Source organism: Phyllobates terribilis, unplaced genomic scaffold (genome assembly GCF_046119375.1).
Source record: "Phyllobates terribilis strain yellow unplaced genomic scaffold, ASM4611937v1 Scaffold_5__5_contigs__length_657084704, whole genome shotgun sequence".
Classification (NCBI taxonomy): Eukaryota; Metazoa; Chordata; class Amphibia; order Anura; family Dendrobatidae; genus Phyllobates; species Phyllobates terribilis.
Genome location: NW_027362765.1, coordinates 162291545 through 162357599, shown reverse-complemented (window position 1 = coordinate 162357599; position 66055 = coordinate 162291545). Strand labels below are relative to the sequence as shown.

At 43.7% G+C, this 66055-nt stretch overlaps 2 protein-coding genes across 2 annotated transcripts; both read left to right on the top strand.

Moving 5' to 3' along the window:
* Positions 1 to 17208: 17208 nt before the first annotated feature.
* EIF1 (eukaryotic translation initiation factor 1) lies at positions 17209 to 19370 on the top strand. The gene is made up of 4 exons (XM_073683312.1): positions 17209 to 17367; positions 18383 to 18546; positions 18630 to 18731; positions 19189 to 19370. The coding sequence occupies exons 1-4, from the start codon at positions 17337 to 17339 to the stop codon at positions 19231 to 19233; spliced, it is 342 nt and encodes a 113-aa protein (XP_073539413.1). The 5' UTR covers positions 17209 to 17336; the 3' UTR covers positions 19234 to 19370.
* A 16346-nt stretch (positions 19371 to 35716) lies between these two features.
* Positions 35717 to 52097, top strand: GAST (gastrin). The gene is made up of 3 exons (XM_073681083.1): positions 35717 to 35849; positions 39898 to 40110; positions 51858 to 52097. Exons 1-3 carry the CDS (start codon positions 35735 to 35737, stop codon positions 51962 to 51964), a joined length of 435 nt encoding a protein of 144 aa, XP_073537184.1. The 5' UTR covers positions 35717 to 35734; the 3' UTR covers positions 51965 to 52097.
* Positions 52098 to 66055: the final 13958 nt, after the last annotated feature.

Here is a 66055-nt window from a genome sequence, read left to right as displayed (position 1 = left end):
TTATTTATATATCAGCTGGGGCAATGCTGGCACTGTTGATAGTTGTGCCCATCAGGCAGGCATGGTGGCAGCCTGTACCCTGTGACCCCTGCAGGTCTGTACTCTGCACAGGTCGCTAAAGAGGTCGGTATTTGCTGTCAGGTATCACAATGAAACCGATCATGTCAGGGATTGCTAGTTATGCAATTCCCTAGTACAAAGGGAATGTAATAGGGGGGGGCGCAGAGACGAAGGCTGAGGAGAAGGGGGTAATCCACTTGATATGTGCTGGGTCGGTACCGACCAGATCACAGCGCCGGTGGTTTAGTGGGATTTGCAGTAGCTTGCTATCCGCCCACTGCTGCGATGCTCGGGCCCAGCTCAGCGCCCGGAGCGGAGGCCGCGGCCTGCGCCTCTTCGTACAGCCTCTCTCTCTCCTTCCCTCCCTCCTCCACTTGTTGTTGCGCAGTCGGAATAAGACTCACCTGCCGGAGAGAAAGAAGCTGCAGAGGCGGCCGCCTCTCAGGCAGTGGTGGTGATGAGCAGCAGCGTCTTTCAGCCTCGAATAGATGGTCTCGTCATTCCCCTTCCCTCCCAACCCCCATGGGGAACACGAAAAGAGAAGAGCACAGGCTGCAGCTGGGGCAAATAAAGGAGAGGGAGAAGGGTTTATGAATGAGAATGTCGGGGAGAGTCAGCCTGGGACTGAGCTTGTAACACCCCCCTCTTGCTGTTGCTTTTACGTCCAACAGCTGGTATATAAAAACATAGTAGCTATATAAAAACTTGTGTATTCGAATACAACGTTATGTCAAAATTTCAAACCAATCGCTGAAAAACTTTCAGAGATTTAAAATTTTGAACAAACGAACATTTACATTTTTATTTATATAGATTATATTGTTTGTTGCTTAAAATTTAGGTTACTTTTTTCTTTAAAAATGCGTTTACAGTTTTGTCTGAAAAATATATTTTTTTAGTTAATGTTATTAAAAAAAATTGTTGAGAGAGTTCTTTGAGCCTGTTTGTTTTACCAAAACTATTTCTGTTGTGGTGTATATATATATATGTGCCATGCCTACTTTAATATAAGGCCACGGCCCCACTATCAGTATTTGGTCAGTAAAATCCTCTTTTGGGCATTCATTCTCCTTCGTGGGTATGGGTGCAGCAGGTTTGACATCAGGGGAAAAGCCTCATCCAATACCATCACAAAAGGGACTGGATGCATGGTCCCAGGAAGAGGTTGAGGGGCTGGGAACATAACGCCATCTTGAAACATTTGCAGTCCGATCTATGATGTTCTCAACGCCCGGGAGTCCCCTGTTCTGCCATGGGCACCAACATCGATGGTCACAAACCAGGATCACAGAGAAATACTTCTTATAATTGTAGAAGACAGATCCTGATTGCGGTGGCTGAATCACTCTCACATGTTTTCCATCAATGGCACCTATGCAGTTCGAGAAGTTGGCAACAGTCTGAAAGCCTGGTGCAACCTGAAGCCAAGTCTCTTCGGTTGGGGAAGGCATCACAATGGGCTGCAAATTCGGCATGTGCTTCTAACAATTATAGAAATGGTGGATTTTCCAACTCTAAACTGAAGATGCAGTGATGCAAAGCTCTGTCCTGTGACTAAAAATCTGAAAGAAAAAAATAATAATAATTCAAATAACATATAACTTGTGATTGTTAGCAGCGGACAGGTGGTCTCATCATTGTAAAATGTACAATGGAGCACTGCTGACATCAGCTGACCCTGAACACTGCAGACAGTCACTGGGTGCATTGTATTAGTGTCTACGGTAATGGTGAAGCAACTTTTTTTTTAAGCAAAAAAGGGAATTATCTTACCCCAAGGTGATAAGCAGCCTTTCCTCAGCCGAGATTGCCTGCCTCATGACAGTATCTTCCAAAGTCAAATGTAGACGAAGAATTTGTAACAAATTGTCAAACGCATTTATGGAAAGCCGGCAAAATGACACAAATTTCTCTGGATATCTGAAAAAAAAAAAATCTAATTAAATAAATGAAAAAGTTCACATTGTGTCCAAACAAAGGTCAAGAAACAAACCTGCGCAAGTCTGGGTGCAGATTACTAAAGTGTCACTTTTCAATCTGCTCATCAAGTATAGGGTGAACCCAGAAGTGGATTCTGCGACGTGCTTGTTGCTGCTTAAAAAAAAAATGTTCAAACTAATATATTTAAAAAAAGACATGTATACTTAACCCCTTTACGATCTATGACGTATAGGTATGTCATAGCTCGCCTACCCCTCTTTGGTGCGGTCTCCGGCGCTGAGCACAGCCATTTTCAGGCAAGTTAGCTGATCTGATCAGCCGTCATGTGACCCATCGCCATCCAGCTGCGGCTGTTAACATGTGAAATACCAAGGTCAATCTTTGACAGCGACATTTAACATGGACACACCGGAAGCACGTCAAAACACCCGCCCGTAGGCGCGACCGTCACATGATGATGAGCTGCCGATGGGTTGGCATGACAACCCAGTGTTTGCTGGAGACAAAAAGTGCTTGTCATGGCAAATGAGCATTTCTGCAACACACAGCAGGGCTGAAGCCCAGCTAGTGTAACACAGGCAATCATAAGATCACAGGTTCTAGTATCCCATTGAAGCATGTAAACAGTGTACTAAAAATGATTTAAAATGGTGACCCTACGGGACTTGGAATATATATTTTTTTCAAAATTTTTATTTTTCACCACTTAACCCCTTAAGGACCCTCAGCAAAAATAAGTACACCTTCTATGTAAAGTAAGATTTTAATCCATAGCACAACAAGACTGAATTTCATAGAATATTTTTTTTTTTAACCCAAAACATGAAAGCAAGGTTAATACTATACTATAACGATAATTACAAAATCTTCAGTTTTACTAAAATTAGTTGATGCAAAAATGATTAAATCCCCCATCAAAAACAATTACATCTAATATTTTATATGATTTTTTTAAGGACAGCACTAAGTCTTCTAGGCCTACAATGAACAAGTTGGTGTTGCAATATATGTTCTTCCATTCAAGAACAATGACCTATTTTAGAGGCTGGATGGAGAGTGAGGCGCAACTTATCTTTTCAGAATTTCCCATTGGTGTTCAGATCAGGATACACTTGGCCACTGAATCACATTCACCCTGCTCTGCAGAAATGCAATAGTGGTCATGGATGTGTGTTTTGGATCATTATCATGTTGGTAAAGTGCACGTAGTGATCTGGGAGTGATCATTTCCTGCTAATTAAAACTCATTGTTTTGAAACAACACCACATATTCTAATAAGTGACACATCACTGAAATCAGTGTCTTAGCCCCTACGTCATGATGCCCTCAGATTAAATAGCGAAAACCTGCTGACAGATTCCCTTTAAAAGCATAAGACAATAGAAAATATCCTAAAGAAAGATGGACATATTAACTGCCTCCAAGTTTATGTAAGCGATTCTAAGAACTAAAATAAAATCTTGTTAATGTAAGTACGTCAGCCCACGCTCCAAGGTAAGTGGTGACACGACACACAGGTATCCTGACCTTCATTCACATGTCCGTGTTGAATCCATTTTTCTTTCACAAATACAGCATGTACACATTATAGTCTAGGGTGCTATTCACGTATCCGTGTTTTTTTCCGGTATCACAGATGAAAAGTGACAATACAAGTCTGTGTCTATGAAAAGTAAGCACAGCACGCCGATAACATCGGTGTGCAATGTGTATTCAATATTGAAAAGGATAGGAGAAGCCGTGTAATTTAGCCATACGTCAAAAAAACGAAATGAAAGAGCCAGGGCTGTGGAGTCTGAGTTGGTGACCATTTTGTTGGAGTCGGTATAAAATGGACAGACTCAGACTCCTAAAATATATAATAAATTGGGTACAGTAGTACAATGCAGGATGTGCTGTAAATGTTTTCAGAAGAATTTTGTAAAGTTCTCAAATGTCCTATAAATGTCTGTTCTGTTCCTGATCTAAGCATCGATAATGGAAAAACAAATGGGTTGATTCTGCGCTGCTGTAGGAAGAAGAATGACGGATTCCAATCTAATTGTAAATGTTTTAATCATCAACGCGTTTCAAAACATATAGCTTCTTCATCAGGACAGCCACGTGGCAGAATCAACCCATTTGTTTCTCCATTATCGATGCTTTTATCTCCTCATGAGTCAGCAGCAGCCTTAACCCCTTTAAAGCCCATGACGTATTAATACGTGTCTGTGCCCTGGGCTTTAAGAGCCTGACCCGTATTAATACGTCATGGCGATCGCGCGCACACAGGCTGTGCGGGCGCGATCGCCGCCGGATGTCAGCTGATTGTCACAGCTGACACCCGGTACTATGAGCAGGGAGCAGTCCCGCACCGCTCCCGGCAAATTAACCCCCGCAATGCTGCGATCAAAGTCGATCGCAGCATTGCGGTGGCTAAGGGGAGGTGATCGGAATACTTCCGGCCTGCAGCACTGTCTGCCGCGGCTTACCGGATGTGGCCATGACGACCCGACCTGCAATTCCGCTGCAGAAACGCTTAAAAAACGCTTGGTAGAAGGTCTGCCATGTTCCCCAATGATAATCCGCATGTGCTGTGCACATGCTGCCGAAATTTCTGCTGCGGATTATCATTGCAGAAAAATACACAGCACTACCAATCATTTTGCGGAAGCGCGGCGTTTTCGCCGCCATTGACTTGCATTGGAACCCATGGAATCCGCATCACTGCATCTGTACATGCGGATCCCATGTGTTTCAATGTGCGGATGGTACCCGGGTTTGGAGAAGAGGAGACTCTCCTCCAGACCCGGCTACCATAGTACCTGTAAAAAAAAGAATAAAATAAAAAATATACATTATACTTACCTTCTGATGGCCCCCGGTGTCCTTGTCTCGGCTTGCCGGCAGCTCGCGGTGGACTCAAGGACCAAGCCAAGACGCATCGGATAAAGACACCGGGGGCCATCAAAAGGTAAGTATAATATATATTTTTTATTTTTTACCATTCTTTCGCTCACACTATATAAATCCATGCCGGTTGCATGGATTTATATAGTGTGACCAAGTTGACAGGAAAGTGCTGCTAAAATCGCTTGGAAAGCGCTTGTCAACCCGCATTTGGAAATGCATGTGAAGAGCTTCACTTCTGCTTGTCCCTGGCAGGAAAACGCATGTACAATCCACATATACAATCCGCATGCGTTTTTTCTGCCAGGGAGATGCAGAAACGTTCAGGAAAAAATCCGGAGCATTTCTGCCTCGTGGGCACATAGCCTAATCCTCCTGCTTTCCTTCCAGGCTGAGGTTCCCTACCCCTGCCTTAAAGGGGGTAAGAAATAATAGCAGAAAAACAAGAGGAAGACTATCAAAGCAGGAGCTATCCTGTGATGGTGTTTCTAGAAATCTGTACGAATGTGCAAAGAAGTTAATACAGTGATTCCACATGAACACACAAGAACAGGGTCAAAAATATTTCCATCATTAACTCTTGTAGCTTCAGATACTTCCAGAACATTAATAACCTGCCCTGAACACAGTGACGTACCCCTAATAGCAGCAGATCACGCAGCCGCTACGAGGCCTGTGTGTTGGGATTACCCCTGCCCGGTCTTACACTTTCAGCTGTATCTGCATCCTTGAAGTAGCTACAATTTAAAGCAATGATGGAACAGAGAGCTGTCAATTCCCTCCTCCATCATTCTGTGTCTCAGCATGATGATGTCCCTGCATCATGCCCGCTGTGCAAAGCTTCAGACCACATGCTGCAGAGACAGGAGCATCAGGGGAATGGGGAGAGGGGAGTGCTTGTGTTTTGTTTGTTTTTTTATATATCAATGAGTACATGGTGGGGGCCATTATAGTGTTTGGAAGGCTAGTGGGTGACATTGGAGGGAGTACTGTGTTGGGGCCATCATACTATGTTCGGGTCACTGAGGGAATAACATACTTTGGAGGTGGTGGGTACTGTGGTATCATCATACTGTGCTTGTGGAGGAATTTACTGTGGGGGTATCATACTGTTATTGGGGGACACTTGTTGGCTTTATATTTTATGAAAGGAGTACCTTAGTGTGTGGGAACATTAAAGGGTTTACTTTGTAAGGGCTGCAAAGTTGTGGAATATGCTCTGTTCTGTGACCCCCACCGAATATTAATTTGTGGGGGGGTTTTAGTTTGTTTTTTTAGTTTGGGGCCCCAATTAGAATTTCTGCTATGGGGCCCAATGATTTCTATGTACGCCCGATTGGAAATGTTTCAGGGCTAGGAAGCCTCTGTGTAGACGCTCCTTCATGTTTTTGCCTTTCACTGAGCCTCCCCAGATCTGGCTGAGGCCTAACTGGATATGCTTCTATACTGCCTGCACAACCCAAAAATAGGACTTAATGCCACAGTGATAAATACCCAATCATGGCTGTATAGGGTGGGCAACAACTCCATTATGGGTTGTTTGGTCAGTCTTTTAAAGCCTTTGGGCTAGTTTTAATTGTTTTTAATCGTTAGGCTTGTTAGAATTTTCATTAAACTATTTGCTATTTTAGGAGATCCCTGATTTTTGCATACTTCTTTTTTCTTTGTTGTCACAGTTAATTATTTGCTACAAAAAAAAAGAAAGCATTGTCCTATTATCATTATTTATTATAGCACCATTTATTCCATGGCATTTTACATATGAAAAGGGGATATTCATAATAAAAACAATTACAATAATCTTAGACAATAGAAGTCAGCGACTGGTAGAGGAGGAGCGAGGACCCTGCCCTCGAGGGCTCACAATCTACAAGGGATGGGTGAGGATATGGTAGGTGAGGTCCTATGGTGGGAAAACTGCTGCAAAGTTTAGGCTCAGTTTCTGCAGCTGACAAGTGATCCTCACATGGAACATATTACCAGTAACCAAGTATAGCGTGAGGATAAGGGGGCCTCAATGTTGACAGCCTGGAGACCCCGAGCACTTCATGTGCCAAATGCTTAGCTAATATTGTATCAGATAGTGGCAGAAAAGACAGTAAGATTCAAGGAAGAGCGCTGAGAATATCGACACCCCAGGTGATGGGGTATAACGGCATAATATACATAGGCATTATATACTTTACACCTTCCAATATGTCAGAGGGCCCAGAGTCTCCAGACACGGACCCATTTCACTTTGCCATGGTTACTCATTCATTTGAATAGAATTGTGTGTGATTGGGATGTCCTCATTAATGGATTAGTGAGTAGTTTTATAACCCTCATAAGGTTGGCATGGCCAATAATGTTACTTACTGCCCTGGTGCTTAAAGGGGTTGTCCCAATATCGACACGTATCAGCTATGCATGGTGCCGGTAATAACTAGAACGAAGGTAATTGGCCTGCACTCACATTTATGAGGAGTTGCTGGTAGAGTGGGATATTGTCCCAAGTGTCGGTAATAAGTGGTACTGGTTGTTGGGGTCCCACCAATGTAGCTTCCATCAATCACAAGAACAGTGATCTCGTATCTCATGTTTGAGAGGAGCGGTGGTGAAGGAGGTGGGGTACTACTACATTCAAAGTCTATAGGACTGGTGGAGATCAGCGAGTGCTCAGTCAATATGATCAATTCTAAAAGAATGAGAACTTGTCCGCTGACTGGAGAAGCCAGGCCTGCTTCAGATCAGAAAATACATGCGTATATATAGAATTATTATATAATATTCAGCCCAGTTATGTCTAATGAATAGTCCTTTACTTCCAGCCTTTTCCTATAACTATATGAGGATGCCCTTTGAAATCTTCCTTACCTCTTGACGTTTGACCAATTTCTCTCTTTTGCCCCCTGTTGTTGACGCTGCAGCACTACACTGAAAACCGCACGTGTGGAAATATCCACGTGTAACATAAACCATTAATTATTTTAATGAATTTACGATGAATGATTCATACTTGCAGGAATGATCAGATTGCTTCTGGAAACTGTGTTTCCTCCTCTAGGTCCTTATTAAGTTACTGTGTTTTTACGTATGTATTCTGTCTGTGCTTTTCATGTATATAACATGTACCCATTATAGTCTAATGGGCTGTTCACATGTCTGTACATGTCACATGTCTATTTTTGATCCAAGAAAAGGATCAAAATTACCCATAAAAGTCTCTAGGTCTATAAAAATCACTGACAGCACACATTGTCATCCGTGTGCTGCCCATGATTAGCACTGAGATGAATAGTTGCTTTGCAACTTATTTTTTTCATAGGAGAAAATCACTAATGAAACACTGCTAGTAAAAACTGACACTAAGACCAAACTCTGATGAATGACGGATACAAAAAGAGATCAGTACCGAACCGGCACCTTAGAGGACTGTTAGGGCTCGCTCACATGATTGCATAACTGGAACGACAGTTATCTGATGTTTTATCGGACAGCACTCGGACCAATGATTTACTATGGGCCAGTGCAGATCTGTTTTTTTTTTCTAGAGACCGAATCTGTGTCATGCTGCTAGTGGCTCCACATATTGGATGACCCGCACCCATTTAAGTCTATGGATGCGTGTAAAACTTCAAACTGCACACGGATGTCATCTGGATGCAGGCCAATTTACATGGACACAGACAATGGAGAAAATTGAGAAATTAAGTTATCTGTTTTCTCTGTACTTGTGATACAATTCTCTCATCGGATAAGAGTTTTATCAGAGTCTTATTACCATAATCGATCAGATTGCAGTTATGGCGCTGGTCTCTGCACGCTGGGTATTCTAACATCGCACACTGACAGTGCACTCTGCTGCTGGCCCATTACTGTTGATCTGAGCCTGCAAGAGAGGGCGCGCTGTCATTGCGCTCATCGCACAGCACGCAGGGACTAGTCCAGTCCTTGAAACAAATGTCACCGATAACGCTTTGTTTCAGGGAGGAGGCAGAGGCTGGAGCAGTATATTAGAAAATTGTTTAGATTATGGCATTAAATAGATAGAGATTTAGGATGAAAATTACCTTGTATATCAGGTCACCCCTTTAAGCTACAATTCTGTGGTAACTCTATGTGACTGCAGACTTGTGAATCCTCACAGCATGCAGGAGTATGCTCCAGGAGAAGTGGACATGTGTCTGCAAGTATGTGATTTGCTGGATTTTGTTTATTCTGCGTCCGAAATTTTTGAACAAAAAGTGATCAAAAAACACCCCAAAATGGTACCAATGAAAACTTCAACTCATCTCACAAAAAAAATCAAGACCTCATACAGTTCGGTCGGCTAAAAATGTAAAAAGTTATAGCTCTCAAAACATGGTGGCAAAAAAAAAAATATTTATAAACAAGCATTTTTAGAGTGTAATATTAGCAATTGTGAGGCGGTGAGGGGGATCATATATGAGGCTCGTTACGTGCCCCCCTGGATGTGCATAGAAACGTAGTGAACCCGCTGGAGAGCATTGTGATTACAGCCACAGCTGTGGTTACAATGCTAAATAAAAGAGAGTGTGGGCTTGGTCAAGCTATTTAAACAAGTCAGATTTCGGAAAACCTGACATGGGCTTTTATTTTAGAGAGATCTGTAGGAAGGTAGAGGGACGGATCCCTCCATTTCGAGTCTTGGGAGTGCCCCATGTCCGATTCCCATTTAAACTCTCAGTTAAGGTTTGGATGTGTCAGTATTTGGTTTTGGAATCAACAGAACAGGAGGCCTGTGTATGCCAGGTCTGTGTGAGACTGAACACAGACCAGAGCCAGAGAAAGCAAAGCCCTTGCCGCACCCACGAGTTACACGGTAGTGCAGTCGCCCACGGCAAAGGATTGATACGGACTGTTACAGACGATCCGGCTGCGAACCGGAGGATAACTTTCGTACATTGCAAAAATAAAGACATTTGAGTTGAGCTATTTTGGGTCACTGCCTCATTACCCCACTGTCGTGAAAGCCGCTGCCTTACACAATACATAAAAAAATATTTAGATTTGAGAGTCCTCAGTGGTTGATACCTTTTAATGGCTAACTGAAAGATGGTAACAAATTGCAAGCTTTCGAGACTACTCAGGCCTCTTCATCAGGCATAGTATAACAAAATCTGAAGAGTCACATATTTATACACAATAGGACACAGAAATAATGCAATAAATGAGACAGGTGACGTAAAGCAGAGCTATTATTTCTGTGTCCTATTGTGTATAAATATGTGACTCTTCAGATTTTGTGTTATTCTATGCCTGATGAAGAGACCTGAGTAGTCTCAAAAGCTTGCAATTTGTTACCATCTTTTGAGTTAGCCATTAAAAGATATCAACCACTGAGGACTCGCAAATCTAAATATTTTTCTATCTACTGGCTAACACGGTACAAGAATATATATTTTCCCTATAACAATACATAAAAAAATTCTATGCGTCTTGTATCTCTGTAATTGTACTGACCCAACGAATAAAGCCTTCTTATCATTAATACCGCACGGTGAACGGCATAGAAAAATAATGCTTGAACTGCTGTTGACAATAAGGGTCAGTTCGCATTTATCCCTGCGCGCTACACTGGGCACTTACCGTACATCAGGGTTTCTGTGTAAATACCCAAAATACGTGATTCAGACCAAACCCCCGATGGAACCACTCACACCTTGGGCTCTGTCTGGTCTCTGTTCCGTAGGTGTCCGTCATTTCAGCGCACAAAAAGTGTGGTTGACCATAGTTGTGTACATGCCTAAAATGACGGAACAGACACCAAACCGAGTCCAAAGTGACTCCATCTGCCTCATTATTGTGAGTGCTTATGTCTGAGGTTTCGGTTGAAATTTAGACAGAAATCCGATGTAAGTGCTCTGCTTAGAGCACAGGATAAATGGGATCCCAGCCTTACACTGAAGGTGATCAAAAATTATCAACCCCAAAATGTTACTATGAAAGACTTTAACATATTCATCAAATAACAAGCCCCCACTCAGGTACGTCATCTGTTAATGGAAATGTTGAGTATTTGTAGCAGATTTTTCTACAGTGTATTGGCATGAAAAACAGTGCGTAAAATCACACGACCGTATAACTCAGACAATTGCTATATAAGGAGGTGAACATGTTGCCCCCGTTCACCCTTGAAGACATATGGGTTGCTATAATGTGTATTGTAACATGTGTTATTAGTGACGGTTTTGTAGTTTGCCTGACAGTAGGCAGAGTTAGTGTTAATGATTGGGACTAGCCCAGAGTGGGAGGGGATAAAGTGAAGGCATAGAGACAGGTTCCTGTCAGGAAGTTAGATAGTGTGCAGCCTGCAGCAGAAGCAGACCTATGGTAAGAAAGTAGAGTCGGATGTCATGGGTGTCCCTGGAGTGCGTGGAGACCAAGGGAACGGATAGCAAGATCCAGGAAAGAGGCAAGAGAAAGTGACAGAAGGTGTGAGTGGTTCCCCAGAGATGGGACCTGGGACAGGAAACCTAGCAATGCAATACCGAGCTTGCAATGCAGGAGGTAACGGGACAGATCAGAGCATGGAATGTGTGACGAAGAGAGTGCCCCTGGTGTTGGTCAGCAGAGAAGCTGAGTAAGGCCACGGCCCCACCATCAGTATTTGGACAGTATTCGGTCAGTATTTTTTCTCAGGAGTGGGAGCCAAAACCAGGAGTGGGTGATAACTGCAGAATTGGTGACTTGTTTCTATTATACCTTTTCTCTGATTGTTCCTCACCTGGTTTTGGCTCCCACTCCTGAGAAAAAATACTGACCGAATACTGTCCAAATACTGATAGTGGGGCCGTGGCCTAACTGCCATAGTTGTCAAGTACTGTAGCTCCCCTAAGGCAAAAAGGATGCAGGACTGTGGGTTGAAGTACAGGACTCTCACTTACTGACTATAGTACTGTTGTTGGGGACGAAGGAAGTTCCTGAGTGCCGTGCTGGGAGGTGGTGAAGACAGAGGACTAAATAAGGAAGGATAGAGAAAATGTGTATGAAGATGTTTCATGTAAGAGAAACGTTCATGAAGTTATGCACCCGCTATCTGTTGTATATACTTCCTTCATTGAACTTTTCAACATCTGGTCCTGGCCAGCCGAAGTCACCGACATCATGCAGCTTGCAAGGGCGTAGCGCCCCAGTAGACAAAGTCCAGGACCCCAATTTTCATGCAGCAGGCCGGGGCACAGAAAATGAGTATCTCATCCATGGCTCCCGCCCCGCGCCATGTTACAGCTATCCAATGTTTTATTGGCCCAATGTTATACTTTGGGGCAGTGCAGACCTGCGATTTTTCTCTCATGTCGATTTTTCTCTCATCAGAAAACAATTGCAGCGTGCACCCATACAAGTCTAAAACATCGGACTGCACTCGGATGTCATCTGAGTGCAGTCTGATTTTTGTGGACTCAGACAATGGAGAAATGAAGTTCTTCATCTTCTCTGCACCTGTGCTGCGATTCTCTCACGCAAAAGAATCGGATCACACTAAGTTGATGCTCTGATCAAACTATAACAGAGTGTGAGCCGAGTGTCATTAGCATAATCTGCCAGATTCTCTCATATTATAGAATCTATGGCCATCTGACTGCAGCCATAAGAGGAGAAACTGTCAGTAGAAATTATCTGAGAGCGAGTGCGGACATAACCATTGGGGCAACCTGTGCAGCCGCAGGGGCCCTCTTCTGTGTCCGCTCCTGAGCAAGGGGAATGTATTCTTAACCCCTTCATCGCCTTGGGTTCTTGCGTATTCATTTTTTGCTCCCCTTCTTCCCAGAGCCATAACTTTTTTATTTTTTCGGCAATATGGCCGTTTAAGGGATTGTTTTTTGCCAAGTGTGGTGTAATTGCCAATGTTTTACCATGTTCACTAAATGCTAAAACTGACCTGCAATTATGATTCTCCAGGTCATTACAAATTCGCAGATACCAAACATGTATAGGTTCTTTTTTATTTAAGTAGTGAAATAAAATCCAAAGTTTATCCGAACAAAAAGGCGCCATTTTACGAGGCCCTTAGCGTCTCTATTTTTCGGGATCTGGGGCTGGGTGAAGGCTTATTTTTTGCGCTCCGAGCTGATGTTTTTATTGATAGCATTTTGGGGTAGATACGATGTTTTGATTGCCCATGATTGCAATGCTGCGGCAATATAAAAAACGTAATTCTGGCATTTTGTTTTTTTATCTCGTTAGATCAGCTGTCATGTGCCGCAAAAGGTGCGGGCTCATCACCGTTGCCCGCACCAAAAAGGGGGAGGCGACCTATGACGTACTTATATGTTCAAGGTCATAAAGTAGTTAAGGATGTTTTGGGGGCTGATACATCAAGACCCTCTGTCAGTATATTGTGGATTTTATTCTTGACATACATAGAGGTTATTTCTTTATAGTTACCAAGAATACAGGGAAAATACATATTTTTGTACCGTACTGTGTTAGCTAGTAGATAGAAAAACATTTAGATTTGAGAGTCTTCAGTGGTTGATACTTTTTAATGGCTAACTGAAAAGATGGTAACAAGTTGTAAGCTTTCGAGACTACTCAGGCCTCTTCATCAGGCATAGTATAACACAACATCTGAACAGTCACATATTTATACACAATAAGACACAAAAATAATGCAATAGATGAGACAGGTGACGTAAAGCAGAGCTATTACTATGAGAGCGAGATAAACAGTTCTGGCTGTAAATATTTTAGCAGTTCATAGATAAGGAGTGTGAAAGTTTTATTGTCCTCTGACTGAGGTCTGGTCCAGGGTTGTGATGACCCCAGCAGTTCTGAGGAGCACATTCCTTAGTCGATGTAGAATGACATAAATCCATGCGACACATTCATTCCTGCTCTGAAGGTGTCAAAGGTAACCATGAGTTTATATTCCCAAACTTTTCTGGCTCTCTGAGATTTGAAATTACCTTTTAATAACAATAATTTCATGTCCATGATGCTGTGATCAGGGAAACAAAAATGCTTGGCCACAGGTAAATCTATTTTTTTTTCTTTTATTGTGTGGCGATGATGATTCATCCTTGTCCTAAGTTTTTGCCCTGTCTCCCGTACATACAGACCCCCAGCTGGACATTTGGTACATATAATTAAGTACACTACATTAGATGTGATACAGCTGAAAGTACTTGTAGTCCTGATGTGAATTGGGGATCTTTATCTTGTCTGTGGTCATTATAAACGGACAGGTTTTACATTTTTTCTGGTGCCCCTGTGCTTTCCCTTCTATTATTGTTCTTCCACCAGTTGGAGTTACATTATCGCTATCTGGATATTTTAAAAAAATTCTAAATAAAAGAAATTTGTTTTTATTATTGGAGTCTGTGGAGCTGGATCATCGTCTTTCCTATTACTTGCAGGGAAAGGTACCTGTAGCTGGTGGAGATGACAGGGAGCTTCTGACAATGATTCTATTTACAGCCAGAACTGTTTATCTCTCTCCCATTGTAATAGTTCTGCTTTGCGTCCCTTGTCTCATCTATTACATTATTTCTGTGTCCTATTGTGTATAAATGTGTGACTCTTCAGATTTTGCATTATACTATGCCTGATGAAGAGACCTGAGTAGTCTCGAAAGCTTGCAACTTATCATCTTTTCAGTTAGCCATTAAAAGGTATCAACCACTGAGGACTCTCAAATCTAAATATTTAGTTACCAATAATGAAATTCTTCAACACGATCTGGCTGGGGAATAATCCCGGCTGAATAGATCTACCAGTGACGTGACGAGTTACACAATCCAGTCATGTGACCTGTACGGTCAGAGATGTTTCCTGTGTTCTCCACCCCTCTCATCAGAAAAAAACTAATTTAGGTCTGGAAGACGGTGACATCATTGTCTTGTGATCTCTCCTCCCACTCTATACAGGCTGCGGGAGGACATTTTTAATAAGGGACAAGTTCTGTGGACAATCAGTCGTCACTAGAAGCAGAATGATAAAGAGTAACCGTCATTTTTATTTCATTAATCAATAGTACACATCAAAATAAGCAACTTTGTAGTATATCTCATCAGACAAATTTGCTTCTTTCTCTTACTGGACTGATGTTTCACTCAACTCAATTCAGGGGTAAAAATCTTTATTATCTGTACACCGTGTTCCAAATTATTATGTAAATTGGATTCATGTATCATAAAGATGTAATTTCTTGTTTTTCTAATGAACTCATGGATGGTATTGTGCCTCCGGGTTGTTGGATCACTGAAATCAATCTCAAACACCTGTGATAATTAGTTTGCCAAGTGAGCCCAATTAAAGGAAACCTACTTATAAAGGAGATTCCACATTATTAAGGAGCCACTGGTTTCAAGCATAAGGGAAAGAAAAAGGATCTGCAGAAAAGCATCAAACAGTGCAATGCGTTGGACAAGGTATGACAACATTAGATATTTCACAAAACCTTAAGTGTGACCATTGTACTATGAAGAGATTTGTGGCCGATACAGAGCACAGACGGGTTCATGCAGATAAAGGCATAATGAGGAAGGTTTATGCCAGACAAATTCATCAGAGTAAGAGAGAAGCTGCTAAAATGCCATTACAAAGTGGCAAACAGGTATTTGAAGCTGCTGATGCCTCTGGAGTCAATGAACCTCAAAGTGTAGGATCCTCCAAAGGCTTGTAGTTGTGCATAAACCTACTATTTGGCCACCCCTAAACAGAGCTCACAATCAGAAATGGTTGCAGTGGCCACAGATATACATGAAGACTCATGTTAAAACAGTCTTGTTTACTGATTAGTGCCGTGCAACACTGGAAGGTCCAGATGGTTGGAGTAGTGCATAGTTGGTGGATGGCCACCATGTCCCAACAAGACTGCCACATCATCAAAGAGGTGGCGGAGTCATGTTTTGGGCTGGAATCAAGGGGAGATAGCTGGTAGGCCTCTTTAGAGTCCCTGAAGGTGTGAGGCCATTCACATCAAAACAGCAGATCTGGGAGGATTTTCTGCAGGGCTGTGGAGTCAGAGTCGTGGCGCCGGTGTCCATTTTGGTGGAGTTGGTATAAAATGGACCAACTCAGACTCCTAAAATATATAATAAATTGGGTACAGTAGTTCAATGCAGTTTGTGGAGAACATTTTTTCATAAGAATTTGGGAAAGTTCTGAAATGTCCTATAAATGTCTGTCCTATTCCTGATCTAAGGGTCTAGACTTTTTAGCTGAGATGAATCTGTGCTACAGTAAATTTATCACTTAACCATGAGCCATGTATGAGGGAGTCGGCGTCGTGGAAATTGAGGAGTCGGAGGTTTGGCTTACCGACTCCACAGCCCTGATTTTCTGACATCCTGCAAAGAAATTCAAGCAGAAACTATCCAAAAACCCACAAGTTCATTGGATGCAAGAATTGTGAAGATGATATCAAAGAAGCAAATATGTTAACATGTAACTTGTCCTGTCAGATGTTATTGATTGAAAAAGCTTTTTCTTTCAGTAAATGCTGCAAATTCAACAAATGATCATTTCCAGTTCTTTACAAGCTATAAAATGTTTGGAAACTGTTGAGCATAGTGATTGGGAATCGTGCAGTGTGAGGGGTTTTTTAGTTTTGAAAGACTCCTGTTCTCTTGGGAGGCTTCTCCAATATTATGTGATTCATGCTCTGACGGTGGATGATGTGAACATTATACCGACGCGTTTGCTTCAACCATTTATGAAAATGAGAGAAAAATAGCATGTGCGTAATAATGTGGAACGTGGTGTAGTCAGTGCAGTTTCCCATTACTGAGCTAGGAGATGGCAGTTGGTGCTTATGAGATTCTATGTAGAGGAGATGGAGGCCGACACGGACATTCTGCTGCCAGATCTCCTGAGACAAGTTAGTTCTATTGTTCCGTGTTAGTTCCATGTATAGGGCGAGACGACAGTGAGCGGGGGCGCCATGCTTTTATAGGGTGCCCACCTCCGCAGTCAGGCAGGGGTATCTATAGGGCGCATTAGGGATAGTGTCCTCCTTTCCCTCCTACTCTCTGCCCTATACCGAGTAGTGGATGCTGTTACCCTTAGGGCCACTTGTCAATTTTTTAGTCTGGGATGAATTTGTAGTGCTATTATAATGATCTTTTATTTTGAGGGGTCGTTCATGTTAGACACCGTTATATCCTCCGTTCTACTGTCACTTTGTTCGTTGCTATTGGCACCTGCTCATTCTTCTCTACCCGTCGGCCCGCACAGCACTAGGCAATGGCAAGAGTCACGTGGGAATTAACCTCTGCCCTTTAGTAAAATGGCCGCTGCGCCGTCAGCCACGCCCAGCAACGCTGACCTCACACAGAAGGTATTTGAAAACAATGCCGAACAGGGGCGGGGCTCGTGCTGACGTCAGCGGAGCAGTATAAAAGGCGCTGCAGCCGGTTTCCTGAGTACGTGTTACACAAGCTCCTCTGACAGCCGCACTCAGCGCTTCGTTCTCACCGAGGAAATCTCATCTTATCGTATGTCCGCTATCCAGAACCTCCAATCCTTCGGTGAGTGGCCGCCTCTAATACGGATGTGTTTATGCTGTGGATTGTTTTGTAATTAACAATGAATATCGTCTCCAATACGATCGGGCGATATTGGCGTCCCGATGCGATTGTTCCCTACGACCTACAATGACTGGCAGGTGTCTTAACTCGCCCGATGTCAGCGGAGCGGCGGAAGGTCGTGTGGTCTTGTAGGCGGTGTTCTTACTGCCCCCTGGTGTTCGGGCCGCTGCTGGGTTCCGGCCTCTTCTCTATCGTTATATGAATAGAACGACTCCGCCAGTGTCTTCACGGTATTATCGGGCTGTAAGGCGGCGACAAGATGGCGGCCATGGCTGCCGTCTCTCCGGCTGTGTCGCAGCTCCTTTCTCTGAGCAGTGACGTCACGGGGTGTGGCCTCACTGGTTACCTAAATGAGCCCCGCCCTTTCCTTTGTTTCACTGTTTGCTGAATTCAAATTTAAAGGGGACTTGGCCGAGTCCTGAACTATTTTATCATGGCCTCTAATTGCTCCATACATACCAGGCACAGCGTACAGTCCTCCTGTGTAATACACAGCAAGGCTGGAACTGGTGGAGGGCAAAGCATCCAGGATGTATTAACCCAATCGTGGTAGACATGTGCGAGTCAGATGACCTGTGATGTCATCATAGACATGTCTAGCAAAGGGGTCTTCTGACAATTTGTGACCTGTAGGATTAGATAATCCCAGATCCAGGGGAGACCCCAACACTACAATTCACTGTATGTACAGATCGCACTGACCCATTAGAGCAGATTAGTAGTGTTGGGTTTACAGATCTTAAAGGGGATGTTCACTATCCTGAACTCCATCCATATCGGATACTGTCTATTATAAAGAGAGAACCCGGCCTGCCTTCATTCCTTGGATCATTGATCTGAGCGATGAGGGCAGTTTGGTGTTAGGGGTTTGTCCACAACCCCTGTAACTAGCTGAAGTGATCAGTGGAAGCAACAATTGGGTTTAAATTTTTTTTTTTTTTTCTTTTTTGTGTAGACCCCTTTGCTGATGCAAGTAAGGGTAATGACTGGCTCCCTGCGGGCACAGAGGATTCCATCCATATAAGGATTCAGCAGAGAAACGGCAGGAAGACGCTCACTACCGTCCAGGGGATAGCTGATGATTACGACAAGAAGAAACTAGTGAAGGCCTTCAAGAAGGTGAGCGTGTGCTGGAGAGGGGTCCAGCATGGGAGACGTGGACCTGGCCAGTGTGGTGATGGCTGTTCTGTTCTCTTCTGCAGAAATTTGCTTGCAATGGTACCGTTGTCGAACATCCAGAATACGGAGAGGTGATCCAGCTTCAGGGAGACCAGCGGAAGAATGCCTGTCAGTTCCTTGTCGAGGTGAGCAAACGTGGGGAGGGGTGTATGCAAGGACTTAATAATTGGGCCCCCCCAATTCTCTGGCAGTAGATCTGAATGCTGCATCTTCAGAGCAGAAATGCTTCTCTATGGGAGGTCAGTACAACTCACTCTCTTCACTTGTCACTCCAGGACTCTCCTTTAGTCAATGGGGAGGGGGGTGATGTGAACCAGCGCTTGAAAATCAGAAGGTCATGGCTACTCTCAAAACCCATCTCCTGGAAATGGACAACAGGATGCTAATTCCAAGGGGTGGATAATTTATTTAGTTTGATTTGGGCTATTTTAAAAGGGGGTCTTCACTAAACACCCTGAGGTTGGTGGTGGTTTGACACCCAGACCTCCCACCAGTTTACCTCTCTGCTTACTCCCACCTCATCTGCTATACTTCTAAATATTCGGAAACATGGCCTTGATGTGTACATCTGTTTTCTTCTAGGTTGGCCTTGCTAAAGATGACCAACTGAAGGTCCATGGTTTTTAGTCTACGGCTGCAGTTAAGGACTTCCATTTGCAATGAATAAGATGTCCACACCTCTCCCTTGTCACAAGTTTAAGACCTCAGACTTGTGACTTTTCTCTTTCCATGGACTGTAATAAACTTGGGTAACTTGCACTGTCTCTGTGGGGCAGTCATATTTTGTATTTCTCTCTCCGGGTTTCCCTGTATCAGAACAATGTTTCGCCCAGTGTGTCAGTTTCTACCCCTCAGGGGTGTCATGGTGCTCCTGCATCACTGGGTCAGATCCACAAAATATGACTTCTATGCACATCAGAGCGGGGAGGTGAGATGAGCTACAGCATGGCACACAGGAATGGGTTATTCAGGTTTTGGCTCCTTCTGGGATCGTGAAGCCGGACAAGATGTCTGACTGCAGCTCGGTGTTGTCTGGAGTAGTCATCAGTGAAGTATGGAGGGTGATGGGTTAAACTAATGACAAGGGACCCTGTGTGGCTCCGCAGTGCAGGGGATGCGTTGCTGATTACTATTGTCGGCACTACATTGTAAAATGGCAGAAAAACAAGCAACAAGTCCTGTTTTGTTTTTTATTGTATCTAACTTATTTAAATAAACTTAGTAATAAAATACTTGGTGATTGATTACTGTAAAGTAATGATCCATCCTGTGCAATGGGTGTAAAAATGGCAGTGCACTTCGGTTACACCAGACATTGGGGGGTCCGACATATTGCCACATGGGTGCGATGGGATCTGTTTAAGTCGCAGCAGCTATTAACTCTATTGACAATTTAGCCTGAATTTCCTCTGGTTGGGTGTTCTGGCACCTGCCTCAATGTAGGACGTCTAACGTTACACAGTGGTTATAATAGAAGCTTGGGGAAGGGGCTGCTACCAAAATTGAGACTTGATCAGATTTCCCTTAGATGTGTCTACTACAGGGGCAAAGTAATGGTGACCAAGCCAATTTGGTGGGGGTTATATGGACAGGAGTTCGTCTGACAACCCCTTTCAATTACTAGACAAGTAGCATGGTACACAATTAAAGCTTGGAGGAACACTCGATCAAGTAATGCCTAATCTCCAGGTCATTCACCAGGCTTACTCGATTTATCCTTTCATTACTGGCCGGGCAAAGATACATGTTAGGGCTGTGGAGTCGGTAAGCCTAGCCTCAGACTCCACAGCCCGGCCTCACTACTGAGCGTGTACATAAAGTGCAGCACAGATTCATCTCAACTAAAAGCCAACATCCTTAGATCAGGAACAGAATAGACATTTATAGGACATTTCATAGCTTTCTCAAACACTTACAGCACATACTGCATTGTACTACTGTACCCAATTTATTATTGTAGGAGTCGGTCAGTCGTATACCGGCTCCACCAAAATGGACACAGACTCCCCAGCCCTCCATGATAGATTTATTGTAGACTGAAAAAATGTTTCATCTGGAGTGCATGGGTTTCCAGAGGCCCTGTATTTCTTAAACATCTGCCGTGTGTGAACATGACCTTCAAAATGTTGTGGCACCTTTATCGGGAGACAGGTGCCACTGGCTTTGCATCGGCTCAGTATCTGCGCTTACCTACCAGGACATATCGGTTATCTCCTTTGGCACCAGACAATCCCGTTTTTAAATTACTAGGTGCTCATCAACTAAAACATACTTAAGGGACTTTGATTGCCGATATCTGTCTATAACGCTCTTATACTACGAGTTTCTGTGAAGTTGGGAATGGTAGGACTACTAACATCAAGACCAAGTCAGCTACTGGCATGTATTGCATGGTGGGTGGTCACGCTCATCTTGTTGGTCTTTACTTTCAACAAGGTGAACTAACAGTGTCGGATGTTATGATGAAAGTACAAGTTATGGAAGGTTTATGTTTAGTGCCTGCAATCTTCTATATGGTGACCCACTGTGTACATGGTAGCAAACCCCTAGGAAGAAGTTTCTGCTGCTTGGCATGGAAATTTTAGTGGTTCGTGAAAACAAGGAATCGCCTAGGTGCAGAATAAGTGATACGTTACAAATGAGTGGAGCGCAGGATGAGTATCTTCACTAATGATGAAAGTGCCCTATTCTGCCAATCTGTGGGGGTCCAACCTCTATGACCTTGTGGAAAGCGGATATCGTGTTTTCACACCCATTTAATTGTAAGGGAAGCTTGGGTTGGTGTGGGCATTTAGCCACCTAATGTAGATGGAACTAGGCAGCAAGCAGAGCTCTTAAGCGGTGAATTTAAATTCTCAGTACTACTATGTAGGCAGCAGATTGGACCTTCATCAAGCCCCGTCTGCCATAGTTACCTCTCAACTGCAACGCAATCACGTCATGGGCCGGGTCCAATGGGTGCCGATGCATTCTCCACTCTATACCGGGCTGTTAGAGCTTGACATCTGCATTTAAATGGTTAATAGCAGAGCTCAGCTCCACTCATTGTTGGACACAGATGCCAGCGATGTAATGTAGCCACCATGTAACGCATGAGGAGAAAGCTCAGCTCCTGAGCCCCTTCCACGCACAAGCATCGCAGCAGTCACGTACAGTTGTAATATTGCATTAAGGGATTTGGCGTTAATCAACCGATCAGATTAAAGTAGGTCTCCAGCGGGGGTCTTTGTTTTAGTGATGGAGTGGTGCCACTAAGCGAAGTTTCCCAACCCTCAGCCATCTTGTGACCTCAACTTCAGACTGACCACAAGCTCTCAATAAACGTCTGAGATTCTCGCTCTGGCTCATAGGCTTACATTGAGAAGTAACTTCCGGATCGCCCAGCAGACACTGGAGCAGATCAAAAGATGACCGAAGCGGTGCCGATAAGACGGCAACTGATAAATATATTACTAGGGGCAGGGGACTTACATTAGTGACACCACTCCAGCAGTGAAATAAAAAACTGGAGTGGTGCTTCCTCCCTACTTTGTTTCACTTTAATAAGAACTGTCCTTATCCATATAACTTTTTAGAGTAAAACAATCACCTGTAATAGCCCCCCTCCATGAGTGTGATGGGAAAGAGATAAGCCTGTCCATGCATTACGCTGTATTTAATTTTATTCCATGCGACAACCGAGTGCCCTCTACTTATCAGTCCTCAAATGTCACCTTTACAGACGGGACATAATGCTTTATCTTCTTTGTGTCCAAGACAGACCCATCATTGATCTTAAAATAATAGCCCCTAATAACTGCATGTCGAGCCTACAATGTTAGCCATGCCACCCCCTCATCCTGACATTTACTTCTGCCCCATTACAGCCCTATATGTGATGATAATGTGTTTGTAGAGTTCGTGTCGTGAGAACATTGCGTGCTGGGTTAGCCAGGTCTAGGCTGGCCCAATCCTGTAGGGTCGGCACTGATACAGTAACATGTTCTGTTTCTATGGAGGGTGGTCTCATGAACATTATCTTAGGTAGGCCCAATGAATAGCAGCTCTATATGTATTATTAGTCTACACAGGCTTTATAATGGATCGGTGTACAACAAATGTTATTCTTATCTATGAACTTGCCTTCGCTTCTCTGCAGTCCTCTGACAGTAACGCAGGACTGCTAGCTGCCCCACAAGTAACGGGATGTCTGCTGGCTTACTTCATTGTATGGAAAATGAGCTCGGAAATGAGAATTACATCCGTGGAATCTGTCTTCTCACTATTCCACACATAATACAGAACCTTGTTTTTTTGCTGAAAAAAAAAAACTTCTCTCGTTCATGATCATAGAATTGGTCAAAGACATCAATGTTCGCTGCTGTGTTCACATTTTTTTTAATAAATATTTGATTCACAGTCTTTGTACCCATATATGCGCACCAAACGATGATTTTTGGATCATGAATTGGTTGCTAGTGCAGCTCCTGTGTGCCAGTACCTATCATTCTATAAGTTTCCACACCCGGTTCATCAGACATGATGCACTGGAACGAATCCAAATAGCCATCTAAAATCATATCCATTAGAAAATTGAAATACACCACAAACTTATGTTTTTCACCCTCCTTTAACTGTTGCACAACTGACACGAGGTATGGCTTCAGAAGAGATTTTGCTACAGGTCCACATGTTCTGCAGTAACATAGTTTTGGTGAATGAGGCCCGAGGCGTTATTGAATGATTGGTGAATGAGGCGTTATTCTATACCAGGGGTGCACAACATTTTTTGGTCCAATGGCCACACTGCCATATTGAACCAATCCCAAGGGCCGCAAAAAAATGTAAAGGGGTGAATACATGAATACATCACCAAAACCACCGTTTGTATATTAATATATCACCAGAACCAAGTTTTGAGTATTTGAGAAGGATTTGGAGAGTTTCTCCTAAAAAAAAATCAGTGTGAACACACGCTAAGGTAAACTGAGATTTTGGAGCAGAAACTCGCCAATTCCTCCTCATAATCTAAAATCTCTAAGTTTTGAGGATTTTTAAGTTTTAACCTAGCCATGAAGCATGTTATGGATTGCTACAATGTATACAAGATCAGAACCACCGTCAGCACATGAGTGCGGCGCCAGAACCACCGTGAGTACATGAATGCTGCGCCAGAACCACCGTCAGTATATGAATGCAGAGCCAGAACCACCGTCAGTACATGAATGCAGAACCACCGTCTGTACATGAATGCAGCGCCAGGAACCACTGTCAGTGCATAAATGCTGGGTCAGACACACCAACAGCACATCTATGCAGCACCAAGATTAGTACAGTGATCAATTGCAATGTCAGGTCAGCTCGATATACAATTGTATTGCATGAACCTACAACTCCCAGTATGTTCTTAACCAATGGTAAGGAGAAGCTGAGAGTTGCTGTTACCGGTCATTATCAGACTGCGAACCACCTGCAGTACTAAAGCGAGTGCACCTTACAGTTATGTATGGAAGACTGAGGCCCAGTTCAAGAACAGTTTTCTACTTCCATATATCACCCATTCTACCATAAGGGACTGAACTGGTAACGATCTGTGACCAATCACCCTTAACAGGAAGGACACAATGGTTTATCTTTAACATCCTGTCCAGAACCCATCACTTATAGTAAAATAATAGCCCTAATAACCTCATGTAAAGCGTTAACCATGTCCTCCTGCTCATCCTCACTTTTACTTCTGCCCCATTACTCCCCTATAATCTGATATCAATGTGTTTGCACTACTGAGTCTGATGAGAGCTTATAATAATCTTTTTTTTTTTTTTTATAATAATCTTTTTTACTTATATAACGCCAACATATTGCGCAGCTCTTTACAATTCAGACAATTTACAGACATTATTATCACTGTCCCCATTGAGGCTCACAATCTAGATTCACTATTAGTATGTCTTTGGAGTGTGGGAGGAAACTGGAGAACCCGGAGGAAACCCACACAAACACAGGGAGAACATACAAACTCCTTGCAGATGTTGTTCTTGGTGGGATTTGAACCCAGGACCCCAAGGCTGCAGTGCTAACCACTGAGCCACCGTTCTGCACATCTGGATTTTAGATGTAGCGAAAATGACACCTTTGATCTTCTCACTAGACTCGCCAGCTGAAAGACCTGTAATTTGTATGGGGTGTCCTCCCTGACAAATAATTTTGGGAGAGAGAAAGATCTTGTCAACCCAATCAATATTGACGGGTTTGGCCAATAGTGTAGTGTAAATAAGTCCCCTGAGTCTCCCTCAACATCATGTGATCCACCGTGTCCAATTTCAGATTGCCGATCCTTTTGCTCGGCAATAAGCCAATGTCAAAGATGTCTGGCTGCAGCTCCCTCATAAAGAACACAGGAGGGCTTGGCAGAGCGAGTGCTGCTCTGTATGGGATACTAGGGCAAGATAATTGCTGGCTGAACCATCATTCCACTCCCCCAACAGGCATCTGATGTGTATGGGGGGACTTTAGGGAACACAGTAGCACTTGACTGAGCGTTTCTGTCTATGGGGAAGTCAATGAACATCTGACAGCCATCTAATGTGTATGGAAGCCTTCACACTGGTGCAGCCTTACACATTTTAGTTTATCGTCCATATTGGCCATACAGTTTAGACCAGGGGTCTCAAATACGCGGGCCGCATGCCTTCAGGCTGCTTCATGCGGCCCGCAGGCACCATAGACCCCGATCGCGGCCTGGTACAGGAGCCGCCGACAGCTGCGCTTTAGTTCAGTGTATTGCCGCGCAGAGACCGGCTCTCTGCACAGCAATACCAGTGCCAGCCACCAACCTATCAGAGGCCAACAGCTGACATCTGCGTCCCAGCGCCGCGACGTATGACGTCACTGACATGCACAGATGTCAGCTACTAGCCTCTGATAGGCCGGCGGCTGGCATTGGTATTGCTGTGCAGAGAGCCGGTCTCTACGCGGCAATATACCGAACTAAAGCGCTGCTGTCGGCGGCTCCTGGACCGCGATCGTCAAGGGGGCTATGGTGCCTGCAGGCCACAGGTGCAGAAAGGACGCCAAGGGAACAGAGGACAGGTGAGAAGAATGGTGGACCAGGATGGGGACCTTCCTCCAACATGGGGACCAGGATGGGGACCTTCCTCCAACATGGGGACCAGGATGGGGACCTTCCTCCAACATGGGGACCAGGATGGGGACCTTCCTCCAAAATGGGGACCAGGATGGGGACATTCATCCAACATGGGGACCAGGATGGGGACATTCCTCCAACATGGGGACAAGGATGGGGACATTCCTCCAACATGGGGACCAAGATGGGGACCTTCTTACAAGATGGGGACCAGGATAGGGACTTTCCTACAAGATGGGGACCAGGATGGGGACCTTTCTACAGGATGGGGACCTTCTTACAACATGGGGACCAGGATGGGGACATTCCTCCAACATGGGGACCAGGATGGGGACATTCCTCCAACATGGGGACCAGGGTGAGGACATTCCTCCAACATGGGGACATTCCTCCAATATGGAGACCAGGATGGGCACATTACTACAAGATGGGGACCAGGATGAGAACCTTCCTACAAAAGATGGGGACCAGGATGAGAACCTTCCTACAAAAGATGGGGACCAGGATGGGAACATTCCTACAATATGGCGACCAGGATGGGGACATTCCTACAATATGGGGACCAGGATGGGGACCTTCCTCCAATAGGGGGACCAGGATAGGGACTTTCCTACAAGATGGGGACCAGGATGGGGACCTTCATACAACAGGGGGACCAGGATGGAGACATTCTTCCAACATGGGGACCAGGATGGGGACATTCCTCCAACATGAGGACCAGGATGAGGACATTCCTCCAACATGGGGACATTCCTCCAATATGGAGACCAGGATGGGCACATTACTACAAGATGGGGACCAGGATGAGAACCTTCCTACAAGATGGGGACCAGGATGGGAACATTCCTACAATATGGCGACCAGGATGGGAACATTCCTACAATATGGCGATCAGGATGGGGACATTCCTACAATATGGGGACCAGGATGGAGGATATTACTACAAGATGGGGACCAGGATGGGCACATTACTACAAGAGGGGGACCATGATGGGGATATTCCTACAAGATGGGGACATTACAACAAGATGGGGACCAGGATGGGGCTTTACTACAATATGAGGACATATCTACAATATGGGGACCAGTATGGGACATTATGACAATATGGGGCCCAGGATAGGAAACATTACAGCAAGTATGGAATATTACAAGATGGGGACAAAGATGGGGGACATTACAAGATGTTGACCAGGATGGGGCATATTACTACAAGATGTTTGCCAGAAAAACTTCAAAATAAAGCATGAAAAAATATTTTGCCACTAAAAATGCTGCTTTATATCTAAACTAAAGTAAACAAAAAAAGTGCATGTTTTGTTATCGCCACATCCATAATGACCCAAGCTATAAAAAATAAAACAGCAAAAATGTTCAAAAGGAGTATAGAAAAAAAATATGGTATCACTAAAAATGTCACTTTGTCCTGCAAAGAATGTGGCCCCCCAAATTAAATTTTTTTCCGTGTGCGGCCCATATACCCAGCCGAGTTTGAGACCCCTGGTTTAGACCATACATGCTTTAATCAAGAGGATGAGGAAAAATCCAGCATCCGGATAAATAAAAATAAATGTTTATTTGGAAAAAGTCTAAAAGTCAAGTAATCCAGGTCACCACCATACATGTGGAATAAATATCACAGACGTGTTTCTGCCATAAAGAACATTATAAATAAATTCATTCCAATGATACTAATCTTAAAGAAATTCTAGCAGAACCTATCAGATTTTTGGCAAAGAAAGCTCCACACTTGCCAATATTTTATCTCCGAGTCTTTATATTAGCGAGGGTAACAGCAGAAATAAAAAAACATGGCTATATACAAATGGATTTTTTTTAAGTGCAGGCATACTATCTGTACATGTTGCAAATTTGTCACAAGTACGTCTAATTTTACATCTTTAGCTACTAATAAAACTTACAACATTTATAATTTTATTAACTGCAATTCACAATATGTTATATATATGATAACTCGTAATATTTGCAGTATTCAATATGTGGGATGTACTTGCGGTCCATTGAAGGTCCGCATTAGATGCCACTAATAAACTTACCCGCAAATGCCCTGCAGCTTCCAAACATTTCACAGAAACCCATAATGGAGGAATGGCAGCTTTCAAGGTCATAGGGATTGAAGAAGTCAGTAAACCCTCGAGGGGAGGAGACTGGCGGCGTAAATTACTGAACAGAGAATCCTGGTGGGTTTACGTTCTTAACACTAGATCACCGATGGGTATGAATAGCAGGCATGATATCATTTATCATTATGATTAAAGTTCTATAGTATATTGTGTATTTTATGTTAGATTATTCTAATTCATGTGTATTTTGAAAGCTTATTATATAAGTTTTTAAATGTTTTATATGGGTAATGTATGTTTATTGGTTATGATTACCCATGTGAAATAACAGGAAATGACATAAAATGCAGCAAAAAAGGGGCATTTAATATAAGCAATGAATAAGGACATATAGTCCAAAACGCGTCTGCGATATTTATGCCACATGTATGGTTGTGACCTGGATTACTTGACTTTTAGACTTCATTTATTTTTATTTACCCGGTTGCTGAATTTTTCCTCCTCTTCTTGATGGTTTCACTGCCGCCTCTTCCGTGCAACGGACTTTCTTGGAGCGGGTGAGCTGACTTGGGGGCAAAGGCTGAAGTCACTGCTATAGCCTCTGCCCCTACCCTGAATCAGTGATGTCCGTTTCAGGAGCTGTGCTAGTCCCTTCTCTACTGCGCATGCGTCGGTTATCAATTCAGATGTACTGTATGCTCAGTAGGGTCTTGTCACTGTCCAATAACCTTTTTAATGCACCGTGACAGAGCGCTCCCTCGCCGGCTCTGATGATAAGTGACAAGCCAGAAAGAGAGCGCACTGTCAGTGCGAATTGTAAGGAGAAAACCCGGCGGGCAGAGACCAGCCCCTCCATGCAAGTGAAGTCATATTAACCTGTTGTCATCCCTGTAGAACCGTACATAGACTGCTTGTAACCGGACGTGAAGACAGTTCTTCTGTCTCAGGACCATTAAGGCCTGTGATTGGCTGAGTCAGGTGACTAGATTCTCAGGGGTGACAACAGTTGGGTAAGGTTCACTTTGGTATTTTTACTGCATCCATGTTTCCAATTTAATCCTCACACATTAAAGCTGTGTTTAAGGGCCCATGGCAAGATTTAGCCCTTAGAATCGTAGTCTAACATTCTGAAAAATGACCGCGATTAGCTATAATCAATCCCATCAGCGATGACCAGAATTCTCTGGGCCCAGAATGATCATTAATACAATCGTTCTGTGCCCATGGAATATAATTTTACTGGCAGCACATCAGTTGTAACAAACTTGTACTAAATGCTCGTCTAAATGAGTCTTTAGTGGGAATTCCTTCTTACCAACTCTCCTGGAATGTTGGGGAGACTCCTGGGAAAAAATGGGTGATACTTCTTACTCTCAGGGGAGAGAACAAATCTCCTGCAAACATCCCAGTTCTCAGATGTGTGTCGCCAAGACGAAAGCATATCTTCATATGGGGTAAAGGGACGTCTTGGTCCTCCTAAGGCTCCATCGATCCTTAAGACTGGAACTTTTGGAGAAGTTATAGTCAGATGTTCAGCATGAGTCAAAGGCTATGACTTAATGGCACTTAGTACATTACCTAAAGAGAAATTGTAAAAAAATAATATGGCCAAAGCCACCACACCACCTTCCTAAAACCCAATTCAATTTCTTCTATCATTTTTTTGTGTTAGTGAGAGACAAGAAGTCCTCAGGTGGGTTTGCTCTTTCTCTATTTTCTAAAGTAGTAGTGGTTGAAAGATCTACACACGTTTACTGCACTTAGAGATATGCACCATCCAGAGCTGGGGCAGCTGAAGAGACACCAGATAAACGGTATTCTCCTCTACTTTCCCTGAAGGCACAAGTGTTCTAATCCACAATATGGAGAACTGTATAAAGTGGTTCTTGTAAATTAGGTGGAGTCATATATAAGCGCATGGTCAGTTCTCCTTCGCTAGTAATATTCGGATGTTTTTAACACAGACACTTGATCCCAACATGTTAGATATCACTGAGTTTTTAGTTTTCCTCATCTTCTACCTGAAATTCAAGATATCATACAACCACTTGAGTTGATGCTATTCCGGTTCAGTAATTAGTAAGTCATTCTTGTCTCTTATTATGGTCTGGTAGATAGCAGCAAAACTCCACTCTATGAATGAGGAGCGGAGGAATGGATGACGTTATTCCAGATTAGCGGTAAACAGGACAATGATCTCCTCTCCAGAGCACAAGCAGATCCCATTATCTTTGGAATGTACTTCATAAAGTTTGCAAAATCTCATTATGTCCCATCCACCAATCTGCTTCATCACCTGTGGCCTTGCTTCTGAGGACAAGCTACCTCTTATCGCTCCTTACGAATAAACATCCAGTCCTTACCTATTTATTACAACTGACATTTTTCCCTTCATCATCTGCAATGTCATGAAAGGTATCCAATATTTGGTCAAGTTGACATGAAGGAAGCTATAGGTGGTATGAGATAGTGCGTAGGGAACGTCATTGCCTCTAATAAGGTTTATGGTGTCATAAAACCTAAAGGTACCTACACACATTGGCCGCCGCTAAACATTGCATCAAATTTCCATCTGAATCCTTGAAAAATTAGATTCTAACCACCCCCCGCCACACACAAGCGTCCCTCCTGCTGGGATGTCCCGTGATCAGCTGCAATCTGTGGGGAAACCTGGCAAAAATATTTAAATTTTCCTGCTAGGTCCCCAAAGGGGAAAAGAAGAATTCAACATTTTTCATGATTGATTGTCTTTGTAATGCAGGACAGGACGGGCTCACCAGAACAAGATAATCCCTTTGGAACTTCTTTCCACTTTAGCTAAGAGATGAGGATCCTTAACACAAGACCTCCACGTTTGTAAAATGAACAATCCCTTTAAGAAACCTCTTTCGGTTTTCTAGTATTGACAGAAAACAGTGAATTAGAAAGCGCATCTTTACTCAAGATTATCTGAGACTCCAGTCTCAAAACTGTTTGGAGTTGGTTGGTAAAGATGGTATCATCAAAAGAAGACCCAACTCATCTCTGAGGTTAACAAGATGGAAGCATGCTGAGCTTTTACATATGTACTGGTCTTCTCCGAAAAGTTTTGTTTTTTAGAAAGACATGTTGAATGGTGCTGTATGTTGTGATTCAATTCTTTTTAATTTTCTACTTTATTCATAAAATTTACTTTGAAGGATTTTCTACTACATATGCTATTGGCCAGAGTGATAATTGAACACTAGAAATCTCCTAAAAAGGGAACATTTTCAACCAGGATTAGATTGACTAGGAAAATCTATGAGTATGAGGAGATATCCAAACCCAGTTGTAGTCATAGTGTAGACATATTACAGATATGGGTATAACGATATCCATTTTTATTTTTCCTCCTGATGAAATGTTTCTGGGTGGTTGGGACCAGGGCGTATTTCTATCCTATCCTTCTAATGTTTTTTTGTTTGCATTTAATTTTATTGTATAATAAAAATAATAACAGAAAAAGAAGATGGAAAGGTGACACCATAGTTTTGCCGGTTTCATACTTACAACATTCACAGTCCACGTACAGACTGTTATGTTTGGACCGGCCATGGGTCTTCTAATTCGAACTCCACATCTTCTTATTTGCCTTCGAGGTTGATGAGTTCGGGTCAGAGGACCTGAGGCCAGTCCGTAGATTGTGCTCTATACTCAAACTGTAAATGTCGGAAGTGTGACATACAAACCTAGATGGAAATCTTGAGTTTTCATCTTCCTCCTGCGTACACAAGCATTCCAATAATCTAGGCAAATTGTCTTCATCTTAGATGAATACCGACCCCCTTTGTGACCCATCGGAGCTCAACTGTAGAATGAGGTATGTAAGATATGTACACTTTTGTGGTACTGAGCTAAATGGAGACCCTGGTGGAATCCACTTTAGAACCATAGTTCTTCTTCTACGTGTTAATTATCTTTATAGAAGAACCTGCTAATATAGCTGGTAATCGCAAGGAGATGAAAGCTCTCCATCAAAGGGTATACATTCTATTTCCAAAAACAGCAAGGCTTTAATCTTACCCAAAAAAACATATTTTTACTTTAAGCCTTATGTGCAGCCAGAACAAACACTTGTGAGAAGCATAATGGACATGAAGGACATGTTTGATGCAGGTGACAAGGCAATTTTGTAAATTAGAGCTCGTGTATATTGGGTGAATGAGCAATCTGCTCGCTCTGGGCTTACTGTTCTCATTGATGGTCGCTATGCAGAGACAACTTGACACAGAACGTAATCATTTAGGTTAATAGACAATAGTGCAACCCTTGAAAACAGGGAGCCTTGAAAACAGACATAAAAGAGTAAAACTGGGCAAGTTATCACCAATCCACATGATAGGTATTACATTTATTACTAACCACTGGGACCCCAATTGATCCCAATAATGGGGCTCTGTACAGAGCTTGTCATTAGACAGTGATGGATTAGTGGCATGTATGCACGCCTACCTCAACATTGTAATGGAGAATTTTACAGTCCCATTCTCAGGATCGATAGGGGTCCCAGCTATCAGACCCCCAGTGATCAGTAAGTTCTAATATCTGCCATGTGAATTTAATGTGAATATTATACCCTCCTCAACATTGAAATTGCAACACCGAGAAAGCAAAGTCATGGATTTATAAAAAGCACAAGATAGATAGACATACATACAGTATGTAAATGCTGAAAAAATAGAAGCAGCAATTTTAAAACATCTGGATTTATTCAGTACTTGGCATGTTAGCAGTGAGGTAATTAATGTTTGTATGAGTAATGTTCTGCCACGCTGAATGCACTTGAGCACTCAAATCATCAAGATCCTCTGCTGGTAGCTCCTTTTGCAATTGCCGACCAATGACATCCCACATGTGCTCGATGATAGACAAGTCTGGAGACACTGCAGGCCACGGTAGTACACTTACACCACACAGCCTGCTCATATTAGTGCGAGCGACATGTGGCCTTGTCTTGTGTTCTGAAACGTCTCCTAAAATACTTTGGAGAAATTACCATACCATTTGTGACGTTACCATTCTCGCCAGGCAGTCACTGACCTCAGCATCGCATCCTCTCAACCTCTGCACCATCACTGAACTCAGAGTGGTGAGGCACGTTGCTGACATGATGTCATTGCTCTAGTCACAACCGCAGCAGCAGCAAGAAGCCAGTGCTGGATCCAGGGAGAGCTATTACCTGATGAATTTGTTATTTTTTGTACTTAACACACTTTCGGAACCTCTTTGCTAGAGTGGACATCCCCATCCTACTATGATATTGATGAATTATGGTTCTGAGGATTTTTCAGGATTGTAGGTGGACATCCCCATCCTACTAAAGGTGGACATCTCCATCCTACTATGATATTAATGAACCCCGCTGAGGGTATTTCATGACTGTAGTAAAGCAACATTGGACTACATTACTTAGAACCTCATGGTCACGCATGGTAGAAGTAGTCTGGTCTCTAGCATCATCAGCCTTTACTACACAACGCACAATGTACATTAAGAATGATATGAGCACCACAAAATTGGCCAGACGTACAATCAAGAGCATTTCTCTCAATAGGCCACAACCTAGAAGGGAGGTATCTATATACCCTGGTTACAGACTGAATATCAGAAAGATCAGTTCCCTGATACACAGAGTCAAAAAGGGGAAATATCAAAATGTTCTGGCTATGACGAACAATATTAAAAAGTAGCAAATCAAGTTCTTACATATGGTATAAAATAGAAAGTTTATGACTAGAAAACGGTGCAGAAATATCAAGTGCAGAACATTTAGCTGTCACGTGATTCCGAGGAGGTGGTGATCTTGGATGGACAGTAAGCACCATCACAAGTCTTTCATGTACACTGTATATGCAAAAGTATTAAGTCCTATAAAAGTCTAATTAACAGGTAGGAAGTGAGTATCATTTTTTAGCATATTTACCAGCTCCAAGCTGTATACACTTGAATGCTTATTGGATGAAGCAGATCAGGTGATATGTATTTGTGTAATGATGGAGGGTGAGGCCTAAGGATACAACACCCTTTATCAAGATGTGCGGAATTATTAGGCAACTTGGATTTCTCTGTCAAACTGGGCCAAAAAAGGGATTCAACTGACTGAGAAGTAAAAAATTGTTAATAGTCTTATAGAGGGATGCAGCACTCTTGAAATTGCTAAGATATTAGGATGTGATTACAGAACCATCAAAAGTTTTTTTTGCAAATAGTCCATGGGTCACAATAAACGAGTTGAGGAAAAAAAAGAAGCACATTATCTGCCAAAGATTTGAGGAGAATTAAACGTGAATCAACCAGGAACCTGTTATCCTTCAGTGCTGTTATATTCCAGAACTGCAACCTGGCCAAGGTAAGGCAGACTGAAACCCGACCACCCCTGAACAAAACACAGAAATGTCAAGACTGGGCCAAGAAATATCTGAAGCCAGATTTTTAAAGGTTTTATGGACTGATGAGAGTGACTCTTGACGGTTCAGATGGATGGGCCAGTGGCTGGATCAGTAATGGGCACAGACATCCACTTCAACTCAGACACCAGCAAGGAGGAGGTGGGGTACTGCTACAGGCTGGTATTAAAGATTAGCTTGTTGGACCTTTTTCGTGTTGAAGATGGACTCACAATAAACTGCCAAACCTAATGCCAGTTTTTAGAAGACACTTTCTTCAAGCAGTGGTATAGGAAATAGTCTGCTTCTTTCAACAAAACCATGAATATTATGCAGGACAATGCTCCACCGCAGCACCAAAGTCTCTAACTGCTTGGCTGCCAGTAGAGGCATTAAAGATGAAAGAATAATGACATGGCCCCTTCATCACCTAAGCTAAACCCTATAGAGAACTTGTGGACCCTGCTTAAACAAGAGATTTACGGTGAAGGAAAACAGTCACCTCTCTGAACCGTGTCTGGGAGGCTGGGGCTGGTGCTACCCAAAAATCTGATCGACAACAAATTAAGCAACTGATAGCCTACATGGAGGAGCTTATGACTGGTATTGAAAACAAGGGCGGCTATATTAGTCACTGATATATTATTTTTTAAATGCCAGAAATATATTTTTGCACATTTTGAATTGCTTGGATATTATTCTCACTTTAACAGATGAAAAAAACACCATTTAATTTAGATGCACACTAACAGTTACCCAATAATTATGCAAACATATATTCTCCTAACAAAGACAAAACCTCACTTTTACTTTCTTAAATATTCAGGTTTATTAACCTTTTGGATTGACTGCGAGAATTATAGTTGTACAATAAAATTAATCATCAAACATACAAATTGCCTAAAGTTGTGCACACAGAATCAGACAGTGAATACTTGAGCCCACAAGAAGAAAGTATTCTGGGGGTCCTGTACCCAGTGACGAGTGTGCTGCGCTGGACCTTTGGAGTCCATTCGAGGATCCTCTAGTATTCTGGTGGGACAGTCCAACCATGCCTATATGAACCTCTAAGTATAGAAGTATCTTGATGATGTCCACTGCCAGGTGGGCCATGTTATTAAGGCTGTGAAGACATCAAAAAGTTCTTGTAAATGTTCCAAGTCAGACTTGGGCTATAGACCAACGATATACGATTACACACAACATTAAGCAACAGAAAGCTTTGGAAGGTATTCGATTTTTTTTTTCTAAAAATCTTCCATGACATTAGTGAATTGTATATTTATAGAAAGTCCATTTCCAGATAGATGAACATTTTCCATGAATGTGAACCTCTCTGCTGTGTGTCAGGCAGCGTCATTACGATGATTTCTTTGGCTATATTTGCCCATCTTTCATAACGTTGAGTGATCCTCTTGACAAATAGTTAATCTTCATCAATCCTAGGGCAGTGTGTACATTGACATCAGGAGAAGAAGTGGTAGAAAATAAGGAGGGTTGGAAAATGATTGATGGATACAGATAGGAGGGGACCTCCTACATTGCCCTCAATAAAAAGGTGCTCACAACCTGCAGAAAGCCAGAGACATCTCCTGCACTACCGTCCAGGCTCCGATACAAGATCAGGTGAGTTACATATGATCAGCAGGGGGCGATAGACGAAGGGACAGGCTAGGTTACGCTACTTATTTTAATAATTTTAAGAAGTGTCAATTTTCTTAGTTTGCAAGAAAAATGCTGTGGAGGGAAAAGAGCGCACAAATAGGGAGACCTTATTAGAGGAGAATGAGATAAAAAATTGGTACTGCTCACCTATGGAGTTGTGCGGTAACCACTACTAAAAAGATATCAGTTGCTGCTGTCTCATGGCTGGGTAGGGATCGCTCAGTTAAAATTCACCATTGGGGATAAAAACACTTGAAAAATAGGCTGGTTCTGTAAGAAATGTAGAGAAGCGGTCTTTTTAGTGGAACAATTTTGAAACATATAAAACATCAGAAACAATACATATAACAATTTTAAAAGAACAAAGAACGATGTTTCTCTTCTCACAGAAACTACCCCACATCTTTATTTTTGTCTGATTTGTATATAGTCATTGAAAAATGAGTTGTATAATTAGATGATCCTTCCATCCAATCTAATATAATGGTATGAAAAATTGTGGCCTTCTCATATAACATCTTAGAAATGAGGATCATGTTGGATGTTGGACCTCCATCTCCTACCATAGGGCAGGAAATATGTTTATGCAGACCGCGCAGACCCCATCACCACCATTTCAGCTTTACATAATTATTGTATCATGGGGGGCATCACTTGCTACAATTCTCTCCTGATACCACACGCTTGAGCTGAAAACATTTTTAATATCAACTTGCACATTGTTTGGTAAGATGGTGATAAAAGATTCTCAGGTTTCAAAAAAATCTTGGACTCCCTGTTCCTTCAGAAGGAAGATTCCAACCAATCCATTTTTAATAGATATGACATTTTTCCCAGAAATAATTTTAAGGGTGATGGTTGTACCTGTAGCCAAGTGTGTAAAATGGATTTTACTCCTGCAGCCTCCACAAATTATAACAATTTGCTCTCCCCTTCATATAATGGTATTTTTATGTGTATAGTTCCATTTTATATCTCTTGGAGGGAGTTAAATACGATCCGAGACATAGTTTGAGCCTCATTTCCAGATATCTGGATGATGGGAGATATTTGTGTCTTTGAACTAGATTATTCAATGTGTTTGATGACGTTAAATTTGGGAAATCTAAATTCCACTTTGGGGAGAAGGGTTATTTTATTACACTACGCGTTTCGACACCATACAGGTGTCTTTTTGAAGTGAAAAAAAAAACCAAGTACCATATGGAACACCAATTAAGGGGTTGAAACACAAATTTAAAATTAGGGAGGAGATTGGGATGGTGCTGTGCGAAGAAACATGATAGTGATGTTGGGAAGAACATAGAGATGAAGATATGGAAGAAAAAGAGTATGTATTCGAAGGGAAGTGGTGGCGAAAAGAAGAAACAAATAGCCGGAAAACCATGGTTTGGGATATATTGTATGTATGTGTAAAAGTTCAAGAGATGTGAGCGTTTTTTATGAGAACAAACTAATTTTAGGAGAACTCATGGTTAGAAGGGTTGTGAGAATAGACCCTGCAGATGTGTAATAATGTGGAAATGTGAGGGGAACTGCCCTCAAAGTGAGGGAAAAGGTATTAGAGGAAAAGCAAGTGAACAGCCATAGGGAAGTCGATGGCAAAAAAAAAATAGAAGCATGTGAAAAAATTGACTGAAGTGGAATTTTGTGAGCTCTGTAGTTTTTGAAAATACCATGCAGAATAAGTAACCAATATAAGATTTCAATAAAGTAGAAAGAAAACTAACTAATGAAATTTTTTTTTTTTCCTAAAAAGTCAGACAGAAAATAAGAGATATAGAGGTTGGAAGTACGGCTGGAAAGAGATGTGATTGAGAAGAAATAGGAAATATTGAGCTGAGATAGGGTGTTGTGAGCGTTCTAGTTTTTAAAAAGTGGTGAAAAATGATATAACAATGCCTGAAGGTGAAAAAGTAGGAAAAGATCTAATGAAGTACAAATGTGGTATGAGTAAAATATAAGAGCCAGAAATGGAAGGATGGAGCAAAAATGAAAGAAAAACATCCTAAGATATAGTTTTGTGAGCAGTCTATATATCGTTAAAAAGTGGTGAAGAATAAATTGGGAATGATATGATTGGGTAGAAGAGGAAGGAAAGTTACGAATAAAAGTTTTTTTCCCAGGAGGGAATGGAATAAGGGTAAGATATGTGGTTTGTAAGAAGTGGGGGTGAACTAGAAAGGATAAATAAAGTGTGAAAGAGCCAGGGTGAACTTAGAAAGAGTGCGGGGTGAAAAGTAAAAAAGAGAACAATAAGCAGATTTAGACTTCGTAAGATAGGTGCGAAAGGTGCATGAAAATTGAGATCTCCAAAAATTCATTTGAAAATCAATGTAAAGTAGATTAGCAGTAAACCTGCTAAAGCGGGAATGTAAAAGTGGATACGAGTTATTGAAGGGATGGAAAGGAAAAAAATATACCAAAATTCACCCAAAATAATAAAAAGTTACATAAAAACAACATAATTTATAATAAATAACAATAAATACATGATAATAAAAGCATATCATAAAAACAATATAAGGCGTTGATAATTAAACGTAATAATAAATATCTAATAGAAACTTCATAAAATAATTTTAAAGAATATATAGCAGCAGGGAAGAGATTAGACGATCGGGGTGTATTAAAATGTTATAAATCCTGTGGGTTTCAGTTGTTAGGTTGGTAGTGGTGATGGCTAGTGAATGTAAGTTCTTCATGTAGGTCACGGTACTATTAATATAAAAATATTAAATGCAGATAAATAACATACAGACAGTTCCCTGAAGTGACCACCAATTAGGAATCACAAATAGATGCAGAGTCTATTCTCACGACCCTTCTATCCACGATTTCTCCTAAAATTAGCTTACTCACCCAAAAACCCCTCACATACGCACAATATAGCCCAACCTTGGTTTCCCAGCTAGATCTTTCATTCATCAGCACTTTCTATCTTTTTATCCACTCCTCTAATTCCTATTTATTACATACTTCTTCCTTCTTTCTCTCTAACCTTTCTCTCCTAATCTGACACTTTCCTCATTATTGACCCTGATTTTACAGAACCCTCTGTGGCTCCTCCTGTCAGCACCACTAGTTTTCTCCCTTCCTTCAGCTTCCTCTGTCCCAGATCAATTCCTGTGACCGTCTCTTATTTCAGCAGAATTTTTTCTATTTTATTTGTTTTTTTTCTTACAAATCTCCATCTCTACATCACTTTGATGTTTCTTCCCGCAGCCCCATCTTGGTGTTTTAACCCCTCAATGGACGTTCCATTTGCTACTTGGTGCCCAATTCTGGTCTTAAATAGCTCTATGTGTCAGTATGTTTTACCTGTCGCTTTATTACTTGAAAAGCGCACCAGAATGGCCTCGAAATGCATAATCAAGTAAAATAACCCTTCTCTCCATTTTTTGCAGCAAGGGACTTCATGTCAGCCATGCAGTCTATTTCTAAAGTGTTTTCATCTCTATTGGTGAATTTTCTCAGTTTGGAGCAATATCTTCTATTAATGATTAGTCCTGAGCACAAGTCACACGTCAGTAAAAGCCGCCTGAATGGGGGTCTCTAAAAAGTTAATAAAACTGAGTTGCCCACTAACTGTTGAGGTCCGTGAATGGGGGATCCTTTGTCATCAGGCATGTAGAAGAAGGTGTCCTATAGGGCTGCTCACTTTAATGTCAATTATTACATAGTTACATAGGTTGAAAAAGACCTAGGTCCATCAAGTTCAACCTTTCTCCTCCAATTCTACCTTTTGTCACTAAATTATTATTTGCAAAGCTGAAAACTGGGAATCCCTTTAACAATTCTAGAGCTGGCCATGGCACTAGATGTATGTAATAAGTAGGAATAGATCAGTCATGCAGGAAAACCTATATATAGGGTCACACTTCTGAGACATTTTTATACAAAGAGGTATTAATTTTAACTATTTATTCTGCTTGATCCATGCACTTATTATTATGTACACTAGGTGGCAGCAGAAACCACATAATGATCTGATGTTCTTGTTTTGCAGAAATGGACAGGAAGGTTTGTGTTACCATTCTATTAGCAGTACTGGCAATGGCTGCTCTCTGTAGGCCAATGACAGAACAGCAATCAGCAAGGTATGGCCCACAGAAGAAGACCCCCTTTCCTTCTGACGTCAGCAGACGGGACCTCCTTGCATCCCTGTCCCATGAACAGAAGCAGCTGATGATGTCACAACTTCTCCCTCAGCTCTTAGCAGGTAAATGATTGACAGACGGGGACAAAATACCATTCCCAGACCCAATATTCGCAGCGACACTTCTAATCCTACTGCATTGCAGCACACCAAGGCCCCGATCCATCAAGACTGACATTTTGTACCCTTCTCGATTTAGGGCGCACTGGAGTAAGATGCACCAAATTCATTAAAGTTGTGCTCCTCTTAGTGAATTTGGCGCATCTTTCAGCCGCTGTGCTCCGATCAGGGGCTATAGGGCATTTGTGGCATAAATGATGAGTGCACTTGACCACGCCCACTACTGGCTAAGCTCCACCCAATTTTCAAAAAGTGTTTCTGTGCTGGCGAAAAACAGAAAAAGACGCCGCACTTTGTGATGTTTCAGACATTCTTATACCCGAATCCTAGTAAAAACTGATTAAAGGAAATCGGTTACCAGGTTTTTGCCACCTAATCTGGGGCCTCTGTGCACCTTTTATGGGGACAAAGCTGCATATTATATACTAGATGGTGGCCCGATTCTAACGCATCGGGTATTCTAGAATATGTATGCGGCAGTCCGGGCGCAATCAGCAGAGCGGTGTTTAAATTTGGCGTCAAAATCGCTGATTGGTCGCGGCCGGCAACTGCGACCAATCAGCAAAGTGGTGTTGAAATTTGGCGACTGTATCGCTGATTGGTCACGGCCGGCGGTCGCGACTAATCAGCAGAACGGGGTTTAAATTTTGCGCCAATAATGCTGATTGTTCGCGGCCAGCGAACGTGACCAATCAGCGGAGCGGGATTTAAATTTTGCGGCAATAATTGTGATTGGTCACGGCCGCGACCATTCAGCAGAGCGGTGTTTAAATTTGGCGGCAACAATGCTGATTAGTCGCGGCCGGCAATTTGGCGCCAACAATGCTGATTAGTCGCGACCGGCAACCGCGACCAATCAGCAGAGCGGGGTTTAAATTTGGCGCCAATACTGCTGATTGGCCATGGCCGGCAACTGTGACGAATCAGCAGAGCGGGGTTTAAATTTGGCGCCAATACTGCTGATTGGCCATAGCCGGCAACTGCGACCAATCAGCAGAGCGGGGTTTAAATTTGGCGCCAATACTGCTGATTGGTCGCGGACGGCGACCGCGACTAATCAGCAGAGCGGTGTTTAAATTTGGCGCCAATACTTCTGATTGATGTCGGCCGGCAACCGCGACCAATCAGCAGAGCGGGGTTTAAATTTGGCGCCAATACTGCTGATTGGTCGCGGCCGGCAACCGCGACCAATCAGCAGAGCGGGGATTAAATTTGGCTCCAATAATGTTGATTAGTTGCGGTTGCCAACCGCGACCAATCAGCAGAGCGGGGTTTAAATTTGGCTCCAATACTGCTGATTGGTCACGGCCGGCAACCGCGACCAATCAGCAGAGCGGGGTTTAAATTTGGCGCCAAAATCGCTGATTGGTCGCGGCCGGCGGCCTCGACCAATCAGCAGAGCGTTGTTTAAATTTGGCGCCAATCTCGCTGATAGGACACGTCTAGCGTCCGCGACCAATCAGCAGAGCGTTGTTTAAATTTGGCGCCAAGCTCGCTGATTGGTTGCGGCTGGCGTCCGCGACCAATCATCACAGTTGTGTTTAAATGTGGCGGCAAGATCGGTGATTGGTCGCGGCCGCTATTTAAATGTGGCGCCCAAATCGGTGATCAGCAGAGCGGTGTTTAACTTTAGCGCCAAGATCACTGATTGGTCGCATGCGGAGAGCGCGACCAATCAGCGAATCGTATTGTTGAGGACCGGGGAGCGGAATCGTATTAGTGAGGACCGGGGAGCGCCGCTGCCTGTGCGGCTACTTCCGCTGCGAGAAGCCGGGACATGAGCGACTGCTCGCAGCAAAAGTATCCCGACCCGCAGCGCCGCTCCCCGGTCCTCCCTTGACACCCTAGCCGCTGATGTCCCAACAGTATCCGCATGGTGTTACTAAGGTCCGGACATTTGTGTTAAAAATCGCTGATTGGTCGCTGGCGCTGCCCGCGACCAATCACCGATTTGGGCGCCAAATTTAAATATCGGCCGCGACCAATCACCGATCTTGGCTCCACATTTAAACACCGCTGTGCTGATTGGTCGTGGACGCTATTTAAATGTGGTGCCAAAATCGGTGATTGGTCGCGCCCAGCGTCGGCAACCAATCAGCACAGCGGTGTTTAAATGTGGAGCCAAGATCGGTGATTGGTCATGGCCGATATTTAAATTTGACGCCCAAATCGGTGATTGGTCGCGGGCAGCGTCCGCGACCAATCAGCACAGTAGTGTTTAACTTTTGCGGCAAGATCAGTGATTGGTCACGGGCCAAGACCACGACCAATCACCGATTTGTGCGGCACATTTAAATAGCGGCCGCGACCAATTGGATGTCAGCGCCGCTCCCCGGTCCTCCCTTCACACCCTAGCCGCTGATGTCCCCACAGTATCCGCATGGTGTTACAAAGGTCCCGACATTTGTGTTAAAAATCGCTGATTGGTCGCCAACGCTGGGTGCGACCAATCACCGATTTTGGCGCCACATTTAAATAGCGTCGGCGACCAATCAGCGATTTTTAACACAAATGTCCGGACCTTTGTAACACCATGCGGATACTGTGGGGACATCAGCGGCTAGGGTGTGAAGGGAGGACCGGGGAGCGGCGCTGCTTGTCGGGATACTTCTGCTGCGAGCGCCCGCTTATGTCCCGGGTTCTCGCAGCGGAAGTATCCGCACAGGCAGCGCCGCTGACATCCATGCGGCTAAGGTGTGAAGGGAGGACCGGGGAGCGGCGCTGACATCCAATTGGTCGCGGCCGCTATTTAAATGTGCCGCACAAATCGGTGATTGGTCGTGGTCTTGGCCCGCGACCAATCACTGATCTTGCCGCAAAAGTTAAACACTACTGTGCTGATTGGTCGCGGACGCTGCCCGCGACCAGTCACCGATTTGGGCGCCAAATTTAAATATCGGCCGCAACCAATCACCGATCTTGGCTCCACATTTAAACACCGCTGTGCTGATTGGTCGCGGACGCTATTTAAATGTGGCGCCAAAATCGGTGATTGGTCGCGCCCAGCGTCCGCGACTAATCAGCACAGTAGTGTTTAACTTTTGCGGCAAGATCAGTGATTGGTCGGGCCCGAAGACCGCGACCAATCATCGAATCGTTTTGGTGAGGACCGGGGAGCGGCGCTGCCTGTGCGGGTACTTCCGCAGCGAGAACCCGGGACATGAGCGGGCGCTCGCAGCAGAAGTATCCCGACCCGCAGCGCCGCTCCCCGGTCCTCCCTTCCGCATGGAAGTCAGCGACGCTGGCGGTCCTTCCGCTGCTAGCGGCCGGGAGATGAGCGCCTCGCGCCGCTCATCCCCCGGCTGCATCTCCGTCCCGCAGATGGGTAAGGCGGTCGAGGTCCTTCTGCTGGTACCGGCCGGGAGATGAGCGCCTCGCGGCGCTCATCTCCAGGCTGCATCGCCGCTGAGCTCCGTCCCGCAGATGAGCCGCTAACTGCCGCCATCTTTTTTCAGAAATCCCGCGGCGCTGATTGGCCGCTGCCGGACCAATGAGCGACGCGGGATTTCCTGGACGGACAGACAGACAGACAGAAAGACAGATAGATAGACAGACAGACAGACGGGATAAGACAATTATATATATAGATACTGTGTGTATGTACTGTGTATATATATATATATACAGTACAGACCAAAAGTTTAGACACACCTTCTCATTTAAAGATTTGTCTGTATTTTCATGACTATGAAAATTGTACATTCACACTGAAGGCATCAAAACTATGAATTAACACATGTGGAATTATATACTTAATAAAAAAGTGTGAAACAACTGAAAATATGTCTTATATTCTAGGCTCTTCAAAGCAGCCACCTTTTGCTTTGATGACTGCTTTGCACACTCTTGGCATTCTCTTGATAAGCTTCAAGAGGTAGTCACCGGAAATGGTCTTCCAACAATCTTGAAGGAGTTCCCAGAGATGCTTAGCACTTGTAGGCCCTTTTGCCTTCACTCTGCGGTCCAGCTCACCCCAAACCATCTCGATTGGGTTCAGGTCTGGTGACTGTGGAGGCCAGGTCATCTGGCGTAGCCCCCCATCACTCTCCTTCTTGGTCAGATAGCCCTTACACAGCCTGGAGGTGTGTTTGAGGTCATTGTCCTGTTGAAAAATAAATGATGGTCCAACTAAACGCAAACCGGATGGAATAGCATGCCGCTCGAAGATGCTGTGGTAGCCATGCTCGTTCAGTATGCCTTTAATTTTGAATAAATCCCCAACAGTGTCACAAGCAAAGCACCCCCACACCATCACACCTCCTCATCCATGCTTCACGGTGGGAACCAGGCATGTAGAGTCCATCCGTTCACCTTTTCTGCGTCACACAAAGACACGGTGGTTGGAACCAAAGATCTCAAATTTGGACTCATCAGACCAAAGCACAGATTTCCACTGGTCTAATGTCCATTCCTTGTGTTCTTTAGCCCAAACAAGTTTCTTCTGCTTGTTGCCTGTCCTTAGCAGTGGTTTCCTAGCAGCTATTTTACCATGAAGGCCTGCTGCACAAAGTCTCCTCTTAACAGTTGTTGAAGAGATGTGTCTGCTACTAGAACTCTGTGTGGCATTGACCTGGTCTCTAATCTGATCTGCTGTTAACCTGCGATTTCTGAGGCTGGTGACTCGGATAAACTTATCCTCAGAAGCAGAGGTGACTCTTGGTCTTCCTTTCCTGGGGCCGTCCTCATGTAAGCCAGTTTCTTTGTAGCGCTTGATGGTTTTTGCAACTGCACTTGAGGACACTTTCAAAGTTTTCCCAATTTTTCGGACTAACTGACCTTCATTTCTTAAAGTAATGATGGCCTCTCGTTTTTTTTTACTTAGAATTTGTATTATGGCAAGAAAAAAGCAGCTAACAGTTTATTCAGTAGGACTATCAGCTGTGTATCCACCTGACTTCTGCACATCACAACTGATGGTCCCAACCCCATTTGTAAGGCAAGAAATCCCACTTATTAAACCTGACAGGGCACACCTGTGAAGTGAAAACCATTTCCGGTGACTACCTCTTGAAGCTCATCAAGAGAATGCCAAGAGTGTGCAAAGCAGTCATCAAAGCAAAAGGTGGCTACTTTGAAGAACCTGGAATATAAGACATATTTTCAGTTGTTTCACACTTTTTTGTTAAGTATATAATTCCACATGGGTTAATTCATAATTTTGAAGCCTTCAGTGTGAATGTACAATTTTCATAGTCATGAAAATACAGAAAAATCTTTAAATGAGAAGGTGTGTTCAAACTTTTGGTCTGTACTGTATATATATATATTACATAGTTTCCTCTCTTACTATGTATAGCACAGTCCTTTATTATATAGTGCCCTCTCTTGTTTTGTACAGCACTGTCCATTATTTTTTTTATTTATTATTATAGCGCCATTTATTCCATGGCGCTTTACGTGTGAAAGGGATATACATAGCACAAACAATTACAGTAATTTGAACAATACAAGTCAGCGACTGGTACAGGAGGAGCGACGACCCTGCCCGCGAGGGCTCACAATCTAGAGTTGATGGGTGAGGATACAGTAGGTGAGGGTAGAGCTGGTCATGCTGTGGTATGGTGGAGCGGTGGTTACAGCAGGTTGTACACTTGTCAGAAGAGGTGGGTCTTCAGGTTCCTTTTAAAGGTTTCCACGGTAGGCGAGAGTCTGATGTGTTGGGGTAGAGAGTTCCAGAGTAGGGGGGATGCACGGGAGAAATCTTGTATGCCATTGTGAGAAGAGGAGATAAGAGGGGAGTAGAGAAGGAGATCTTGTGAGGATCGGAGGTTGCGTGCAGGTAAGTACCGGGAGACTAGGCCACAGATATATGGAGGAGACGGGTTGTGGATGGCTTTGTATGCCATGGTTAGGGTTTTGAACTGGAGTCTCTGGGCAATGGGGAGCCAGTGAAGGGATTGACAGGAGAGGCCGGGGAATAGCGGGGGGACAGGTGGATTAGTCGGGCAGCGGAGTTTAGGATAGATTGGAGGGGTGCGAGAGTGTTAGAGGGGAGGCCCACAGAGCAGGAGGTTGCAGTAGTCAAGGCGGGAGATGATGAGGGCATGCACTAGTGTTTTTGCAGATTCGTGGTTGAGGAATGTGCGGATCCGGGAGATATTTTTGAGTTGGAGTCGGCAGGAAGTGGAAAGGACTTGAATATGTGGTTTGAAGGAGAGATTAGAGTCCAGTGTTACCCCAAGGCAGCGAGCTTGCGGGACTGGTGAGAGTGGGCAGCCATTGACTTTGATGGATAGGTCAGTTGGGGGGGGGTTGAGTGAGACAGTGGAAAGATGATGAATTCAGTTTTGTCCATGTTAAGTTTTAGAACTTTGTCAGAGAAGAAGGATGAAATAGCGGACAGGCATTGTGGGATTCTGGTTAGTAAGGAGGTGATATCAGGTCCAGAGAGGTAGAGCTGTGTGTCATCAGCATAGAGGTGATACTGAAAGCCGTGAGACTTTATGATCTGTCCCAGGCCGAAGGTGTAGATGGAGAAGAGCAGGGGTCCTAGGGATTAACCTTGGGGGACACCGACACATAGGGGGCGAGATGAGGAGATGGTGTGTGAGTGGGAGACACTGAATATCCTGTCTCTTAGGTATGAATAGATCCAAGATAGGGCCAAGTCTGTAATGCCGAGAGATGAGAAAGTCTGTAGTAAGAGGGAATGGTCCACTGTGTCAAAGGCAGATGACAGGTCCAGGCGGAGGAGGACAGAGTAGTGCCACTTGGATTTGGCAGTTATTAGGTTGTTGGTGACTTTAGTCAGGGCAGTTTCAGTAGAATGGTGCGGTCGGAAGCCAGATTGTAAGCGGTCAAAGAGGGAGCAGGAGGAGAGGTGGGAGGACAGGTTAAAATGGACGTGTTGATCCAGTAGTTTTGAGGCGTAAGGGAGAAGTGATATGGGGCGATAGCTACACAGAGAGGATGGGTCAAGGGATGGCTTTTTGAGGATGGGTGTGATCGAGGCATGTTTGAAGCATGAGGGGAAGACACCAGTTGTTAGTGACAGGTTGAAAAGGTGGGTTAGGGTTGGGATGAAGATTGTGGTGAGGTTAGGGATGAGGTGGGACAGGATTAGGTCAAGTTCACAGGTGATGGGGTGTGATTTGGAGAGTAAAGAGGAAAGTTGATCATCCGTAATGGTGGAGAAGCTGGTTTTGGAAGAGGAGGGTTGAGTAGATATGAGGAGGGGCTGTGGGGACTTTAGGCAAAAGCTTTGTCTGATGGTGTCAATCTTTTGTTTGAAGAATGAGGCAAAGTCTTCGGCTGAGATGAGAGGAGAGGGAGGAGGCGCTGGGGGATGGAGGAGAGAATTGAAAGTGTTGAATAGCTGTTTAGGGTTGTGAGACAGGGAGGATATGAGAGATGAGAAGTAGGTTTGTTTTGCTACAGTAAGTGTGGACATGAAAGTAGTGAGGGACTGTTTGAATGCAATGAAATGCTCGTTGGAGTGGGGCCTTTTCTATTTCCGCTCAGCAACCCTGGAGGCCCTTCGCAGTTCTTTAGTCAGGTTGGTGTGCCAGGGTTGCCTGTTGAGTGGGTGAGCTGTGGTATATGTGAGGGGGGCAACCGAATTGCGAGCTGCATCTGTTGTAGTGTTATATAAAGTGGCAGCAGCATTTGCATCGTGTAATGAACTTATGCCTGTGAGAGGGAGATTCAGAGAGTGAGTGTAGGTCAAGGTGTTTGAGATTTCTGTGAACGTGTGCAAGTTTGTGGACTGGTATTGTGGACCTGGAGAGGAGAGGGAGGAGAATGTGAGTAGGTTGTGGTCAGAAAGAGGGAGAGGTGAGCTAGAGAGGTTAGATAGGGAACAGAGGCGGGTGAAGATGAGGTCCAGTGTGTGGCCATCTTTGTGAGTGGGGGCAGAAGACCATTGCGCAAGGCTGAAGGAGGAAGTGAGGGATAGAAGCTTGGAGACAGATGAGTGGGAAGTGTCAATGGGGATGTTGAAGTCACCTATGATGATAGTGGGGATGTCAGCGAAAAGGAAATGAAGCAGCCAGGTGGTGAAGTGGTCAAAGAAGGTGGTGGCTGGTCCTGGGGGGCGGTAAATAACGGCCAGTTGGAGGTTGGAGGGGTAGTAGATGCGCACACAGTGCACCTCAAAAGAGGGGAGAGTAATGGAGGGTGGCAGTGGGATATGGGTGAAGGAGCAGTTATCTGACAGGAGAAAACCTACTCCACCATGCTTGCCATTGGAGCGGGGTGTGTGAGAAAGATGGAATCCACCGTACGAAAGTGCAGGTGGGGAGGCTGTGTCAGAGGGGGTGAGCCACGTTTCGGTGATGCCGAGGAAGAAGAGTTTGTTAGTAATGAAAAGATCATGGATGTATAGTATTACCTCTTGTTACAGCACCATCCCTTATTACAAAGTACCCTACCTTGTTATGTACAGCACTGTCCATTATTACATAGTATTACCTCTTGTTATGTACAGCACCCTACCTTATTATACAGTGCCCTCTCTTGCTATGTACAGCACCGTACCTTATTACACAGTGCCCTCTCTTGTTATGTACAGCCCCGTACCTTACATATCAAATTCTCTTGCTATTTTTGTTATTTATAGCTCCCCGTTTTTATTTCATAGTGTCTTCTCTTGTAGCATGGGAAAGCCTATTTTCTAATGCAGGAGCTGATGGTTTGGTCTTCTGGTCAGTTGCTTCTCCATCAGTAGTCATCAAATATCTAACAAGAGAGGACTCTATGTAATAAAGAGAGGGCGCTGCAAATAAAAAAAAATAATGAGAATATGCTATGTAAGGGATGGCGCTGTACATAACAAGAGATGATACTATTTAATAGTGGGACTGCGCTGAACATACATTAACAGAAGATGCTATATATTAAGTGGAAGCACCATTAGTGATGAGCGAGTATGTTCTGTTAACCCTTTCGCCAGGTACGCTCTGGCCGAGCACCGAGTAGTTACAGCTGCTCGGTGTTATGTTTGAATCGCTCCCGTGTGCATGATTTGCAACTGTATGACAGCTTTACTACATGTGAGGAATGTGTAAGAAATAGACATTCCTCACATGTATTAAAACTGTCAAACAGTCGCAAGTCATGCACACGGGAGTGATTTAACCATAACACCGAGCAGCTGTAACTACTCGGTGCTCGCCCGAGCATACTCGGCGAAAGGGTTAACAGAACATACTCGCTCAACACTAGACAGGATGCAACATAATAAGGGTCAGTGTTATATAAAAGAGGAAACTATGTAATTAAGGACAGCGCTATATATAACAAGAACGTATACTAAGGTACAGCGCTATATATAACAAGAACCTACACTATATACTGAGGTATGGCGCTATACATTCCTGTATCAGCACACAGTCCCATTGAGTATGTCTTATTCTGATCCTCAAAATCAGATCAGAACAGGACATTTTCTGACCCTCACGGATCTTATTTTCGGATCCGATATGTTCACGGATGTGTAAATGGGTATATGAAACTCTGTAAGTCCATGTGCCGTCTTTAAAAAAATCTGTCAGCACACAGGCATATCACACGAATGTGAGAATTTAACTTAAGGGAGGTTGTTTTACAACAGTATCACTCCAAGTCATACAGTATGGATACAGAATAAATATTTACATCCTGTGACTGCTGAGGTCTCATCTGATTAGAGTCATTTTCTGTTGTTTCTTATTAATCTGGTCCGACCATAATGTTGATATTTTCCAGCCACAACTCATCTTGTCACACTGATCATCGCTGCCCTGAAAATAACAAGTTCACATAAATCGTATATATACATTTGTCTCCTGAATAAAAAATCCCCCGTACTGCTCCCCTGTATACAAATATCTACCAGACCATTAATATGCAATTAGCCAAACACCATTCAAATTACAAATGAATAAGCCATGATTGTGCCCAACATTAACTATGATTTCGCCACCCAATAAACATAAACTAATCAGTCATTTTACACCCATGTAAAAACACAGAAAAATGTATTTTCTTACTTAGTGTTTTTCTTGCCAACACATCAGATACTATCAGATACTATCAAATCTGGACCTGGGCCCCCATCTGCATGTTTGTGAGATGTATGGGCACTTGCAGCGTTCTGGGATAATGTTCCCAATTCTGGTATAATGTCCCCCATCCTGAGACTTTTCCTGGTATAATGTTTCCCATACTGGGCCCCTTCCTGGTAAAATATCCCCCATCCTGGTATAATGTCCTCCATCCTGTGCCCCTTCCTGGTATAATGTCCCCCATGCAGTGCCCCTTCCTGGTATAATGTTCCCCATTCTGGTATATTGTCCTCCATCCTGGGCCCCTTCCTGGTATAATGTCTCCTATCCTGTGCCCCATCTTGGTATAATGCTCCCCATTCTGGGCCCCTGCCTGGTATAATGTTCTCCATCCTGGTATATTGTGACCCAGCCTAGGTCCCTTCCTGGTATAATTTCTCCCACCCTGGGCCCCATCTTGGTATAATGTCCTCCATTTTGGGCCCTTTCCTGGTATAATGTTCTTCATCCTGGTATAATGTGACCCAGTCTAGGTCCCTTCCTGGTATAATTTCTCCCACCCTGGGCCCCATCTTGGTATAATGTCCTCCATTCTGGGCCCTTTCCTGGTATAATGTTCTTCATCCTGGTATAATGTGACCCAGTCTAGGTCCCTTCCTGGTATAATTTCTCCCACCCTGGGATATTATCTTACATCCTGGGCCCCTTCCAATAATAATGTTCCCTTTCCTTCTGCTCTTCACCACCAAAAAAACCCCAAAACAATTCTTATTACTTTACTCTGGTCTCACATGATGTCACTTCCATGCACCGCCCGTGATGGACATGCTGACATCAGCTGCTGGTCAGTCCTCAATATTCATGAGCTCTGTATAACCTCACCCCCACCACTGATTAGCATTTAGAGTACTAGTAGATCTACAGTAGATAAAGCAGAGCTTTTATCACAACTGCAGCAAGCATCCGAGCAAGTGTCACGTCGCTATAATCAGGGTCTCTGCCCCTACATAATGCTGTTCTCAGATGGGATAGCAGAAAGCGAGTGACCGATTCCCTTTAATGACTCAGGGACAGAATCTCTAGGGAACAGACCTGTCAAATCACCCGGATTTAGACATCCGGGATTCACCTGATATTACAGCAAGGAGGCTTAGTGACATGCACGTGACCGTAGGAAATCTAGTGTCAGGAGGAGCAGCATAAGATGTGTGTGACAGTAGGAACACTAGTGACTAGAGGAGCAACATAAGAAGTATAAGAAAGCAGGAGGGCTAATGTCGACATACTAGATTTTCCTGGGAGCTACCCGTTTTTAAGGGCCTCTCACAGTTTCACCTAGTCACTGACGTGGTGCACTTGACCTGTGACTGCATACCCAAATAATGAACACAGCTATAAATTTTAGTTTTTTTTTTTCAAAGTTGTTTTTTAAAAGGCTCTCCCAGATTGACATCTCTGAGGGTGCACAGTTAAGGGGCCAGTGCACTTAGACACCAGGTGAAGGGGAAACCTAAAACTATATTCTTAGGTGCATTTTCGAGACTCATTTTCATTACGATGGTCAAAAACAAAGTGTGGCTGTGATGTGATTTTTGGAAATATTGTTATACAGGTGAAACAGATTTATTTTACATGTAAAAACTGCATGGCTAGGAGCCACTGCCGGCTTTCGATGCAGTTCCTAACCCTATTGACTTTACTCCCTAGAAATGTCTAACGCTGAAGGCCACCTTCACTCCATGCATGACCGGGACTACGCTGGCTGGATGGACTTTGGACGCAGAAGTGCAGAAGATCAGGTCCTAGGATCTTAAGCCCACAGTGTTGTGAACGCCACTATAGGGGGAGCTATATTATTATTATTTAAGTATTGATATACTGTCCTGGTTTCTGACGAGAAGTGTATGGTAATATGGGAGAGGCAACAAAAACTAAAAATAAACAGATGTTGGAATAAATTCCTTGTTTATGTCCATTTCTCAACCAGACGTTCTTGTGCCACAGCATTTTATACTCTGCAATGGATGCGGTGTGTATGATCTAGAAAGTCTCTCTTATTCCTGGAAAATGCCCACAACTCTGTTAACAATGGTGTCATGGCCTACAGAAGGTCACGATTAATCTGACACCACAATAGGTCCATCATGTAAAGTGTGGATGCAATAGTTTCTTGTATGCTCCTCTGCACCCTCCTGCAAAAAAATGATCATGGCTAAACTACCAATAACTTAAGTTTCAGAGTGCAAGCTGCATACATTGTTAAGTAGAATTCTTAGTCCTGATGGGTATGGTGCACTTACTTTGAAAATCCATATCAGAATGTTTTATAATCCTGATATTATGATATACATTGGATGAGTCCGGCTGGAGCTGGGCTGATAAAATACTTATGAGAATATCAGGCAGAAAAGCTTTTAAAAAGGATCATACAGTTATTCTGACATGAATTTTCAGTATACCAGCCTCATCAGGCCTAAGAGATCTACAGTACAGACCAAAAGTTTGGACACACCTTCTCATTTAAAGATTTCTCTGTATTTTCATGACTATGAAAATTGTACATTCACACTGAAGGCATCAAAACTATGAATTAACACATGTGGAATTATATACTTAACAAAAAGTGTGAAACAACTGAAAATATGTCTTATATTCTAGGTTCTTCAAAGTAGCCACCTTTTGCTTTGATGACTGCTTTGCACACTCTTGGCATTCTCTTGATGAGCTTCAAGAGGTAGTCACCGGAAATGGTCTTCCAACAATCTTGAAGGAGTTCCCAGAGATGCTTAGCACTTGTTGGCCCTTTTGCCTTCACTCTGCGGTCCAGCTCACCCCAAACCATCTCGATTGGGTTCAGGTCTGGTGACTGTGGAGGCCAGGTCATCTGGCGTAGCACCCCATCACTCTCCTTCTTGGTCAAATAGCCCTTACACAGCCTGGAGGTGTGTTTGGGGTCATTGTCCTGTTGAAAAATAAATGATGGTCCAACTAAACGCAAACCGGATGGAATAGCATGCCGCTGCAAGATGCTGTGGTAGCCATGCTGGTTCAGTATGCCTTCAATTTTGAATAAATCCCCAACAGTGTCACCAGCAAAGCACCCCCACACCATCACACCTCCTCCTCCATGCTTCACGGTGGGAACCAGGCATGTAGAGTCCATCCGTTCACCTTTTCTGCGTTGCACAAAGACACGGTGGTTGGAACCAAAGATCTCAAATTTGGACTCATCAGACCAAAGCACAGATTTCCACTGGTCTAATGTCCATTCCTTGTGTTCTTTAGCCCAAACAAGTCTCTTCTGCTTGTTGCCTGTCCTTAGCAGTGGTTTCCTAGCAGCTATTTTACCATGAAGGCCTGCTGCACAAAGTCTCCTCTTAACAGTTGTTGAAGAGATGTGTCTGCTGCTAGAACTCTGTGTGGCATTGACCTGGTCTCTAATCTGAGCTGCTGTTAACCTGCGATTTCTGAGGCTGGTGACTCGGATAAACTTATCCTCAGAAGCAGAGGTGACTCTTGGTCTTCCTTTCCTGGAGCGGTCCTCATGTGAGCCAGTTTCTTTGTAGCGCTTGATGGTTTTTGCAACTGCACTTGGGGACACTTTCAAAGTTTTACCAATTTTTCGCACTGACTGACCTTCATTTCTTAAAGTAATGACGGCCACTCGTTTTTCTTTACTTAGCTGCTTTTTTCTTGCCATAATACAAATTCTAACAGTCTATTCAGTAGGACTATCAGCTGTGTATCCACCAGACTTCTGCACAACACAACTGATGGTCCCAAACCCATTTATAAGGCAAGAAATCCCACTTACTAAACCTGACAGGGCACACCTGTGAAGTGAAAACCATTTCTGGTGACTACCTCTTGAAGCTCATCAAGAGAATGCCAAGAGTGTGCAAAGCAGTCATCAAAGCAAAAGGTGGCTACTTTGAAGAACCTAGAATATAAGACATATTTTCAGTTGTTTCACACTTTTTTGTTAAGTATATAATTCCGCATGTGTTAATTCATAGTTTTGATGCCTTCAGTGTGAATGTACAATTTTCATAGTCATGAAAATACAGAAAAATCTTTAAATGAGAAGGTGTGTCCAAACTTTTGGTCTGTACTGTATATAATAATGTATGCCGCTTCTGTCCTGCAATTTGTTAACTGATCTGTTTTAAAAGGATTTTCTAGTTCCAGAAACCTGTCCCCCTGCTACAGTTTGCAGCTGCTTCTGGGGTGATGTCACATGGACAGCACTGCAGCCAATCAGTGAGCTCAGCGGGTCTGAGCAGCTTGTGCTGTAAACTGAGGCGGAGCTGCTGAGCTCACTGATTGACTGCAGTGCTGTCCATGTGACATCAGTGTTGTAGCTGATTAGTTCTGACTCAAAGAAATACTATGGGTTCATCCGTGAAGCCAAATTGTGGGACTAAGCAGGGCCGTATTTTCCACTAGGCAGTGAGAGTTACGGGGGGGAGGCACTGGCTTGCCAAAAGTTTTAAAAAATTCTTTAAACCTCCCTCTTCGGTGTCTTTGCGGATGAGGGGGCAGAGAGGTAGGGTCAGAATTTATTGGCATTTGCTTGTATTCACACGCGAATACAAATTAAGACGAGAGTGCCGGAACTTCCAGGGTTACTTACCGGCCTGACGCGTGCAGCGCAAGGAGGTCATGTCATTATCCTGCAGACGTCACTCCAGAGTGCCGAAGAGGACAGGAGGACGCAGGGGCAGCAGATGGGAGACGGAAAGCACTCGCAGAGAAAAAACGGGGCTTATTATAGACAGAGAGAGGTTTTTAGTATGGAGAAGGCCAGCATATGATGGGGTCTCTGTTTGGAGCAGTATAGAGGGGCTCAGAATAGAGAAGGGGCAGTACAGGTGGCTCTCTGTTTGGAGATGGGAAGTATATGGGGGCTCAGAATGGAGGAGGGGCAGTATAGTGGGTGCTCTATTTAGTATGGGGGGGCTCTGTTTGGAAATGGGGCAGTTTAGGGGGCTCAGACTAGAAAAGGGAGAAGTATAGGGGGTGCTCTATTTGGAAAAGGGGCAGTATTGTGGGCTCTGAATGCAGATGGAGCAGTATTGGGGCTCTGTATGCAGATGGGTCAGTATGTGAGGTCTCTATTTGGAGAGGAGTTAGTATGGGGGGCTCTGTTTGGTGATGGGGCAGTATGGGGTTTTTTTTTGGAGATGAGGCAGAACTGTGGGCTCCGTATGGAGATGAGTCAATATGGGGAGATCTCTATGGAGATGATGCAGCATAGTTGTATAGAGATATGGCAGTATGGGGGCTCTGGATGAAGATTGGGCAGTATGGGGGGGCTCCTTATGGATGAGATGCCAAACTCTGGGTTCTATGTGGAGATGATTCAGTATGGTAGGGGGGCTCTCTATGGACATAGGGCAGTATAGGAGGTCTCTGTATAGAGATGGGGAAGTTAGATGGGCTCTGTATGGAGATGAAGCAGTATGGGGGTCTCTCTGTGGAGATGGGGCATTATCGGTGGGCTTTGTATGGAGAAAGACCACTATAGAGTGTCTGTGTATAGAGATGGGTCAGTATGGAGCAGTGGCAGCATGGCAGTGACAGTGTTAAGAGCAGGCTCAGTTTAGAGTTTGGAGTGAACAGTGAGGCATAAAGGAGGAAGGTGGGTGGGTATAATTAATAAGAGCAAGGAGTGTGGCAGCTGTAGTTCATAGAGGTGGATAATGTAGTGGTTGTAGTATATAAGGGGGGATGGTGTGGTTGGAATATTTTATAGGAAAGAATAGTGTGGAGGCTATGCATCATAGAAACAACAGTGTGGGGTAATTTTGTACAGGGATAGTTTTGTACAGATGGGCAATTATTTTATTCAGGTGCTCAGCTTATGGCTTAGTCAGTGCACAGCATGGGTGGTTATTTTTATTCAGGTGGCATTATAATAACATTATTATATTTAGGGGCACCTTGTTGGGATGTGCTGCAGAAGACCAGAGAAAAGGGAAGTCTACAGAGACAAGCTGTGGCTGTGAAAAGTCATCATGGCATCAGGACCAAATAAAGAATAAACAATGAGAAGAACTCCAATCATAGAAGATGTCACCTTTAAGGTTCCTAGATCTAAGGGTGCAATCACATTGGCCAATCACTGCCTATAAAACAACCGCCGATTTGGTATACGAAGCCAATTGGCAGTTGTTTATTAACCTGTTTAGAAAGGCTGTGACCACTCTTTCATGTGCGCAGAACCATCGTTCTGATGATCATTCTGACGCGCCCCCTGGGCCTGTGCTGTGCAGGGGGATACCCGGAGCCGGATCGCCTCAGGGCAGCTAATGTGGATGATGGGAGTGATGGTGGGAGTGTCCCAGTACTGATGGTGCTGGTGCGGCGATGAAACACAGAGACTTGTAATTGCAGTTTCCAAAGCTTTACTCACGGTTGTTATTCTGGTCACTTGTGCACATGAGGGACCGCCTGAGCCGTGCTGCGTTCACCAGGCAAGGGACTCGACCAACTCCCAGGCAATTCCAGAGCGTGGCACAGGGCTCCCTTCCTTTCCTTTCTCTGGCTGTCCCCACCAGTGACCCACCTTTGTCCAGCTCCCTCGGGCCTTCTCTGGGCACGCTGATCTCTGCGTCCCTGACCCTATATGGTATGCCTTCCTGGTGGATGTAGTGAGGGGTCGCACCAAGATGTGGTAACAACCTCCGGTCTTTGGCTGAGGAATCTGTTGCCTCCACCAATTTGGGTTCCGGTACCCTGTTCTGCCAACCCTTCACCCTGTATCTCCTTGGCATATGGGGTTCCTTCTGTCCTCGTGTCTCTGGGCCTTTCTCTGTGTTCCTTGCTTCCTTTCTCCTCTGTTCCAGTTCCTTTCTTACTTTCCTTTCCGCTCCTTCTCCTCTCTCTTTCTGCTGTTTCTGGCCTTCACTCCAGGCCTGCCTCTGGAGCTGGGCCCAGACTGAGCCACAGCTCCCTGTCAGCCCTCTCTGGCTGAGCTCTTCCTGACTGAACTGACTCCTGTCCTAAGATGGTGCCCACCTTATATACCTCCTTCTAACACCCAAGCCCAGGTGACTAGCAACCAATGGGCTCCTGCCTATGCCCAGAGACCCACCCCTATCTGCTCCTACACCACTGGGTGTACTTTCCCCTCCCCACTCCAGTCAGGGACAGATGCTGTCGTGCCTGCACTTCTATCTTGTGGGAGCACCGTTGAGCTGTCCCTCGGAAATGGGGTGTGTGTGGTGCATGCAGCTACTGAGTCCTGGTCCACACTCCATCCTTACCCGGGAGTGGAATATCACACCTCTGGTTCGAGGTGCAATACCCCTGTAGCAGCCGAGCCCTTGGAGTGCTACAATTCTGTGCAGCTAAAATAGCATAGTATCATCCTTCTCGGCAGCACATTGTCCTGTGTAAAAAAGCGCTGCCGAGAAGGACAATACTTAAAGAGAATTTGACAGCAGCTGATACATGCTGCCCAATCCACAGGCAACATGTATCAGACACTGGCTGTATGAACTCAACCAGGTATGGCTGAGATCATGCAGCCAGTGACTGATACATGTTGCCCATGGATTGGGCAGCATATATCACCTAAAAAGCTAGAAAAAACACATCAAAGCCATGATAGGTTCATAAAAATCTCAAAATTTATTGGATCATAAAGTTAAAAACATGATGAAGGGATAAGGGAAAAGGGGGGGGGACCAAAAGTGGAGAAAAAAGAGGGGGACTACACAGGGGGATATATAAGTAAATGTCAATAATAGATGATAAAATAGCTCCCATGTCCACATAACATAGCATATATAACCACAATAGGAGAAAACATCACTGAAATGTATAAGTATTAATAACAGATACCACATTTATAAATAGGAGCAAAAACATTAATGAATAAAGTGCACAGTGCCTAAAGGACTAGCTGAATACTCAGGGATCTGTATGTAGCAGAGTATGCTCCAAGGGGATACATAATATGCAAAAGATGGTGGAACGATCATGAGTTCAGAGTACAACAAAGTTAATAGATGATACTGATCCCCTGGATGCCACACCTCACATCCGACACGCGTTTCGCGAAACTTTCAAAAATTTCTACACTTCTGTTTTCTTTCAGTCAAGATTGGGTGCAGAGTGTACTTTAATGAGAAAAAAATTTACCAAAATGGCTGCAATGAAACAAAGAGTGAAAAATTTAATGGGGCCTGAATACTTTCCGTACCCACTGTATATATATATATACAGTATATATCAGTGTTTTTACAGCTACATAGAACAATAGACAATAATATTTGCATGGAAATCTGTATAATGTGGGGAACCCAACCCGCTAGGCCCTTAAACCAGTTGGTCGAATTCAAGAAGGAGAATGTATTCCCCCACCAGGAGTCTTTATTTGCATCATGCTCTTGTAACCATTTATCCCTAAATGTAGTTATTTTATGCATATCTGTTTTGACCTGGAGATTGCAGGGTGAATATAATGGCATCAGGTGAAACCAAACATTTCCCTATTTTTACTGTCAGGTAGTTTAGCACTTTAGTATGTTGGTCAATGACTGTGATCAAGTGTCTCTGTATTGCATTAGTGTCATTAAGAACTTTGAGAACCTATACAATTTGATCATCCAGGTAGTTAGTGACCTCCAGTAACTTGACCTACATTTGCATTATCAAGGGGTAGATGAAGATACTTCTTAATATTTTGTTTGCTATCCCCATTTATACAAGAGGCCTTCCATTGGGTCAGGGCATATTTTCTGCTGCCCTTTTATACAAGGTATCAATTGGGACTGCTTATATATCTACTTTACTATGAGGAATTAGGAAGGGAACTGGTGTTAATATGACAAGTGTACAGACCCACCCTTATGTCTAGGCTTGCCCACTTTTAATGTCAGGGGTGTGTCAGATGTGACAGATAGTTGCTCTGGATCCAGCTGTAGAAGGTCAGTGCGCTTGGCAGTGCAGACGCCTCCTTGATCCTCTCATCTCTGTAGTATAGTTTTATCCTTCTTCCTTTAGGACCCAGCAGCGACCTCCACCTACGTCAGAATAAAATTGACGTAGGGTGCCCCCATAAAATCTAACCAGCAAAGGCTAAACAGACAGCTGTGAGCTGATATTAATAGCCAGGAAAGGGGCCATGGATCCTGGCCCCCTCCAAGGCTAATAATATCAGCCCTCAGCGGCCCCAGAAATGGCGCATCCATAAGATGTGCCAATTCTGGTGCTTAGCCTCCGCTCTTCCCACTGCCCTGGTGCGGTGGCAAGTGGGGTAATAGGGTTGGGCTTCATGTCAGCCTTGTATTGGCGGCTGACATGAATCCTAGGTTAGTAATGTAGTGGCATCTATAAGACGCCCCCATTACTAACCCCGTACTGCCCCACTGTATAATATCCCCCCCCACACTGCCCATCTCCAAAATATCCCCCCAGTCTGCCCCTCTATATAATATCTCCCACACATAATATCCCCTACACAACCTCTCTCCATAATGTCCCCCACATACTGCCCCTTTCCATATCTCCCCCAAACTGCCTCTTTCCAAGTCTCCTCCACTGCACTGTCCCTCGTTATACTATGCAACCTTTCACAATCCCTCCTAATTGCCCCATAATGTCCCCTATAATGTCCAATATTGCCCCATAATGTTCCAAACTGTCAAACGCCCTCGTAGTAACACAACCCTTCCCTCCCCCGGCCTCATAACATAACATGGCATTTAATCTTCGGCTCCTCCATGGAGCTCTTAACAGTGCCTGATGTCTCCTGTGCCTGTGCGGCCCCCGCAGCAGTGTGATGACCTCATCACGCCGCTGCAGGTCGGAGCTGGGGCTGACGAGTGCTTTCTCTGCCCGCAGTGGCACCACAGTGGTCAAATGTATTTGCATCTGTAAGACGGGAATACATTTGAATATGTGAAGAAGGAGCTGTCGCATTCCGGACACCTTCATGGGCTGCACGTCATCCTTGGGCGGGCCGTATATTGTGCAGGCCTGATTTAGATGAAGAGTTAAATCAGATGAATTTTTGTTGAATATTTTCAGAGAGAAAGTAAAATTATACCCCAAACATAACCAACCTTCCCATCCCACCCCAATGTCTATATACTGCTGTAACCGAAGAATATACTGCGGACAATTTCTGTTATCTCAATTTCATTGTGCCAATACAAAAGCTTACAGATATTAACATATATAATAACATATATAATAACATAGAGAATCATGGACCAGATATCTAATCTGCCCGTAGTGTCAAAACACCAGTAAGAGTATCCTTGACCATGTTAAAGTCAGGAGGGGCCAAATTTGGTCTGTCAAATATCTTTGAATTTCTGGCATGTCCCCCTTTTTTGGTACACATATTTCTCAAGGCGTATAGTGTTATTTAACACCTTAGGGAGATCTTGCTCTATTTCCTCCTACACCTCGCCGTTCAAGGGACCAATATCTTTCTGACATCTCTCTTTTAGACAAGATCCATTTCTAAGCCTAGATTCCAATAGACATTTGTAATGCAAAGAGACTGCACCTTTCATGTCTCCCAAGTCACCACCATATCTATAAAAGGGGCAGACACCGTTGGGGTCAGCGCGGTAGTTTTGGCTTGCACCTCACAGGCATGTCTGAGTTGGAAGTATTGGAAAAATTTACTATTTGGCAGATCAAATTCCTGCCTGAGCATCTCAAAAGTTTTAAAGTGCCCATCACTATATAATTGGGTTATTCTATTTATGCCCTTTCTCTCCCAAAGGTCAAACCCAGTTAATTTATGAAGTTCTGAGTAATTTAAATTGCCCCACGTTAAAGAGTATTTAATGACGCCTATTATTTTAAGTACGTCCTTAGCTTTTTTTCAGATTTTCTCTATGCCAAGCATTGTTAGAGGAGCAGATTTCAATGCCATCAAGAATCTAGCATTTGAACAAAGTTACTTCCCTTTAACACATGTCTCCACATGGTCATTGAGGAGGTAGGGGCTACATCTTCCCCGCTACAGCTTCTCAAATGTTGCAGTTGTGAAGAGATATAATATAGAAAGGGATCTGGAATCGCTATTTCTCCGTTAATCTTGGGTTTATGCAAGGTTTGTAATTTAATCCTAGGTATTCTCTTTTTCCATATTAAATCATGGAATGTACTATCGATCTTATGGAAGGTACGGCGAGAAATTGGGGCGTTGTGTAAGATATAAAGGGCTTGCGGTATAAGAACCATTTTGGTTAAATTGGCTATCACAGACAACGGGAGTTTACAGAATATGTTAGTTTTTTGTTTGAACCGGGTTAGCATTGGTAGAATATTTAATGTTTAATAATCCGTTATTTTTTCACTAATTTGAATTCCAAGATATTTAAGCGACATCACTACTTTTAATTGACCTAAGAATCCTACATATTCAGGTGGCTTAGGGCCTAGGGTCATAAGGGAGGACTTATCCCAATTAATTGAAAAACCTGAAAGGGTTCCAAAGTGATTTATTATGGAGATTGCCACCTTTAATAAGTTTGACCAGTCATTAAAGGAGTTGTCCACTACTTTCACATTGATGCCCTATCGTAGGATAGGGCATCAATGTTTGATCGGCTGGGGTCCGGCACCCCCGCTGATCAGCAGCTATCGGTGCAGGTGGCGGCCGCCGGCTGGAAGTGCTTACCTGCAGTGCTTGGCCATCCATCTGTAGTGGCCGCCGTGGGGTAGTGCACATCCGCCTCCCATTGAATTGAATAGGAGGCGGATGTGCAGTAACAAGCGCCGGCCACTACAACCGCAGGTAAGCATTTCCGGCCGGTGGCCGCCGCCGCCGCTGCCGACACAGTTAACAGCTAATCGGCGGGGGTGCCGGATGCAGGTCCCCGGCCGATCAAACATTAATGCCCTATCCTACGGATAGGGCATCAATGTGAAGGTAGTGGACAACCCCTTTAAGAAATAGCAACATATTGTCTGCGTAGAAGGCAACTTTTCCAGTTAATGAACCATTTTAAGGGAGAGGGAGCCATGCATAGGTGAGAAGCAGGAGTAGAGCCTAAGGTCTGGGCTTTGGAATCTCCATAAATCCAAGAGGTCTACTTCATATAAAAGTTTCCCAAAGGGGGTTAGACCAATCTCAGCAGTCCTTTGTCTTTTTTTTAAATCTGTTTGAGGTGTTTTCTATGGTGTTATTAAAATCACCCAAGATTATAAGCTACATTTGAGGGACTTGTCCATTAAATTGTAAAATATCTTGAAGAACTCGGAATACAGGGGTGGTACGAGAAAATAAAAAATAAAAATAAAATAAAAAAATGAAATTTAAATCTTTGGTTACAAACAGAGAATTTGCAATTAATAGTTTTATTAATTGCAATACTACAGGTGTCATGTACCTTGTAGAGTGCACACCATATGCGTTACTCTGTATTCGTATTTGGCGGGAGGGGACGGAGGAAACAAGCATCAAAATTACCCAGCCACCAACACAGCATGGGCTTGGAAGAGCCTGACATATGAGTGCCTTTTTGCTGCACTATCTGCAACACAATCCCCATATAGTTATGATTCGAAATAGTGCTGACTACTGGGTTGCCACTGTTAGATCCACATTATAAGAGTAAATTTTGCCAGATGCTTCCCGCCCTGGAAAGGGACCCACAAATGCTGGAGTATCGAAACACACTTTTACACAACCTTAGGATAGGTTTTCCCCAAGATAGCAGTGAGGCACACAAAGTGCATCACAGCTCTACACTTTCAACCTCCGGCACGTCAATTCGTCAACGCCAAAATATTAGCAGCAGCAGTAGTGTAAGTGGCAGAAGCAATTTCTGTGAGTCCTTTCACACATTTTTTAGACCAACTTGTGCACCAGCTCAACAGAGTACAAGTCTGACACATGGTGAATGACTGGAGAGGATGGTGCACTCCTGATTGAGTTTCCATCTGCTGGTTTGGCTGTAGTGGAAGAGGTGTCGTTCCTAATTCTACTATTTCTACTGTAGTGAAATTGATGCCACTTTGCTGGTGTCTGCTACTAATTTTTGTAAATGTGGAGAATCCTGATTAGGTCTCCGTCTACTGGGTTGGTCACCCCCTGACGAAGGACCACGTGTCCGAAACGCGCGTCGGGGCGTGCCCTGCATTCAGTTCCAAGACCGCTCACCAGGTATATTATACAGTTCCTCTAACCTGATTGTGTGTTAAGATTCTTCACAATAAACATGATGCCTTTCCTTTCCTCATATGAGGGGGGTTCATAACAGACATTTCTTTATCCATGGACTGTTAGGCCTGTGCACCCCTTGGTATAACCTTCCTAGTATTTATTATCATCATATATTAACTGAACACATTACTTAGTTTAACCAGTGGGTTTTACACACCACTCAGCGTGTCTCTGTTTATGGTACCTTGTTCTTTCATTGATTTATGGCACCAATATAGGTCTGAAAGTTCTGTATATTTTGGCAGTCTTGTATATGTATACATTTATTGTCTCAATTTTGTAACTGATGCACTAATTTTCATTTGTTATGTAACCGAATATGGGCACTCTTGTGCTTGGTATATTTCTGTAACCAATATCTTAATAAAGGTTTTTTATACATCTATAATCATGACTACATTTGGACCCAAAGTTCGGTAATTCTCTTGTTTGCTGTGTGTTTTAACCGAATGGTCTGCCATTTGTCCATATAGCACACAATCCTGATATGATGGGTATTTTATACTGACCAATCTGGTCTTTGATGAAAACCTTTAAATATATGTGGCTATATCCGTAGTGTCTTTTTGTTGGGTTGGTTGTAGTGGAAGAGGTGTCTGTGTGTCTGTCCCCATTAGACTACTTCTAATCTACTGAAATTGATGCCACTTCGGTGGTGTCAGGCCCTAATTTTTTTAATGTGAACACTCCTGGTTGGGTCTCCATTTGCTGGGTGGGCTGTAGTGGATGAGGTTTTGGTCTCCATTATAATAGTTATACTGTAGTGAAATTGATTTTTTTGGTGCAGATATTGTTCTCCACACAGGGGTACACAAACATGATAAACTCAAAATTGGTTTTCAATAAACAACCATCAGCCGCCACATCAAACACATCTGCTGCTTCTTCCTCCTCCTCTGTTACCGTGCCAAGTTTTGTCACGCAGGTCTCTGACCGCAGAGCCTCCGGTTGTTTACCTGCTCCAGTCAGGCTGAGTGAGAGTCCGTCAGCTCTAAGGGAAGCGGACATGCCAGCTGTGTTTGCTTCACCGAGCACACCACATGTTTCTCAATCCACCGTAACATCTTTACCTGCACCTCACTCACGGTCCAGCAGTTTGTCCAGTTCATCGTACTACGCCTTCTCTCAGCACTGCAGCCAGCCGTCGGTCCCACAGTTGTAGTCACGTAAAAGATTGTTTCCTCCTACACATGACAAAGCTAAAAGGTTGAACACCACCATCTCCAATCTGTTAGCCACGGAAATGGTGGTCTTAGGCCCTAATTTTTTTAAATGTGAACAGTCCTGATTGTGTCTCCATCTGCTGGGTTGGCTGTAGTGGAAGAGGTTTCAGTCTCCATTAAACTACTTCTACTCTGGTGAAATTGATGCCACTTTGGTGGTTTTAGGCCCTAATTTTTTAAAATGTGAACACTCCTGATTGAGTCTCCATCTCTTGGGTTGGCTGTAGTGGAAGAGGTTTCGGTCTCCATTAAACTACTTCTACTCTGGTGAAATTGATGCCACTTTAGTGGTTTTAGGCCCTAATTTTTTAAAATGTGAACACTCCTGATTGAGTCTAGTTCTACTCTAGTGAAATTAATTCTTTGGTGCAGATATTGTTGTCACAAGGGTACACAAGATATAATCGAAATTGGTTTTCTTAGTACCGTCGTATATAAAGCAGGCTATATTTCATCTTTTAATTCTTCGGTGCTGATATTATTCTCCATACAGGGGTACACATTAGTAATGAGAGAGCACTAAATGTGCTTAACTTAGTGGTTCAGCGGTTTCTCAAAACCTACCCAGATCTGCCACAGCTGCTTGTGAAAGTACAACTCGTGTATGCCTATTTCAGAAAGTCAGCTACAGCTTCTGCCACCCTGGCATTGCTTCAGCAGCTTTTGCCGCTTCCAGCTCACTGACTGTTGTGCGTTGTCACCACACGTTGGAAATCATCAACGCTGCAGATGTTGGGAAGGATTTGTGAGCAGCAGAAGCAATTGTTGAGTACCAGCTTTAACACGACCGTCGGAATTCAGGTCAGCCTCCGCACATAAGAGCTGTTGTGTGGGCATGGATGTCTGACATTTGGACAGTTGTCCTCTTGGTGAGGACAGGGAAGTCTTGGCTGTCTTGGAAGTCTTAATACAGCTTTCTCACAGACTGAAAGAGGGGTATGAGTTTCGCTTAATGATGACCTTGAGTGGCCTAAACCGTGGTTTTGCTTATGCAAGTTATTTCTCAAAACGCATTGCAGATCAGGCCATTGCCCAACTCTGTAGTTATGAAATTCAAGGCGCAAAGAAAGATCTTTGTGTGTCGAAGTACCACCTAGAAGTGTGAGCTAATGTTGGACGGGCTGTCATTGCTTATGGGACATGCTGCATTAGAGGACTTTCCTGGGAGAAATGACAGATGGAGTAGATACAGTTTCCCTCTATGCCAGTCCTTTCACTGAGCTAAAGAATATCGCTGAGGTAAAATGCAACTGTCACCGAGAAGCAGTGTAAAACTAAAGAACATTGGGCCCACCAGAGGATTTGATTCTGAGGGACCACCTTTCTCCTCCGCTCAAGAGCCCCATAGCAGCTGCAAGATTTGTGCTATGAACTCTCCTGAAGGAGAAGCCAGGGCCCACTGGAGGAGTCTCCGGTCTCTGGTGGGCCCGTCCAACCCTGCCGAGAAGCAGCCCTGGTTAAGAAAAGTCTGTGTGAAGCTTCCC

Excerpts from the sequence above, each read along its gene's own strand:
- EIF1 (XM_073683312.1), top strand. The coding sequence starts at position 17,337 with ATGTCCGCTATCCAGAACCTCCAATCCTTCG. Across the intron at positions 17,368-18,382 it reads CCAGAACCTCCAATCCTTCG|ACCCCTTTGCTGATGCAAGT; the intron begins GTGAGTGGCCGC and ends TTTTTTGTGTAG. Across the intron at positions 18,547-18,629 it reads TAGTGAAGGCCTTCAAGAAG|AAATTTGCTTGCAATGGTAC; the intron begins GTGAGCGTGTGC and ends TCTCTTCTGCAG.
- GAST (XM_073681083.1), top strand. The coding sequence starts at position 35,735 with ATGGATACAGATAGGAGGGGACCTCCTACATTGCCCTCAATAAAAAGG. Across the intron at positions 35,850-39,897 it reads AGGCTCCGATACAAGATCAG|AAATGGACAGGAAGGTTTGT; the intron begins GTGAGTTACATA and ends CTTGTTTTGCAG. Across the intron at positions 40,111-51,857 it reads TCTCCCTCAGCTCTTAGCAG|AAATGTCTAACGCTGAAGGC; the intron begins GTAAATGATTGA and ends TTTACTCCCTAG.